At 44.5% G+C, this 72,089-nt stretch overlaps 1 protein-coding gene across 1 annotated transcript; it reads right to left on the bottom strand.

Annotated features, from left to right (window-relative positions):
- Positions 1-15,485: 15,485 nt before the first annotated feature.
- On the bottom strand, positions 15,486-42,468 carry LOC144505468 (uncharacterized). Its single transcript, XM_078231578.1, has 5 exons — positions 42,103-42,468; positions 32,810-33,417; positions 20,162-20,317; positions 17,340-17,493; positions 15,486-15,885 (listed from the first exon to the last, which is right to left on the bottom strand). The coding sequence occupies exons 1-5, from the start codon at positions 42,152-42,154 to the stop codon at positions 15,752-15,754; spliced, it is 1,104 nt and encodes a 367-aa protein (XP_078087704.1). The 5' UTR covers positions 42,155-42,468; the 3' UTR covers positions 15,486-15,751.
- Positions 42,469-72,089: the final 29,621 nt, after the last annotated feature.

Below are 72,089 nucleotides of genomic sequence, written 5' to 3'. Positions count from 1 at the left end.
TGGACAAGATCAGAGGAAAATTGGAGCTGTTATAATAGGGGAGAGGGGAGGGGGGAAGATGGGAGTGGGGGAAGGGGAAGAGAGGGGAGAGGGATGGGCAGAAGGGTGAGAGGAGGGGAGAGGGGGAGCAGCTCTTGCATGTTCTCCTGCGCCCGCCATCCATGTTACATTCTGCAGATTCGATTAATTCAAATAATCTCCATACGGCCTGCATGCTTGCCAGAATTTTAAGGAGCACTATGGCAACAAGTGGATTAAGGAATGCAGCAGCTTTTAAAGAGCTAATGCACTTAAGTGCTAATTTTCTTCCCAGAGCCTGACTATTACGCGTAAAAAAATGCTTGCAGGAATTAGAATTGTGTTGTTTCTTGCAAAAACTTTAAATGTTCTGCTCAAGTAGATGCAATAGAAGGCAGTGAATATTTTTGTTGCTGAGGGTGGTGACATGCCTGTCAGTCAGTCACTGATATATTCACCTTTCTGATTGTGTGCCAGCTTCAGTTCTTTTATCTTAGGGTGAAACTTTCTGGTTTCTCCCACCTGGAATCCAAATATTCCCACTTGAGGTCAACGGGCCTTTTAAAGGTCCATTAAATTGTCTGTCCTGCCCGCTATGGTTCCCGCGGTGGGAAGCACTGGAAAATTTACCCCATGTCTTTCCCTGTAATGCTGCAGGACATCTTCTGACCCAGCGGGATAGAATGTTAATTGCCACATGAGCTTGTCCTGGTTCTCTGAATGGACTTCTCAGTCTGTATTGCAGAGTTATCCAGAAGGCAATCAATCCAGGTATAAAAACAGAAAATGCTGGAAAAACTTAGCAGGCCTGGCAGCACCTGTGAAGAGAGAAACATAGTTAACTTTTTGACTCCATATGATCCTTGAGTCAAACATGAGTTGTCACGTTCTTCCCGTGTCTGTGTGGATTTGCTCTGGATGCTCTGGTTTCCTCCAAAGATGTGCAGGTTAGGTGGATTGGCCACAGTAAATGCGCAGACTTATGGAGATGACTCTGTCAAAGTCGATGCAGACTTGATGGGCCAAATGGTCTTCTTCCACGTTGTAGGGCTTCTTTGGTTCTTCAGACTGGCCAGGTCTACTACATTTGTCCCGCATGCTCTACACTTATTTCACATTATTTAGGAGAGGGGATGACCTAGTGGTATTATTGCTAGACTATTACTTCAGAAACTCAACTAATCTTCTGGGGCCCCAGGTTCAAATCCTGCCACTGCAGACGATGGAATTTGAATTAAATAAAAATATCTGGAATTAAGAATTTAATGTTGACCGTGGAACCATTGTTAATTGTTGGAAAAATCCATCTGTTTCACTAATGCCTTTTAGGGAAGGAAATCTGACATCCTCACCTGGTCTGGCCTACATGTGACTGCAGAGCCATAGCAATGTGGTTAACTCTTAACTGCCCTCTGAAATGGCCTAGCAAGCCATTTAGTTCAAGGGCAATCATGGATGGGCAATACATGCTGACCAGCCAGTGGTGCCCATGTCTCACGAATGAATAAAACAATATTTCAGGCATATCTGCAGTATTTTGCTTTAATTTTAATGAATCCAGGTAATTTTGGTGAGCTTTTCAAGTGCAGAACCCCTGCTATAAAACTAAAGAATAGTTTATTTGAAAATAATGTAAACAAAAGCAAGGATACAGAAATCCTGCACTTCAGATCAGTGATCAACTATTCTGATTCTGATTAAAGGTAATCAACATGAATTGGTTAACTCTGTTTCTCTCCCTCTACACTGCTGAGTACTGACCTACTGAACATTTCCATCTTCTTTTTGTTTTTATTTCAGATTTCCAGCTCCTGTCGTCTTTTGCTTTTGAGGTGGAAACAATCATTTCTACCAATCGATGCCTCGTTCAAAATAATAAATGTTTTCAGACTGTGGCTGGACTTTGCAGTACCTTTTACAACTCAACCCTGATCAAATGCTTTTACAAGAAAGAGAAAGGCAACTCGGTGTCCTTCACTAACCTCTGTTCGCATAGTGGTATGATGGTTAGAAGGAGTGGTATATTGGTAACAACAAAAGTCTGCTTGTATCATACAGGAGTAGCAATCTCAGTACATTCAGAATCATGAGCTTTCAAAAACCCCCAAGCTGTGCTGGATCTCATGTTGCTCATCCATTTTTCAGACAAAACTGCATCTGTTTTTATTTTATTTACTCGTGGGATATGGGTATCGCTGGCTGGCCAGCATTTATTGCCCATCCTTAGTTGCCCTTGAATTGAATGGTATGCAAGGCCATTTTAAAGGACAGTTGAGAGTCAACCACATGCTGTGCCTCTGGAGTCACATGTAGGTCAAACTAGTTAAGGACAGCAGACTCCCTTCCCTAAACAACATGAGTGAACCAGATAGGTTTTTCCGACCACCGACAATGGTTTCATGATCATCAGTAAATTCTTAATTCCAGATATTTTTACTGAATTCAAATTCCACCATCTGCCGTGGTAGGATTTGAACCCAGGTCCCCAGAAGATTAGCCGAGTTTCTGGATTAACAGCCGAGTGATAATGCCATTAGGCCACCGCCTCCCCCTCTGTTGATGTAATGTACGTTTAAAGGCTGAGTACGTTGTCATGTGAACTGAATGGTAAATGTAGAAAGATCAGAGTCCAATTCTCAATACTAATTATCACAATCACTGCGGTGTGACCTTTCCCATATGTTGAGCAAACTGAGCAAAATTCCATTCCCCTTCTAATGCCCAAGTTTAATAATTTTCCTCAAGATTAATTAAATCCATGAGAGAATAAAGGAAAACCAAACACAATTGATATGAATCACCGATACTAGAATTCTTGTTAGAAGGAACTGTGTGCTTCATCTTGAACTGTTGTTTTAAGCAAGCAATAATCAATTTAAGATGGCCACAAGTGTAACCTTCCTCCCTCAAGGAAGAATGCTGGCATTCTTAGGAGGTTAAGGTTAAACATGGAGTGACTGTAATCTGACATACTTGCAGCCTTTCACAGTTATTTCCAAATGTTGCGCATTAGAATGAGGAGAAACTCCGTCAGCTAAAAAGCTGATTTCACAACTTCCTCTGGTTGGATTACTCGCGGGGGGGGGTTGTAAAATTGGAACACCATGCATTGAAAGCAGAAAGTCCATATTTTGTAAAAATGACATTTGGCAGCTTTCCAGGGGCTGTACATCCAGTGAGCTCAAACTTCCTACAGCCACTAGAATCTGCCCCTTCACCCAAATTAATCAATTTCCGTTATTGTTCCCTAATTTCCTGTCATAACTTCAGTGGAAGATGGATGGAGAAATGCTGTAAACAACTAAACAAGTCAACTCATAACATTTCTCCTGTGGTTCCTCCAATGATCTACTGAAGGAGGTTAGAACTCCATTTCTTTATAATTCTCCCTTCGGGTGCTTTAAGTCAGCTCATCTCAGTTCTGAATTCCTTGCTATAAAATGCATAGAATAGATGTCGAGTCTCTTTTACAGAACAACTGGAATCCAAATCTTAAAATGAAGTTACTGCTGCAAGGTTAAATGCATCCTGGATAAGATGCTCTTTCAGAGAGTCTGTGCAGACTCGATGGGCCAAATGGCCACCTTCTGAGGTATAAAGTTGGAGGCCCTGATTTTACCGGCACGCCAGCCCTGATTATCGTTGGCCTCGGGCACGATCTTACAAGCCTCGGGCGGGTGTGCCGGTAAAATTCCGTCAGGGAAGTTTAAATTCAAGGCATTTCTTTATGAAGAGGCCAGTGAGCACATGGGTGACCGATAAGCTTGGTTCGAGTTGGGACACGGGTAGAAGATAGGATCAAGCTTGGTTATAGTTTATTTTGTAAGTTCAGTAGCTTGCAAGCACAGGAAAGTATCAGTGAGCTGATAGAAGCCAGGAACTATACCTCACTCTTCATGAAAGACAGGAGATTAGAATAGTGAGAAAGGAAGGTAAAAATTGAGGAAAATTATGTTATTGTTGCTGCTTAAGCAGACTGCATCTCGTAGCTGTACAGTTCTTAATATTCAAAAGTTAAATGTGACTATAGGGGAACCATTCAGATGTCAAAACCTACAACTGCCTCAAATTTATTCATTTTGTCAAAAATTGTATATAATTATGCTTAACTTTTGTCAAATTGCTGTTCAATGTGTTTCTACTGCCAACCAGTGGTGAGTTTGATAAAATTGATTGAAAGGAACACTTCAACATCGCAGCTGTATATTACATTTAAGCTTTTTCCTCATTCCAGCCTTAGAAAAGCAGGGAAGATGCATTCGACTGCAGTAGGCCGAAGATCCTGTGATTAATTTAAAAAACAATTTTACTTACAAATGTCATTTATAAAATTTTAAACAGTAACATGTATTTATAGAAAGCACCTTTAACGTAGTAAAGCACCTCACAGGAGCATTATAGAAACATAGAAACTAGAAGCAGGAGTAGGCCATTCAGCCCTTCAAGCCTGTTCCGCCATTCATTTTGGCCTTGGCTGGTCATCGAATTCAATATCCTGATCCCTCCTACCCCCCATATCCCTTGATCACTTTAGCCCCAAGTGCTATATCTAATTTCTTCTTGAAATCAGACAATGTTTAACTAAAATTAATATTGAGCCAGATAAGCAGGGATTAGGGCAGAAAATAAAATATGTTCCAGGAGCATCTACAAGGAAGAACTGGAGGCAGGGAGTCAAAGACATCTAGGGAGGAAATTCTAGGGCATTTGATCTTGACAGCTGCAGATATCATTCAAAAGGTCTGAATTGGAGGAGCACAGTCTTGGAAGGAGATTAAAAGAAGATGGGAGCGCGATACCAGGGAGGGACTTGAAAACAAGGATAAAAACTTTGAATTCAAAGCATTTCTTAACCAGGAGACAATGTAGGCCACGTGACCACAGCGGTGACAGGTGAACAGGAGTTGTTGTGAGTAAGGATAAATGCAGCAGGGTATTGGATGACCTCAAGCTTAGGAGGTGTAGAATGGGGGAGGTGGCCTGGAACGTGTCAGAGTAGTCAAGTCTAGAAGTAACAAAGGCATGAATGATAGTTTCAGCACCAGATGAGATGGGGGCAGGGGCGGGGGGGGGGGGGGGGGGGGGTGGGGGGGGGGAGACAGGCAATGCTACAGAATTGGAAATAGTAATGACATGAATATGCGGTTGGAGGCTCAGCTTGGGGTTAAATATGACTCCAAAGCTGCAAATATTCTTGTACAGTCAGGGGGTCAAAATCAATGGCTTTCATCTGTGAAATATTTAATTGGAGGAAATGCTTGCCTATCCAGCACTGAATGTTGGAAAATCTTCCTTTGACTCAGAGGGCAGGATTTTCCAGCCGCGCTCAGCCCAAAGTCAAAAATTCCCATCCGATCGATGGATCTTTGCATGGTCCACCAAATTTTCTCTTCCGCCCGCTACGATTCCCGTGGCAGGTGGGACAGGACGTTTTCACCGAGAGTTTGTGCTATAGGACTGGAGAACTTAAAATGTTCTATCCTTGTTCAAAATGATATAGAAGTAAGTCCAGCAAATATAGATCAGTCAGTTTCACCTCAATGGTGGAGAAGCTTCTACAAACGATAACTGGGGACAAAATTCAGTCACTTGGGCGAATGCAGGTTAATTAAGAAAAGCTATCAGAATTTGTTAAGGCCACTTTAACAAACTTGCTTGAGTTTTTGATGAGGTGACAGAAAGGGTTAACGCTGTTGGCGTGGTGTTCACTCGGAGGACAGAGGAAACTCTACAAGGACACTCTGAAAAGCTCCCTAAAAAATACAACATCCCCATCAACATATGGGAATCGTTTGCCTTGGAATACACAAACTGGAAAGAAGCATCTGGGAAGATGCCAATCACCTCGAGTTTCACCGGGTAGAGCACGCAGAAGTCAAGCGTAAACAGTGGAAAGAGGACACAGAATCCAAGGCGTTCCACCCGCCCACCTCATCAAACACCAACTGCCAAACCTGTGGCGGTGTCTGCGCTCCAGAATTGGCCTACTCAGCCACCACAGAACCCACCTCACCGGAGTGGAAGCAAGTCATCCTTGACCCTGAGGGACTGCCAAAGAAGAAGAAGATGTTCATGAACTTTCAAAAGGCATTTGATGAAGTGCCACACAATAATACTTGTGAGTAAAGTTAGAGCCCATGGAATAAAAGGGACAATAACAACATGGATACAGAACTGGCTGAGTGACAGGAAACAGATGTGCTAAATGAACATAGAAAGGTTGGTGGAATGGGCAGACAAGCAGCAGTGAAATTTAATGCAAAGAAGTGTGAATGCCTATTTTAGCAGGAAAAACAGAGACAGGAAACAAAAAATAAAGGGGATACATATAAACTTATGAGTTAGGATCAGGAGTAGGCTACTCAGCCCATTGAGCCTATTCAATAAGATCACGGCTGGCCTTACTTTAACCTAAACTTCACATTCCTGCCGACCCCAGATAACCTTTCACTGCCTTGCTTATTTTATCGAGTGAAATGATTACAAAGCTTGATGAATCGTGTATCTGTTACAATATTGGCTTTAGCGATTTAGCAGCTCCATTAGTCCCCAGCACAAATCCCGTAACGGCCACTAAATCTCGCGAGCTGCCAGAAACGTGATTTGAGCCGGCGAGATCTAAGTTTGAAATCTTTCCCACCCTCACCAGTGACATGATCATGTTTACATCCGGACAGCGCGTGAACCTGATTTCCATACATCTTAATAAAATAACATATAATTACCGGATCGAAGTCCCAGCATCGCTCACAATGTATCCCCAGCGTGGTAGTGCCAGGGTGGCAGTGCTAAGGTGGCAGTGCCAAGGATGGGCCCTCTAAGGAGCCATATTGGGCTGGTTTCCTCTTATCTGTAGGGGAGAACCCAATGCTTGATGTTGGGAGGGGGGGTATGCATGCATTGGGGTGGGGGGCCCAGGGCTTGTGAAGGGGTTGGACGGTGCCAGTGAGGGGGGGTGGGGGGGCAGTGCTCCAATATCTGCGTGCTTTTCAAAAAGCTTTGGAAAGATACACCCATAATAGATTAATAAGGTCAGAGAATGCAGAGTCAGTGATGAAGTAACTGAATGGGCAGCCAATTTGCTTCATGGCGAACGCAGATAATAGCCATAAATGGTAGTTTCCCGGATAGCAGAGAGTGGGCGGTGGTGTTCCACAAGAATCAGCACTGGAATCACTATTGTTCAAAATTTAGACTGATGACTTAGACAGTTGAATCAAAAACAGAATTTCTAAATTTGGAGATGATAGCAAATTGAGGGAGTTGATCTTACAATGCAGGATGGCATCAAAGTGAAAGAAGATATTAACGAAATGGACATACAATTGGAAAGTGAATTTCTACATAGTGAGGTATTTCATTTTGACAAGAAAAATAAAGCGGTTGCATATTACTTAGAAGATAATAATTTAAATGGGGTAGAGGAGCAAAGGGATTGTAGACTACAAGTTCACAAATCACTAAAACGCAATGACACAGGTTAATAAGACCATTAAAATAGCAAACTAAGCACAAGGATTTAATTCTGGAAGGATGACATTGAGAATTTTGAAGCTGTGCTGAATTCAGACCAGGCTTAGAGTGCCATTTACAAAAATGAGAGTTGTATTATAAAAGAAAAATAGTGAGGCATTGGAGAGGAGACATATAGCAGATTTATGAGGATGATACAGGAATGTGGGTACGCCTATCAGGAGCAGATGAACACTGTAGATGTCCTTCCTCATGGAAAGAGAAGATTGAAGTCTGATCCAATAGAGGTCTTTAAAATTATCGAAGGTCGTAATCGTAGGCACAGAGAGAATGTTTCCACTCCTGGGGAAGAGGAAAACCCAAGGCCGTTAATATACATTAGTGATTAAAAAATCAATTAGGAAATTTGGAAAAAAATCTCTTCACCGGAGGCTAGTGTAGAATTTGCTATCACAGGCAGTGTTTCAAGTGAATAGTATAGATGCATTTAAGGAGAAGATGTTTCTTTTAGGTGCAAGGACGCTACTAAACACTATTTTTTTAAAATTGCAACTTATTTTATTTCATTATAAAACTGTTTATTCTATCTCAATGTAACTGGCAAGTGGTTCCACATGCTTTTTAAAATTTACAATTGGGTTATTCATAATTGGTAGATTAATGCAGTGATTTTAAAAAGAATTTTTGGTGATATATTAATACCCAGCTGTACAAATTGAGCTGCTCCAAGGTATCACCCTTAAATATGTCAAGAAATTTTTTTTAAAGCAAATATTTTTGAAAATTTTAAATTATTGTTCAATAATGCTGACTCATGAAAGACTTTGCATTTGGTGATATGCAAGTTGAAGAAAACACTTCTGAAAATTTTGGGCACAAATTTTCACCGAAAGCAGAAACTCTACCCCAGACTCTGCTGTCACCACCCAGTTCTACCTCTCTTGACTTTAAATCATCAGACTACTTGTCTGACATCCAATCATGGATGAACAGTAATTTCCTCCAACCATATATTGAGAAGACTAAAGCCATTGCCTTCAGTTGCTATCGTGAGCTCCTGACCTCTGTCCCTGCTCACTATCTGAGGCTGAACCACACCATTCACGACCTTGATATCATATTTGCTTCTGAGATGAACTTCCTCATGATACGTTGGAGAAAGCCGTCATTGGAGCTGGTGGCTTCAATGTCGCTTTTCCCGTCTACTGCGACACTCTGCACTAAAATTGGAAAATTCCACCCTCTATCAGCCATTCCATTGCTCTACTTTGAGCTTCACTGTAACGTTGGCTGGAATTCTCTGGCCATTCACACCCTGCTGCTGCTGCAAGCAAGGATGGAGAATTTGGCCCTCAACGGCACCAGATAATCCCATCAGCGTAAACTGCCAGAAAATTCTGGCCATTATTTTCCATGACTTTTATACACTCTGTTACAGATTATGCACAATCATTCAATCTTTCACAAGTGACCATGTCCACATTGTTTCAGTTAATCCTGTACTTTATTTGTCAGTACAATCGTTCAGTACAGTTGGTAAATATTTGATTACTTAACCGCCGTTGATCTTACATGAAACATTACAAAATGAATAAAGCATTGTACAAAAATATATTTTCCACAGTATCTTCCAGTACAAATGTAATATTTCTGAAAAGAAAGACTCATTGTCAAAGCTTTTGTCTCACATTCATCAGAACTACTTTGAACGCCAAATTTCAAATGATCACAACTATTTATGTCACAGGAGAAAAGGGTGCTGATTGGTTGGCAAGTTAACTCTAATTGGCCAAGACATTGTCATGGAGAAAGTAACGGGGAACTGTAGGCTCCCCAAATTCCCTCATAATTCACAAAAGATTTGAACATATTCCTTTTGTTTGCACAGAACAGATTCCTGAATTTGAATATATGCCACTTCAAGCAAGTGTAAATGGGCCAAATTACTAACTTAACTAATTACCTTAAATCAGTTATTATTGTGGTCTCATGCCTTTTTTGAATTACCCTGGAGACTGGAGAACCTATAAGTTCCCCAACTGTATAGTCCCAAAAGATGATACTTTTCACTGTGTACCAATACATGTGACAACAATAAATCAAATCAAACCATAGATTTCTTCATGGCAACATCCCAACTAAGCAGATTTGACTCACCAAGCAATCTTTTCTGCTGTGTTATAAATTGTTGTGATTCTTTGAAATTTGGCATTCTTGCATTTGTCCTGACGGATGCAAGATGAAAAGCTTCGGCCAAACATCTCTCTTTTCCTCAACATTGTTGCTATTGACGTCTCATAGCTTTATTTCTTAACATGAAAAACACATTGAACCAAAACTATTATTGGTGAAATCCACAGTTGAATGCTTGACATGTTAAACACAATTTCTTTGCCCATTATTTTAATGAAGGGACATGTCAATAGCACTAAGAATTCCTCTGCTTTGATAGTCTATGATTCAAATGCGTGATTGCTTTATTAATTCTCATTGAACAAACTCACCGATCAAAAACTTGTAAGAAGGTTGAAGTGGTTCTTATACAGCTTCAAATATTATCAGGGATCTTCCACTGACAAAATGGAATACCTTTTCAAAGCTGGGGAACGGTTGATTCAACGTTCAATTTATGATAATTTTGTTAAAATGCGATATAACTTGTAGTGTTACTAAACTTAGTCAAAGTTTTCTTGCCAATACATTCCAGAAGAAAATAGTCTAAAACAATGCATTTAAACATTGTAGCAGTACACTTCTTAATTCACCCATTCCAGATTAATACCACCACTACAAATTCTCACTCTAAAGCTACACAGCTCAAAATTCTGTCTTCAAACCATAGACAAGGAGAGTCTGAAAGGAGAAAACAATTTTGAAAAGCAATATTTCAACCCATAAACACAGCACAAATAACAGGAAGACTGGCGGAATATGAAATTTAACACTGATAAATGTAAAGAATCGCTGAGGTCAAAAACTGCACAGGGTAACACAACTGTTGGATGTGAATTAGAAGAGACTCTTGTAAAAGGATCTGGGTGTAATAGGATCGATACATGTTATTTTTCATGTCTGAACGGAATGGTGATGCAATTCAAAAACCCACTTGAGTGTTGGGTAATATAGCTTGAACGGGCGGCAGGGTGGCACAGTGGTTAGCACTGCTGCCTCACAGCGCCAGGGACCCAGGTTTGATTCCCGGCTTGGCTCACTGTCTGTGTGGAGTTTGCATATTCTCCCTGTGTCTGCGTGGGTTTCCTCCAGGTACTCCGGTTTCCTCCCACCGTCCAAAGATGTGCGGGTTAGGTGGATTGGCCATACTAAATTGCCCCTCAGTGTCAGGGGGACTTGCTAGGGTAAATGCATGGGGTTATGGGGATAGGGCCTGGGTGGGATTGTGGTTGGTGCAGACTCAATGGGCCGAATGGCCTCCTTCTGCACTGTATGATTCTATGATTCTAATTCTACAGCACAAACTCACCAAGGACCTGCTAGGCCTTTACAAAGCACCAGTTGAACCATGTGTAGTGTTGCATTCAGTCCATTGTCTGTGTGGAGTTTGCACATTCTCCCCGTGTCTGCGTGGGTTTCTTCTGGCTGCTCTGGTTTCCTCCCACAGTCTAAAAGACGTGCTGGTTAGGTGCATTGACCTGAACAGGCGCCAGAGTGGGGAAGTTCACAGTAACTTCATTGCAGTGTTAATGTAAGCTTTACTTGTGACTAATAAATAAATAAACTTTAAGGTAACAGGGTGCAAGAAATAGCCACATATTTTGCTGAGGAGACAGAGGAACAAGACCAATCTAACATGTAACAGGGAACAGTTCAGAGGAATAATTAGCGATGATCAAATGTTACTGTCTAGGAAAAACTAATTAAAATATTAAATTATACAAACCCAGAATATTGTATCAAAGTAAATCAAATACAAATTTAAACAATAGATGTACATATATAAAATTAAAATCATTCACAGACATCAGGAAGAGCTTCTTTAAAGGTGCCAGAGTACCAAAGGCAAAACTGGTGTGATTAAGAATACATTTAAATGCTAAAATGAGTCAGGATGTAAGTAAAAATACTTGCAATGGTCAAATGGCCTTTTCTCATAATGTCAGCTTCCTTTCTCAAAACTGGACACGTCTAATCTTAAATTAATCTTATTTTGTATGAAAAATATGGCCTTTTTAAACATAAACAGAGCTCCATATGTCAATTTTTGGCTGTGATTTCTATTTTGATAATCTCATACCTAACCATTTATTCCTGATAGTTTTGTCAGTAAGAAGTCTCACAACACCAGGTTAAAGTCTAACAGGTTTATTTGGTAGCAAATACCATAAGCTTTCGGAGCACTGCTCCTTTTGTCAGTCACAGGACAGGAGCTTCCTTGAGTCAAAACAAAATCCTGAAGAGTTTCCAATGTCTAGAGGATGGTATTTTTTCCATCTCATCATTGAGCATTGCTACGGAAAGGGCACAAAGAAAATGTGATTCTAACTTTCCAAGCCTTCGTTGAGAAGTCCTGATTCCTTTCCATGGAGAGAGTTCACAATGCTAGCCACTAGAGGGTACTACCGAGCCTTATGGGTGCAATGCCACCATCTTCCAACATGAGTGAATTGCAACAGTTTGAAACATTTCATAGTTTGGAACACAAGCACCATGTACATATCGGCTTTGTGCTTTCTAAATCCAGCTCATTTACCCTGACAGCAGGATCACAGTTCCAAAAAATAAGGATCGACGATTTTGTTTCAAAATAAGACAGGTTCTTTCAGCAATGTAGACAGCTGTTCCTGTGCAATCCAAATTCAAAAGTTCTCATTGTAAAATCATCTAAAATGAAGCAAAATCTGAGGGAGTTTTTTTTGTTCGAATTTTATCAGAATTAGCCGATCTTTGTTTTCACATTTTTGTAAAAATATCGGGGAATTCTCCCCTCCCGCTCGCCATGGGAATTATAGAGGGCGGGGGGGGGGGGGGGGGGGGGGGGCAGACCATGCAAAGGTCCATTGACCCCGGGCAGGATTCTGTGGTTTTGGGGTGAGCGCAGCCGGATATCCTGCCCGTCAGGTGTGGTTCACTCCAGCAGGGCTTACAACAGCTCCCCACTAATGGGGAGCTGGCGGCCCAACCCCGCTGGAGTGAAGGGAGTCCATGCAGTCACCCCCAGGAGGTCGAGGCTAAGTGGGGTGCCTCCTGGGCATTGCCAGCCTGGCCCCCCTGGCACTGCCCAAGAGGCAAAGTGGCGATGCCCTAGGGGCACTTTGGCACTGCCACCAGACACTGGGCAGTGCCAATGAGGCGGGGCCTATTGGGGGGCAGGGCCTATGGTGGGGAGATCGATGGGAGTGGGGATTCCTGCTTCCACTCTGCATAGGGATCAGTGGTTGAGGGAGGGAAGGGGCTGATCGGGACTAGGCCTCGGGGTGTGGGGGGGTTAGGACTGCCAGGTGGGGGACAGGGGGGCTGCCAAGAGGTGTTGGGGCTGTGCGGGGTGGGGGTGGGAGATTGAGACGGTCCGGTGGGGGGGTATGGTGACAGGAGGCCAGCGATCAGTTGGTGGGGTATCGCACAGCTGGTGATGAGGGTGCTGGCCAGCGATCGGGAGGCCGGGATGCGGGGCCATTGCGCATGCACTGACCTCTGCTCTGACAGATCAACACATATGGAGTGACCTACTCAGTGCTATGCTGCCGGCCTCTCCAGCAGGAATAGGCCCTGCCCACAGATTTTCAGCATGAATCTCCCTGAGGCACTCTGCAGTGCGCAGAGTGTGGGAGATTCATTTTGAAAATCCTGCTAAATAGACCAGTGGGAGTTACTGCCGCTTTTACATGAAATTTTTTGGGAGAATCCCAGCTGTCATTAGTTATTGATTTGAGTTTTCCCTTGTGTCTGTCTTATTCCTTTGTCACATATTCAGCAACTACAATCCAAGTGGGCTCAAAAATGGCTTAACCTTTCTGTCACAAATTCAGAATGACAGTGCAAGTGTGGAAATAGGATTACAATTCTATAGTTCTGACGTGAGTTATACCGTATAAATATATCAATGCCACTAATCTGACTTGTAGCGAAAAGTAATTCCTGTTGGTGCAATCCCTCAGATTGTCCACTGGTTCTGCTAAGCATTAACAAAATAACAAAGGGAAAGTTTACAGCTGTGGGAGGCAAAGATGGGCAATATAAATGAGCAGAACTTTACCTTTTGAAGATTGAGATTTGGAGTACAATTTACTGTTACAATATTATTGTACAAACACCTGAAACACTTGAATTAAGCTCCTCTCTGCATTACTTAACTGAGGTAATAAATACTTTATTTAAAGCGTGTTAAATATTTGGGCGATAATAGTATCAATGTTCATTTCCATTGCATGCCTTAAGGGAAGTTTGAAATGAAGCAATGTTGATTGTCGGGTGTACGCTGTGGTTTATTTACAAATGATTTAGCCTTTCCCACAACCCCAGTGGGAGCCAACAGTTTATTCACCAGCTCATGTTGTGTAATGGCAGATGGAGCTTAATCCTGACAGATGCGAGGTGATGCGTTTGGAGGATCAAATTTAGGTGTGAATTGTACTGTAAATGGCAGAACCCGTAGAACATTAACATACAGAGGGATCTGGGCGTGCAGGTCCACAGTTCCCTAAAAGTGGAACACAGGTGGCCAAGGTGATTAAGAAGGCATTTGGCATGCTTGCCTTCATCAGCCGGGGCACTGAGTACAGGAGTTGGGAAATCATGTTACAGTCTTGGTTAGACCGCATTTGGAGGATTGTGCGCAGTTGTGGCCACCACACTACCCGAAGCGCGTGGAAGCTTTGGAGAGATTGAAAAGAAGGTTCACCAGGATGTTGCCTGGTCTCGAGGGTGTTGGCTATGAGGAGAGGTTGAATAAACTAGGATTGTTTTCAGTGGAAATACGGAGGCTGAAGGGAGACCTGATAGAGGTCTATAAAATTATGACAGGATGGATAGTCAGAGGCATTTTCCCGGGGTGGAAGTGTCAATTACAAGGGGGCACAGGTTCAAGGGGGAAAGTTTAAGGGAGATGTGTGGGGGAAGTTTTTCATGCAGAGAGTGGTGGGTGCCTGCAATGCGCTGCCAGAGGAGATGGTGGAAGCAGACACACTAGCACTTAAAAGGTATCTGGATGGGTACATGAATAGGGAGGGAATAGAGAGATATGGACCTAGTAAGGGCAGAATTTTTTTTTAGTTTAATTAGGGCATCATGATTGGCATGGTCTTGGAGAGCTGAAGGGCCTGTTCTTTGTTCTTTGTAAGAACATAGAAAAACTTGCAACTTCTGGGAGAGGGTTGGGTGGGGGGATGGGGGATGGGGACGAGGAGGGAGGGCAGAGCCAGAGGCAGTGGGGGGGGGGGGGGGGGGGGGGGGGTGTAAATCTGATAGTTTCGAACTGGGCTCTCATTGATCCCCAATGTTAGGGTAAGTCAGGCAGGGTGTATAATGGGTAGTCGATCCAGTCCTGCCAGATTATTCCACTACTGAAGTTGAAAGTGCCTCCCATTCTATTGGTACATGAAGAACAATTCCTCACATCCGAATGATAGATTTCAAGGATAGAACACTGAGCTCTCTGAATAACTCAATGGATAAATCATAGAAATCATCATAGAAACCCTACAGTACAGAAAGAGGCCATTCGGCCCATCGAGTCTGCACCGACCACAATCCCACCCAGGCCCTACCCCCATATCCCTACATATTTTACCCACTAATCCCCCTAACGTACGCATCTCAGGACACTAAGGGGCAATTTTAGCATAGCCAATCAACCTAACCCGCACATCTTTGGACTGTGGGAGGAAACCGGAGCACCCGGAGGAAACCCACGCAGACACGAGGAGAATGTGCAAACTCCACACAGACAGTGACCCAAGCCGGGAATCGAACCCAGGTCCCTGGAGCTGTGAAGCAGCAGTGCTAACCACTGTGCTACCGTGCCGCCCCGTACCGTACCATGCGGTGATACTTCACAACATAGACTGCAAGTGTCACATTTGATCACTTATATGTGCTGACATGGTTATCAACGCGGGATAGTGCTAATGATCCCATGGAGATATGATATTCAGTGCTCGTGGGATGGAGGGAGCAGAAACAGTGTTAAAATATTGTTTTAGGCAGACACATTTATGGATATTTGGGAGAAGAATTAGATAAATTCGGAAGAAAAGGTATAACGTCGATTGTGTCTGACACTTCTTCCTGCATAAGGTTTTGTCACTCACACCCTGCTAACACAGAATTGTAGATCGTCCTCTGATCTAAGTGTTTCTGGAGATATGTGAGTAAAAGTAGAAGCAACATCAGTGAATTTGTGTTGTGAAGTGTTGGACTGTTCAAAATCTGGATTGTCTTCTGAAAAATAGAAAAAAGAGAAACAAGCGTTATGGGCGTGTATGCCCACTGGATCAGTGACCAGTTCAATTTCTCCTTGAAAGTTGCAATAGCATTCTTACAGCAACTAAGAAACGCAGAGTGAAATTTTATTCTTATCCCAGAAGGAAGGAAATAAGGCTTATTTGATGTACTTATGTGTGATGTGATTTTTATGGATAGCACGCAAAACAATACTTTTGACTGTATCTCGGTACATGCATCAATAAATCTAAATCAAGGCACAGGTTGGAGACCCTGTCACCTTCCCGACTCCGTGCCTGTTTGAGAGATAGGGTGGTGATCACCTGTGTGAAGGCACCCCACTGGCCATTCTACTGATGACCTCCCCCTCAAACTGGCACCTCCATTTCTGGGGCTTCCATTTCCTCCCCTCTTCCTTCTCTCCTACAACTCCATCGACGACCCCCAGCATACGTCCCATTGTAGAGCCGGCACTTTGCCAATGTTCCCATGGCACTGTCAGTCCTGGAGAACTACCAGCCTCTGATTAGCCAGCAGATCCCGGGAACGGGTTGTCCATCCATGCTAAATGGTTCAGCAATTTAATGTTTCCGGTAAAGCTCGGTACTTGGGCTCTCCATGATTCCCAGTGCCAATTGGGCACTTTATTCTGTCAGAGCTCTGGGAGATAAAAGAACGGGGTTGCCAGCAGTTTTCATGCATTAATGTAATGTTTGTCTATTTATTTGTTTAAAATCCAGGATACGATAAATTAATATGTTTTTATTTCTGTGTATTTATATAGTGATAGCCATTGCTTAGTTGATAGCATTCAGACCACTGGCTCAGAAAGTTGCAGTTTCAAGTCCCATTGCAGAGACTATTGTTCAGGGTAACACTGAGGGAGTGCTGCACTGTCAGTGGTGTTTTTGGATGAGACATTAAACTGAGACCCTGGCCGGAATTTTACTGGCATGCCCATCCCGAGTCCGGGGGCGAGCGAGGCTCGGAGAACGACATTCTCCATTGGCCTCGGGGGTTGGGGGGGGGGGGGGGGGGGGATCGTACAAAACTTGGGCAGACGTGCCGGTAAAATTCCACCCCCTGTCTGCTGTGTCAGGTAAACATAAAACATCCGATGATACTATTTTGAAGGAGAAGTGGGGAGTTCTTCCCAGTGTTTTGTGCAATGTTAATCCCTAAACCAACATCATTACAACAGCTTTGCTGGTCACCATCATATAAGTTTTCCTATATAAATGCAAGTCTTTCCCACTTTCTTTCATAATTTGTAACATTCAGCATTAGAAATGCTGACCAGCGTTCCATCATTTGCCATCCGGGATTTGAACAGAAAAACAGATAACAATTTAATTCAGTCGCAAAGAACAGAGCAAGCAGTCTTGCAGAAGATGCGACACAGCCAGTGAAAGTGCTTTAAAGCTAAACGTAAGAAGAAATTGAGAATTTACCTGAAGATGGTCCAAGGGACCCTCGATTCTTTGTTTCTGTCACTGGGCTTGCCCCTGTCATCATCTGGTTTGAACAAGTGGTTTGTTGTGGAATACTGTGAGAAATATTCACTCCAACACCGGCGCCACAGGTACAGCAACTAAGAAACGTGACCTACAAAAGGCAAGGGAGACATTGTGCAGTGACTTTTGCTGTTTAAAAGCTCTGAGCTAAGGGATGAATAACTTTCTCTTCTCTTTTTATTCAATCAGTGGTGGTGAGCTGCCTTCTTGAACCGCTGGAGTCCATGTGGTCTTGGCATGCCCATGGTGCTGTTAGGGAGGGAATTCCTGGATTTTGACCCAGCAACAGTGAAGGAACGGTGATATATTTCCAAGTCAGGATGGTGAGTGGCTTCCAGGTGGTGGTGTTCCCATGTGTCTGCCTCCTTTGTCCTTTTTGATGGTAGTGGTCGTGGGTTTGGAAGGTGCTGTCTTAGGAGCCCTGGTAAGTTCCTGCAGACCATCGTGTAGATGGTACACACTGCTGCTACTGAGCGTCGGTGGTGGAGCGGGGGATGTTTGTGGATGGGGTGCCAATCAAGCAAGCTGCTTTGTGCTAGATAATGTCGAGATTCTTAAATGTTGTCGGAGCCGCACACATCCAGGCAAGCGGAGAATATTCCATCCTAACTTGTGCCTTGTAGATTGTGGACAGGCTTTGGGAAGCCAGGAGGTGAGTTACTCACCACGTGATTCCTCGCCTCTGATCTCTTGCAGCCACAGTATTTATATGACTGGTCCAGTTCAATTTCTGGGAGGGAGTGGGGGGGAGGGTGGGGGGAGGGGGGGGGGGGTGGCGGGGGGGCAGTGGGGGGGGGGAGACAGTGGATGGGGGGTGGTGGAGTCAGTGATGATAATGTTATTGGATGTCAAGGGGTGATGATTAGATTTGTTCTTGTTGGAGTTGGTTGTTGCTTGTCACTGTGAGATGCAAGCATTACTTTCCACTTGTTAGCCCAAACCTGGATATTGTCCAGGTCTCATTGTATTTGTACATGGACTGTTTTAGTATCTGAGGAGTTGCAAATGGTTCTGAATATTGTGCAGTCACCATAAGCATCACGACCTCTGGCCTTATGATGGAAGGAAGGTCATTTGGTAGAGGGGGGTGCGGGGACAAAGGGCTGCAGACAGATCAGCATCTCTGTCAATCTTGGTCACTGCCAAAACTGCAAAGAATGACTGAGGATTTACAGAACTAGTAAGTCCAGGGTCTTGTCCAATAGGATTAGGAAGACGAGTTAGGTTTGATCTGAGGGTGAGAGGTGGGAGGGGTTGCTCCTAATCCGCAAAGGATGGATGTCAAAAATCAAAGTTTCCCCTTCCCTTCTCCTGCACTTTGAAGAAGCTTGGTAAAATATCAGGCTGCGCATTCCTGCCTGTCTGCCCATTCCAAATCTTTTACGCCGTGTGCAGTGTATTATCTGGATCAATTGGTTCAATAACAAGCCTGATTGACCCTTGTTACCCTATTTGAATATAGCAGGCGAGCTGCCATATTCAGAAACCCAACAGCCCCACCACCACCCCCCTCCACCCCATAATATGGGGCTGAGCTCATGGTTTTGGGGAGATGATGGGATTTCAACTTCCCTATTATGTGTTCCCCCTCACTGAAAACATGCACACCCGGGGCATTTAAAATCCAACTCTTAGCTCAATTCAGGAGAAACTTTTGGGGGTGATTCTCCCATCCCACTGCACTAATTTTTTAGCGCAGTGGGCCGGGAGAATCTTGCGGCGGGCAATGGGGGTTTCCGGATCACAGGAAATGTAATCCAAATCATAAAGGAGGTTAATTCCATGGTGGTCCAGAAACTCCTGATCATTGGCAGAAGTGGGGGTTGGAATATGGTGGGGGATTCCAATGGTGCTCTGGGTGGGGAGCGGGCAGTCAGCAGTAAAGTAGTGGGAATTTACTCGTCAGCTTGTTTTGAAGTAGAGGAGGAACTTCTGCTCTTGTTGTCCCATGGGAAATGCTAGTTAGCACTGACCTCATGGATTCAGCCCTTCTCACCTCCTTCAAGCTGCCAAATTTTCCCAGGGCGCGGAACGCCGACCTGCCTGATCCCACATTGCAACAAAATGCTATTGCGTACAAGGGTTAAAGTGGTCTTGGTGAACAGTACCACCCCTGGTATGACGGAGTTACATGATAGTAGACTGTGGGGTAGAGTGTGGAAGGAGCCAGCACGGAGGCAGCACTCATGCACACCAGTAACTTGGATATGTATATAGTTACAATCAAAATGAATGTTGGAGCAGACTCAAAGGGCGGAAGTGCCTACTCCTCCTTCTATTTTCTATGTTTCAATGTTTCTATGTTGGCAATAAATTGTTTATGTTCGACTATACAAGCTTGTATAGTCGTGAAACACCAAACTTTAAGTAATTAATTGACTGCGAAGCACTTTGGAATGTCCTGAGGTCATTAAAGGTGTTGCATAAATGCAAATCTTTCTTTCATTTAATAATAGAACGACAATTAAAATGAATTGTGGCAACGTTGTTAAATTATTTAAATGACCAACCAGCCCAGTCCCCGTGAGTGGAGTACTTGACTATCTCTCATCCCACCTGTCAAAACTGGAGGTAAGTGGGTTTGAGGGGGGCTTGATTTCGTATCAGGTTTCTTACATCATCAGATAACTAACCAAAGCATGAACTACAAGGTTCCTCTTTTAAAAGCTTTGGCCAGAATTTCAGCTCTCAAACCATGTATTCATTGAGTAAACAGAAAAATTAAATATCATATGGTGAAGGAATTATCTGTAACCTACCTCTGCCTGTCGACTTTGAGATAGCTGGTCCTGAAGTTCATTGTTTTGCCTCAAGAGTTCCAGTCGATCTCTCTCCAATTCAATAATCTTCTCCATCATACTACAGATTCTGTACAATATTCCTATTCCTTTAGTAGTAACTCTAGACTCATTATCCTGCAAATATAAACAGCAAAATCCTGAAATTAAGGGGGGGTTGGTGTTCACTGGTGCATGATTGAATCATGTGATTCAGTTGTGTTAAATGCATTTCTCATTGCAATCAGGCGGAAGTCCAAGAGGAATGTAAAGAGTTCCTTTGTGAGGTTTTATGCAGGATACAGATTTCATAAATACCAATACATACTGAGTGCATTGTACAGGAATGAGATCGAGAATCTGGGTGAACTGGTGCAACGACAATAATCTTTGATTTGTAACATTCTGGTCAATAAGTATCCATTTGTCCATTGCTGCAGAACTGTGACCAGGGCTGGGTCAAATTTGCTTTTTAATGATCATCAGATTTTTCAGTTGATTTAATTTGTTTTGATTTATTATTGTCACATGTATTAACATACAGTGAAAAGTATTGTTTCTTGTGTGCTATGCAGACAAAGCATACCGTTCAAAGAGAAGGAAATGAGAGCAAGTGCAGAATGTAGTGTTACAGTCATAGCTAGGGTGTAGAGAAAGATCAACTTAATGCAAGGTAAGTCCATTCAAAAGTCTGACAGCATCAGGGAAGACACTGTTCTTGGGTCGGTTGGTACGTGACCTCAGGCTTTTGTATCTTTTTCCTGACAGAAGAAGGTGGAAGAGAGAATGTCAGGGGTTCGTGGGGTCCTTAATTATGCTGGCTGCTTTGCCGAGGCAGCGGGAAGTGTAGGCAGAGTCAATGGATGGGAGGCTGGTTTGCATGATGGATTGGGCTACATTTACAACCTTTTGTAGTTCTTTGTGGTCTTGGGCAGAGCAGGGGCCATACCAAGCTGTGATATAACCAGAAAGAATGCTTTCTATGGTGCATCTGTAAAAGTTGGTGAGCGTCGTGGCTGACACGCCAAATCTCCAACCAAAAGAGAAAATGCTGGAAAATCTCATCAGGTCTGGCAGCCTCTGTGAGGAAAGAAAAGAGCTGATGTTTCGAGTCCAGATGACTCTTTGTCAAAATTAAAAGGCAAAGTGGGAGATATTTATACTGCAGGGTGAGGGAATGAAAGATGAGGCATAGCCACAGAAACCAGGGGAAAAGGCTGCTAATGGTGGTCCAAAGAGAGAATAAAGGGTGTGAATGACCAAACCGCAGAGAAGTTGAAATTGGAGGGTAAGCTGTGACAGATGAAGATGTGGTGGGGAGGGGAGGCGGGGGGGGGGGGGGGGGGGGGGGGGGGGTGGGAGAGAGGTAAAATTTAGAAAAAGGGGGAAAGGGGGAGCATAGGGCGAGAAAAGATGAGGAAGCGGGGATAAAGTAGGGGGAAAGACTGGGGGGGGGAAGAAAAATGAAGAAAATAAAGAAATAAAAGTTAGAGAACAGCAAAAAATGTAATAAAGTGAAAACAAAGGGGTCGAGGTGGGGTAGAGCTAATCATCTGAAGTTGTTGAATTTGATGTTGAGACCGGAAGGCTGTAAAGTGCCGAGCCGGAAGATGAGATGCTGTTCCTTCAGTTTGCGTTGAGCTTCACTGGAATATTGCAGCAAGTCAAGAACAGACATGTGGGCATGGGAGCAGGATCACGTGTTAAAATGGCAAGCAACTGGAAGATCAGGGTCCTGATTGCGCACAGACCGAAGGTGCTCAGTCTACGCTTGGTCTCTCCGATATAGAGGAGACCACATTGGGAGCAGCGAATGCAATGGACCAAATTGAAAGAGGAGCAAGTGAAAAACTGCTTAACCTGGAATGAGTGTTTTGGACCTTGGATGGTGAGCATGGAAGAGGTAAAGGGACAGGTGTTACACCTTCTGCGATTGCATGGGAAAGTGCCATGGGTGACGGGAGAGGTGTTGGGTATAGTGGAGGAGTGGACGAGGTTATCCCAGAGGGAATGGTCTCTGCAGAATGCTGACAGAGGAAGTAAAGGGAAGATGTGTTTGGTGGTGGCATCACGCTGGAGTTGGTGAAAATGGTGGAGGATTATGCTTTGCGTGCGGAGGCTGGTGGGGTGAAACGTGAGAACAAGGGGGACTCTATCCTTGTTCTGGGAGGGAGGGGAGGGGCTGAGAGTTGTGGCGCAGGAGATGGACCGCACGCTGCTGAGGGCCCTGTTGACAACTGTAGATGGGAATCCACGGTTGAGGAAAAAGCAGCAGCAATTAGAAGCACCACTTTGGAAGGTGGCATCATTGGAACAAATGCGACGAAGGCGAAGGAGCTGAGAGAAAGGGATGGAGTCCTTACAGGATGTAGGGTGTGAAGGGCTGTAGTCCGGATAGCTATGGGAGTCAGTGGGTTTGTAATGGATATTGGTAGATAGTCTATTGCTGGAAATGGAGACAGAAAGGTCAAGGAAGGAAAGGGAAGTGCCTGAGATGGATCAGGTGAAGGCGATGGAGGGGTGGAAACTGGAAGCGAAGTTGATGAATTTTTCTAGACGAGAGCATGAGGCGGCACCAAAATAGATTTTCCAGCATTTTCTCTTTTGGTTTCAGATTCCAGCATCCGCAGTAATTTGCTTTTGTCTTTGTGGTGAACCATCGTTGGTTACCACTGTGGGGTTATTCTAATGTTGCTGTTGGGCTAGGGTGTTCACACTGTGGGGTTGTTATAATGTTGTTGTTGGGCTAGGGTGTTTACACTGTGGGATTAATATACCTGTGGTGGTTGCTGTTGTGGCACATCCCAGTCGGGCCCCGCCTCCTGGGAGAGGTATAAGACCCTCTGCTCGGGCGGGACCTCGTCAGTCTGGGATGGTGTACTCATGTTTAAATAGTTCCATTGTTAGACAATAAAAGCCTTCAATTACTGAAGCCTTGTGTCTCGTGCTCGATTGTCATGCATCAATTTTATTGTCTAACACGAAACTCTCGACAGAAAGGAGAGTATGGAACAAATGCTAAAGCCAGAGCGTCTGACGCTGGATCCACGTGCGGTCGGCGCCTCTAACACCTTCGACCACTGGCTGAAGTGTTTCGAGGACTACCTGGCAGCCTCTGCAGCAGTCACCACGGATAACGACAGACTCCAGGTCCTCCATGCGAGGGTAAGCGACACTGTCTACCTCGCGATTCGTGCGGCCACCACTTACCCGAGGGCCCTCGAGCTTTTGAAAAAGCGATACACGAGACCTCCCAACGAGATCCACGCTCATTACCTCCTCGCTACACGACGTCGGCAGTCGGGCGAAACCATGGAGGATTACGCCAATGAGCTCTTGCAGCTTGCCAGGGGCTGCGACTGCAAAGCTGTGTCGGCTGAGCAGTACATGTACGACCTCACCCGAGATGCGTTTGTGGCAGGGGTCGGGTCTTCGTACATCCGGCTCAAGCTGTTGGAGAAGGGGAATTTCAACCTGACCCAAGCTATGGAGATGGCTGAAATGCTGGAGGCGGCGTCGAAGAGCTTGGCCCTGTATCCGGAGGACCACGTGGAGACAACGTGGCAGGAGCAGTCACAAATCCCTCCTCGCCCCACGGGCTCGCACTCCCATATCGACCCGACGACGGCGGCAGCCCCAGGCGGCCCGCGGTGCTATTTCTGCGGAGGAGCCAAGCATCCACGGCAACAGTGTCCTGCTAAAGCGGTGGTCTGTAATCAATGCGGTAAAAAGGGGCACTACGCGAAAGTCTGCAGATCGAAGCCCAAGAACGGCAGTGCAGCCTGTGACCCTCCAGAACGGAGATCATCTCCATCGACGTCGCAGTACCCACGAGGTCCGGCCACGTGCGAGCCCAGGACGACGCCATTGTGGTTGGCGGAGTCGGAGGAGGATGACCACCAGGAGTCGCTACGCTTGGCGCCCTCAACCATGTGCGATTCATGGGGGCGGCCATCTTGGTCGACGACGACCAGGAGCGACCAGCAGGCGTCCTCAGCATCAACCTCGGCTGCCTGCAGTGACGTCCAAGGGCCAACGGTGGCGTCGATCACCCTGGACCAGGCTAAGCATCACAGGCTTGACTGTTCAATGATGAACATTAAGGTAAATGGTCGTACTGTTTATTGTCTGTTTGACAGCGGGAGCACTGAGAGCTTTATTCACCCTGACACTGCAAAGAGGTGTGGACTCCGGGTTCTACCTGCCAAACAGACAATTTCTATGGCATCACGGTCCCGATCTGTACCGATCCAAGGACGTTGTGTGGTAACTCTAGAAGTGCAGGGCACAATTTACGAGCGATACAGGCTCCTTGTGTTGCCGCATCTTTGCGCGCCAATTCTCCTCGGACTAAACTTTATGGTCCACATGAAGAGTGTAATCCTACAGTACGGTGGGCCACTCCCTTCGCTGACAGTAGGGGATCAGCCGCAGCCTCCAAATTGTCCAAAGCGCCCCGCATGCAATCTTTCCACACTAAAGATCACCACTCCTTCTTTATTTAAGAATCTGGTACCAGGCTGCAAGCCCATCGCTACTAAAAGTAGGCGTTACAGTGCTGAAGATCGGATCTTCATCAGATCTGAGGTTCAGCGGCTCCTCAAAGAAGGGATCATACAGCCCAGCGTTAGTCCGTGGAGAGCACAGGTCGTGGTGGTTAAGAGCGGGAACAAACCCCGGATGGTCATTGACTACAGTCAGACCATTAATCGATATACGCAGCTGGATGCGTATCCTCTCCCGCGCATATCTGATATGGTCAATCAGATTGCGCAATACCGGGTGTTCTCCACCATAGACCTTAAGTCCGCCTACCACCAACTCCCCATCCGCCCAGAGGACCGACATTACACGGCCTTTGAGGCGGATGGTCGTCTGTATCAGTTTCTTAGGGTTCCATTTGGTGTCACCAATGGGGTCTCGGTCTTCCAGCGTGCTATGGACCGAATGGTGGACCAGAACGGGCTGCGGGCTACCTTCCCGTACCTGGATAATGTCACCATCTGCGGCCATGATCAGCAGGACCATGACACAAATCTCCAGAATTTTTTGCGCACTGCACCTCGCCTGAATCTGACCTACAACAGGGAGAAGTGTGTATTCCGTACGCGCCGGTTAGCCATCCTGGGATACGTAGTGGAAAACGGGGTCATTGGCCCCGATCCCGACCGTATGCGCCCCCTTGCTGAACTTCCTTTGCCCGCTAGCGCAAAAGCACTGAGGAGATGCCTAGGCTTCTTCTCCTATTATGCGCAGTGGGTCCCCAACTACGCGGACAAAGCCCGTCCGCTTATGAAGTCCACGACTTTTCCACTCACGCCAGAGGCCCAATTGACCTTCAAGGCATTGAAAAGCGACATTGCGAAAGCCACGATGCACGCGGTGGATGAATCCATCCCTTTTCAGGTGGAAAGTGATGCATCTGATTTCGCCCTGGCCGCCACACTAAACCAGGCAGGCAGGCCCGTCGCGTTTTTTTCCCGCACCCTTCAAGGTCCCGAAATTCGGCATTCAGCGGTGGAAAAGGCGGCCCAGGCTATTGTGGAGGCCGTCAGACACTGGCGCCATTACCTGGCGGGGAAGCGGTTCACCCTGATCACGGACCAGCGGTCCGTGGCATTTATGTTCAATAATACGCAGAGGGGCAAGATCAAGAATGACAAGATCTTGCGGTGGAGAATTGAGCTCTCCACCTATAATTACGATATTATGTTTCGTCCAGGGAAACTCAATGAGCCCTCGGATGCCCTCTCGCGCGGAACATGCGCTACTATGCAGGAGGACCGCTTGAACGCCCTCCATAATGACCTGTGCCATCCTGGGGTCACTCGGCTCTACCACTTCATCAAAGCCCGCAACCTGCCCTACTCGGTGGAGGATGTCAGGTCAGTAACAAGGAGCTGTCGGATTTGCGCGGAATGCAAACCGCACTTTTACCGACCTGACCAGGCACATTTGGTCAAGGCCACTCGCCCCTTCGAGAGGCTGAGTGTGGATTTTAAGGGCCCCCTTCCCTCAACAGACCGGAACGTGTACTTTCTTAACATCATAGACGAGTACTCCCGGTTCCCGTTTGTTGTCCCCTGTGCGGACACGTCGACTGCCACGGTGATCAAGGCATTCCGTGATCTTTTTACCCTGTTCGGGTACCCCTGCTATATACATAGCGACAGGGGCTCGTCGTTCATGAGTAACGACTTGAGGCAATTCCTGCTCTCATACGGGATTGCCTCTAGTAGAACCATGAGTTACAACCCTAGGGGCAACGGACAGGTGGAGAGAGAGAATGCTACAGTCTGGAAGGCTGTCCTATTGGCGCTGAAGTCCAAAGGCCTTCCAGTCTCCCATTGGCAGGAGGTCCTCCCAAATGCGCTTCACTCCATTCGCTCCCTCCTGTGTACGGCAACCAATGCTACTCCCCACGAGAGGATGTTCTCATTCCCTCGGAAGTCGTCCTCGGGGATATCTTTACCAGCCTGGTTGACGTACCCAGGACCCGTCCTTCTGCGGCGACATGTAAGGGCCCGCAAGTCCGACCCCTTGGTCGAACCGGTCCACCTCCTCCACGCCAACCCTCAGTATGCCTATGTGGCATATCCTGACGGGCGAGAGGACACAGTCTCGATCCGAGACCTGGCGCCCGCAGGGGACGTAGCAACTCCTGTCGCTCCCATACCCCCAGTCACGAATCCCCTATCTCTTATTTCTCCCCCGGACGTGGCGCGGTCAGCACCGGGACCAGTGCATAACAGTTATACTCCACTGTACAGCTTGCCTGAGACTCGGAGATCGGCGCCATCGCAGAAGGTACCGGGATCCCCTGCACTACCGCTTCATCAGGGTCAACTGGCCCGTGAGTCCTCGAGGGGACAGCCGGACGCTGTTTGGGAGAGAACGCCACCGCAAGCACCTGCTCCGGTGTCACAGCCGGTATTGAGGAGGTCACAACGACGGTGCGGTCCTCCAGACCGTCTGGACTTGTAGATTTTTTTTGTATATATGTAGTCTGTTTTCGCACCCCGCCGGCCTTTGTTCTCAAAGGAGGGGTGAATGTGGTGAACTATCGTTGGTTACCACTGTGGGGTTATTCTAATGTTGCTGTTGGGCTAGGGTGTTTACACTGTGGGATTAATATACCTGTGGTGGTTGCTGTTGTGGCACATCCCAGTCGGGCCCCGCCTCCTGGGAGAGGTATAAGACCCTCTGCTCGGGCGGGACCCCTCCAGTCTGGAATGGTGTACGCGTGTTTAAATAGTTCCATTGTTAGACAATAAAAGCCTTCAATTACTGAAGCCTTGTGTCTCGTGCTCGATTGTCGTGCATCAGTCTTTACCACATTATATTAGTTGGACAGCACTTTCCTGTCAGTGGAATAGGTAAAACTTGCCAACTGTTGCATTAAACACATTAGATTGGAGGGTTAGGAGTTTTTTCCTCTACAACTCCATAGATGTGACAGGACAGGATTTCCATCCATCCTGAGCTCATGCTGCGGAAACCAGTGAATGCCCCAGTAAGCCTAATTTAAATGTTTCTGGCTGAATTCAACCATCACTGAAACACCGGCTGGGAGATGTTGAAGATGGGTATGGGGAAGTGCCGGGGTCAAGGCCCAGGGTAGGGCCGCACAAGATGAAAAAGACCATACTTATCTCACGGTTTTCGTTTTATCAGCAGCAAATTAGATGAGAAAACATAGAAACATAGAAGATAGGAGGATGCCATTCGGCCCTTCGAGCCTGCTCCATTTATCATGATCATGGCTGATTGTCCAACTCAATAGCCTAATCCTGCTTTTTCCCCATAACCTTTGATCCCATTCGCCCCAAGTGCTATATCCAGCCGCCTCTTGAATACATTCAATATTTTGGCATCAACTACATCCTGTGGTAATGAATTCCACAGGCTCACCAATCTTGGGTGAAGAAATGTTTCCTCATCTCCATCCTAACTGGTCTACTCCGTATCCACAGACTGTGACCCCTGGTCTGGACACCCCCACCATCGGGAACATCCTTCCTGCATCCTACCCTGTCTAGTCCTGTTAAAATTTTATAAGTCTCAGTGAGAACCCTCCCCCTCATTCATCTGAACTCCAGAGAAAACAATCCTAACCTAGTCTATCTCTCCTCATACATCAATCCTGACATTCCCGGAATCAGCCTGGTAAACCTTCGCTACACTCCCTCAAGAGCAACAATATCCTTCCTCAGAAAAGGAGATCAAAACTGCACACAATATTCTAGGTGTGGCCTCACCAAGGCCCTGTATAATTGTAACAACACATCCCTGTTCCTCAAAATTAGGTTAGCCTTTTAGATATCCGTGTTATTTAACCTTAATTAACTAATCCTTTCCAAGTGTTCCATTTCTTCTTTCCTTCTCCATGCTGGTCAAGTTACCATTACTGAAGTACTGTTTCTCAGACACTTCCCAGCTCACTCCATTATCAACTTAATCAACGATGTCCTCTCAGTTACATTATACTGTTCATAAATGCATAGCACAACAATCCTCATCAGTCAGCAGTGATTGGTACTTCATTGATACTTGATTGAAGTATGTTTAATAAGGTGCAAAGTGCTGGCTGGTGCTATTAATGGAAACACTAACTGGTACAAAATCATCACATGTACAGCTTAGAAACAAGACATTGAGCTCAATATGTTTATGCCAGCATTTATACTCCACACCCTCCTCCCACCCCTTTCTAACTAGCCATGTTTGCATATACTTTATTCCTTTCTTTCCCAAGTGCTTATCTAACTTCCACCAAAATGCATCCCTGTTATTTGCCTCAATTACACCCTGTGGTCGTGTTAAAGTGGTTGCTGGTCACTTTAAGAGTTGATCACATGATTTGACGGTGATGTCATTAAGGTGTTACAGATGCTTCTGTTTTCCTTTCAGTTTGTTCCTTGTACAGGCAAGAGGTCCCAGAATAAATCTGTTGTTAGTTTAAATCTACATGTACGAACCAGTCATTCCTTTTTGTGTAAAACCCACAAACCACATAGTTAGGATATTAAAGGTAGCACGTTCCACATTATCAAGATTTGGACAAATAGTTTTTTTCCTGAATTCAGCATTGGATTTATTGTTGACTATCTTACGTGTACAATCTTTACTGGAAACATTTTCACTATGTCTACCGTATCAAGACCTTCCATTGTCTTAAATACCTCCATTAATTCCCAATTAAGCCTTCTCTTTTCTTGAGAAAAAAATCCCCAGCCTTTTTCCTGATATGTATATCCACTCCATTCTGGTATCATTCACCTTCTCCAAAGCCCCTGTATCCTCTTTATAATATGGGGACCAGAACAGTGCAAGGTACTCCCAAGGGCTGGAAGAGAGAAATGGACCTCAGACCTGGGTAAATCCTGGAATTTTGGATGGGGACAGATTACTCATGTTAGGAAGAGGACCGAAGAGATGGGGAAGTGGGGCATGGGTTTTGGTGGTGAGGCAGGGAGTCACAACCGGGAAAGAGCCCCTGTCCCCAACCTCCCCACCTCGTACCCTTAGATTCCTTAACTCCTCTCCTCCATTATGTAGTCTCCTCATTTTCATAGCAAAACATACCACCTCATATTTATCCATATTCAAATTCATGTGTTAATTATACACTCAACCTACAAATGTGGCAAAGTCTTCCTGTACTTTGTCACATTATTGTTTTGTAATAATTACACCTCTGAATCCACAACATTTGGAAATTGCATGTCCAATTCCTATGTTCAAATCATTATTGTAAATTGTGAGCCAGTGTGATCTCAGCCTCATGCCTATGGAGCACTGCTTCCATCTATTGCTGAGCAACTACGCTTAATACTTATTCTTTGTTTCCTGTTTTGTAGTCAGCTCACTATCCATTCTGCTGTTATCCCCTGACTGAACATACTCTGACCTTGTATCTACTATGTGATACCATCTTGAAAGCCTTTTGAATTGCAAATACCTTACATTTACTGCATAACTAGTGTCAACTCTTCCTATTAGTACACCACCCAATGCTTCTTCTTTCCTTATCCTTTCTAAATAAGTTAAAAGATTTAAAAGAAATAAGAATCTATAACTCTATGACATGCTGGAATTTCTATCTGCCAGTCCTAATTATTTATTGAGCCCTGATTCAGTAATCCCTGTTACATCTACTTCCTTGCTACAATTTGTGGCCTCCAGTTCCCCCACTTTGATTTGGATCCTGCCCACATTGCTGTACTGGCAATTTCATTTGTTTTATTAGTTGTTCCATTCACTATATGTTTAATAATTATTTTAGACTTATGCATGATCACTGTACCCGATCCCTCAATATTAACTGTACCCAATCTTAACCTTTGTCCCATTCCAGTTCAGGTGGAGCCCATCCCAGTGGTTAAAGTTGGAACATAGAATCCCTGCAGTGCAGGAGGAGACCATACGGCCCGTTGAGTCTGCACCTACTCTCTGACAGAGCATCCCACCAAGGCCTAACCTTCACCCTATCCTTGTAACTCCACGCACTTACCCAACTACCTCCCCTAACCTCTTGGAACATCAAGGAACAATTTAGCATGGTAAACCCACCTAACCTGTCTCAGTACGAAACTGAACCTCCCTTTCAGCCATTCACTTTCCTCATCAGCCTATCCCTGTGTCAATTAGCACATGTATTGAGTGGTAACTTTGCGATTATCACCTGCAAAGTCCTATTTTTAAAATTTATTTCCTAACTTCTGATACGTCCTTCACCATTGACTTCCCTGTTTCATTGGTACCAACCGGGACAATGATGAATGGGTCTTCACCTTCCGTTTCCAAGTTCTTCTCCAGTTACCCTGAGATGTCGTTCACGTCGGCACCAGGTAGGGGGCACATTCTTCGGGAAACTCAATCACGAGCGCAGAGGATGACTTCAACTAACTATTGAATTTGCTCTACCTACAACTTTTCGATTTTGCTCCCTTTCTGATAGGCTGTCTCCGGCTTCAGGGCTACCATCCTTAAGGTGTGATATAGTGATCATATCACTGAACTAGTAATGCAGAGGCAAAAACACAGCACCTTGCTCTCATCTCCATATGTTCATCCTTGGCCCGTTGCAATGCTCCAGTGAAGTCCAAGTAAAGCTGGAGTAGCAGCACTTCATCTTCCAGTTAGGCATGCTACAGCCCTCAGGATTCTACATTGAGTTCAACAACTTTAGTCTGTGACTTTTCTCCTCCATTTTAACCCCTTTCTTTTTTATATCCCATACGTTTTTGTCCCAATGCAAAAACCCTTCCCCCCACCTTCCTCCCACACCAGGCCACCTGTCTCTTGTTCTTAGCTTTGTTACATCTTTGTTGCAATCTCCCCCAGCAACAGTATAATATCCAACACACTTTCCCTCTCCTTTAGTTCCGATGAAAAGTCAAATGGATGTGAAATGTTGACTCTATTTTCTCTCCCCACAGGTGCCTCCAGATCTGCTGAGTTTTTCCAGCATTCTCTGTTTTTCCCTCCAACATAGAGGCCCAGGTTACTGTGCTGAGGGTATGGGTTAAAATCCCACCACGGGAGCTGGTGGAATTTAAATTCAATTAATAAAACTGGAATATAAAGCCAATCTCAGTCATGGTGAACATGAAACTGTCATCAATTGTTATTGAAACACTTCTGGTTCACTAATACCCTTTATGGAAGGAGATCTGCCATCCTTACCTGGCCTGACCTACGTGTAACTCCAGACCCACTTTAACATGGTTGATTCTTAACAGCCTTCACTTCTAGAGAAATTAGGGAGGGAAACAAATGCTGGTTTTGCCAATGGTGCCCCCATCCCATGAAAGAATAAAGGAGCCTTCAGTCTAATCCTGATTGTTAGCAGGTATATTGTACCTGTTGGGACAGGGCCAGTATCTGCAGGATCTCCTGCTCTATCTCTGTAGGTTTCCTGCACTTGTTGACTGAAGCTGCATTTTCCCCATTCTACATTTGTGTTTTCCTCTGAGGTGTGACTGGACTCTGGAAAAAAATATCCAGAAATTCTTCTTCCGATTGTGTCAGAGAGTCGCTGTAATGACCTCGATCAGGCCATTGAGGTTAGCCTATTGGAATATGAACTCCATGATTAAGGAGTCAATTGCTGGGCCAATCAGGGTGTCTTTTCCTTGTATTTAACTGGGAGTGTCAGTTCCTCTGGCACTCCCGAAGGTAGACTGCTGACTGATAGCACTCTGTGTACTGCTGTTGGAATTGTAAATAAAGGCATTTTGGTGAAGGGACTTCTACCTCCGAAGATTTATGACAGTCGCTAACTTGCACTCCAGTTCAATGTCTCTGAACTGGGGTCAATCAAGGCAGAGACATTTCCTGCAGATGGGGCAGTCCAGTACTGCCTCATTGTTCAGCAAACTCTCCCATATCATAACGTTGATGAATTGCCTGTGCTGCCACCTTCAACCTTTATGCATTCTTGAGATGGTGTGAAGGGTTGGAGACATGAGGAGGACAGAATGGTTCTTTATTACATTTGGCTGGTGGGAATTCTGGATACTGGCATAACTAGAAATAAATCATTCTATTACCGCTAACCTTTAGCAAAATATCTGGAAAAGAACCTATGTTTAAAAAATAAACAAGCCATTTTAATTTTTAACCAACCTTGCCTTCCAGGCTGCTTCTCTTAACTTGTTCATTGAACCCAAGTATGGCCTGCTGACTTTCCAAAATGTCAAATTCCCCCTGGGTTTTCCATTTTTCATTGCGCCAGTTGTTTGAACTGAATCCATAGTCTTTCTCTTCACCCGTTCCACTCTTTGTAACATCTGTGACTGTAAAATCAAACTTGGCTGGTTCTGTCAACTCTTGAAGATTGCACTGTGCATTCATTATTTGTAAGATGTCTTTCAACCCAAAAATATCGTCATCCTCTTCCGATGAAGATGCTGCAGCTTTAAATTGGTGCTCTCCACCCGAGACAGCAGTAAAACTTTGAGTTCTTGGGAACAGTGCTGACCTACTGTCATAGGATAAGTAGGAGTAGAGGCCGGAGCTGGTTGATGTGCGTCTGCTGTGGTTGGAGGCATTCTCTTGTGTATCGGATTGCATTTGTCTCTGAAAAAGGCAGGAAGGGTTCGATAGGTCCAGGCCTGAATCTTCTGACTGACTCCTCCCAAACAACAATGTTCTTTCCTTCGGTTGACAAAAACCAACATCTACTTCATCTGAAATCACGGGGGCTTTCGCTTTCTCAGTTTTCTCTCTCTTACCTGAAATGAAATTGTTCACATAACGTAGTGGTCAGAAAATATTTTTTAAAAGATAAACAAAGAAGCTGCCTTAATAGTTTGCTGCATAAATATATTACCTGATACAACACTGAGGCAAGAAAGACTCAAGCTGTGCTGAGGTAACTGATCTCAGCAGTGTGGTCTTTAGGATGCCACAGTTGGGCCTCGGGCCTCCTTTTCTAAAGAAGGGTGATAAAACACCCCCTCTGAATTGTTATTTATTAGTGTCACAAGTAGGCTTACATTCACACAGCAATGAAGTTACTGTGAAAATCCCCTGGTCACCACACTCCGGCGCCTGTCCGGGTACACTGAGGGAGAATTTAGCATGGCCAATGCACCTAACCAGCACGTCTTTCGGACTGTACGTTGGTGGGCATCCATGTGCAAGAAGAAAAGATCAGGTTAATTCACTGCCTGAATAGCCATTTGCCTTGGATCAATGAACTGTGCCCATAATTCTTAAATTCACAATTAATTTTCCTTGTTTGATTTGCAGAGAGAATAAATAAGAGAACTGAGAAAGGAGATCTCTACATGGTTTTGAGTCGGGTAAAGAGCATACATAATATGATTCATGAGGCATCACAATTGTATGGAAAAGATTTGATTTGATTTGTTATTGTCACAGGTATTAGTATACAGTGAAAAGTATTGTTTCTTGCGCGCCATACAAAGCATACTGTTCATAGAGAAGGAAACAAGAGAGTGCAGAATGTACTGTTACAGTCATAGCTAGGGTGTAGAGAAAGGTCAACTTTTGCAAGGTAGGTCCATTCAAAAATCTAATGGCTGCAGGGAAGAAGCTGATACAACCAAAAAGGATGCTTTCTATGGTGCATCTGTAAATGTTGGTGAGAGTCGTAGCTAACATGCCAAATTTCCTTAGTCTTCTGAGAAAGTAGAGGCTTTGGTGGGCTTTCTTAACTATAGTGTCGGCATGGGGGGATCAGGACAGGTTGTTGGTAATCTGGACACCTAAAAACTTGAAGCTCTCGACCCTTTCTACTTCATCTCCGTTGATGTGAACAGGGGCGTGTTCTACACTACGCTTCCTGAAGTCGATGACAATCTGTATGGAGCAAAGACTGTCTGAAGCAAAAGGTCTTTTCCTGCCCCTTGTTATTTGTGTGTATTTTGGGATAAATTGATGGATGGGAATTTCAAAGAAAGCCTTCCATTTATACATCACCTTTCGTAATCTCATAATGTCCCAAATGCTTCACAGTCAATGAAGTGCTTTCTGAAGTTTTTTATTCTTCCATTGGATGTGGATATTATTGGCAAGGTCAGTATTTGTTGACCACCCCTCATTCCCCTTGAATTGTGTGGCTAACTAGGCCATTTCAGAGGGTAATTAAGAGTCAACCGCATTAATGTGGATCTGGTGTCAATGTAGTCTCCCGCAGGTAAGGGTGGCAATTCTGTTCCTAAAGCACATTCATGATTCAAACGGGTAATTACAACAATCAAAGATAACATTGCTGATACTAACTTTCAATTCAAAGTTTTATAAATTGATTTTAAAATTCTACCAGCTGTGGGATTTTAACCACTGTCCCCAGGATATTAGCTTGGATTACTAGTGCAATGATATTACCACTACACTGTCATAATAGTGTTACAACCTAGAATCGCAATAGAGTCCTTACCATGCAGAAGTAGAGCATTCAGGCCATCGAGACTCACTGACAGAGCATCTTATGCAGGCCCACCCCACAGGCCACATATTTACCCCACCAATCCCCCTAACCTACACATCTTTGGACACTAAGGGGCAATTTATCAATACCAATCCACCTACCCTGCACATCTTTGCACTGTGGAAGGAAACCGGAGAACCCAGAGGAAACGCACACAGACACGAAGAGAATGTGTAAACTCCATATTGACAATGACCCAAGGCTAGAACTGAACATAGGTTCCTGCCGTGTGAGGCAGCAGTGCTAACCACTGAGTCACCGTGCCACCTTTGGTTACAGAACATCTAAGGAAATCTTTGTAGCTTTCTGTATATGAACAGCCTATCTTTATTAATTACTTGTAACTATATGTAAATATGCAGTAAAGAGTACAGGTATGGAGCAATCTCCATCTCTGGATCTTAAACATCTTTATTCAATGCCATTCTGACCCTAGGTCTGGGTCATGTACCTTCTTAGTTCACTGTGTGGGCAGTGCTGCACTCAGTTCCACATTAACCCTAGAAATACCAGACACTTATACTACACCTCCCCCAATTCTTCATCCCATGGATATATAGTTACACTAGTTTATTTCATGTCTTACATTATTGTTATAAATATGCATTATATAATTGTTACAATTTTAATGCTATTTCAACATTATTGCTGTTACAGTGTTAGCATTATCAACATTCTCACCACCCTGTCTCTCCTTTTCATGTCCTTGAAATAAGATGTTCAGGATGTTTTGGAGGCCTTATAAACCTTCCACTTCTCATTCACTGTTCTGTTGGAAAAGTACCAGGCTCTGTTGAATCAGCTTCTTGTTGTTGGCTTCGAGTTTGGATTGATACTTTGGTATGCTTTCATTCTTTTCTTGTTGCTTTATGTTGACACATGCCTGGTTGGTTTGGCTGTTGTGCTAATCCATGAAAACTGTTAGTTTCAATTGTTTATTGCAGGCTGGGCAAACATGGTATTTGTCCCCCTGGCGCTGCTTTTTCTTCTTTTTCCAAGTGGGCCATCTCTGAATCCTCTGAGGCTGAGAACAAGTGTCCCTGAAAGTTTAGTGTTCCACTCACCATTGTGTTTCGTTATTGATCGTAATAGACTGACACCAGGTTCCAGCATCCCTTGTGGTTGTCTGGCCCTCGAAGTTGCAGTCTGTGCAACAGTGTTTGCTGTGTCGACCATTGTAATAGTTAGAGTTAGAGGCTTCTCAGACTGCTGAACATTCTCTGGCACTGCTTGCATTGGCTTCATGGTAATCTCATAGGCGGTAGTTTGGTCTGATCATTGGAGACTTTCCAAGATCTGGAATGATAATGGACAAAGAGAGAACAGAGATCGCAAGTGAAATCTGTGTCTGAATACTCTATAGTGTTTGAGTATTCAGGAGTCTGTTGTCCTGGCTGACTAATGACAGTGGTAGTCTTGAAATCCTCCACCGTCCTGAGGAGATTCAGGATGACGCAGGCATCCCTGCTAAGGAAAGAGGCTGGTTGCAAATGATGTACATCAGCTCAAAGATCTGCTTGCTGCCATACCTCAGTGGTTCCAGTATTATGCTGATGACCGGAAGTTGGATTCCCCTATTGTTTGAAACCATGTCTAGGAGCCATGGTTCCTTGTCTGACAGGATTGTCACGCCGGCACCTAACTTTAATTTAAAAGTTGCTTGATGAATATTTATCAGGCAAAAGGTAGTGGGCAGGGGACATGGTTTGGCATGAGTCAGTATGGGGTTATAAAGGGCAATAGTGTTTGGGGAGCAAGGGTAGTATGAGGGCCTGGTAGATAGGCATGGATTGGCATAGGGAATATGAGAGGCCATAGGGTGGTTGGGGGATATGATCTCTCTTCTCTCTTTGTCATTCCAAAATGAGGCACCACAATCTTTGACCTCACCCAAGAAACATGCTTGTGTATCTTCTGGGTTTTCAGTCTCGACCTCATGGATTACCTTTGGTTATCTATGTGCGGTGGAGGTTTACACTTGCAGTTTGTCAAAGTAACCTGTTCTGTTGCAATGGAAGCCTGAGGACACTGATCTCTCCTGTGGGGGTGTTTCACACTGCAGTGTAAGGTCACTCTGCTGGACCATTCAGGGACTGTTTTCCCTGACTTGGAATGTTCCTGCAACTGTGGAACCTGACAAACCAGACTGCCTTCTGTTCTGTGTTGTATTCTCTTCCCTTAGAATTATCCTGGACTGCTCAGTCTAACTATCTGAATTGTCTTATATATGGTAAGACCATCTTTAACTTGTAAGTGGCCAGAGAGTGAATCAGTTGCAACATTCATGATTCTGTCTCAGATGAGGTCAGACTCCATATTCCTGCCCCTCTGACATTACATAGAAATCATTTATTGACAGGTTCCTCAGGCAGTTGGACTCTCTTATTGAAGTTAACTCTTTCCAATATTTTATTGGATTTCAAGTTGAAATAAACATCAAAGGATTTTAAATCCTCATCAAATTTAGTGGATTACTCATTAATGTCCTGCCTCGCACTGATGTTGTCTGCAATTGGTCCTACTGAGTAAAGAAGTGTGTTCACTTGTTCCTCTTCTGATTATTTTCTTTGAACCTGATGCAATGCTGTATCTTAAACATATTTTTCTTCAAATACTCCAATGTTATACTAGTCTGGGTCTTGGATGCGTCCGAGTGAAGTTGAAAGTGTGAAATTGTGATTCATGTTGAAGATGTTTTATGTGTGGCGAAAGCTTGAAGGGCTTACAGGCTTGCAAGATGGAGTTGCCATTCACTACTGAACAATGGATTTCCTGCACTTGCCAGCACTGGCAGGCTTTATCAAATGTGTGCTTCTGGAAGCCATTCCCAACAATGGCTGCACTGAGCAATGAAGTGTCGTAAGCAGCGAGATATTTAAATTAACTGCAGGCTTGCTGTTTAAAGATTCAGAGAGTTAATTATTAAGTTTCCTTGTCTTTTCAACTCAAGAGGTCGAGCGTTGAGACTTGGAGGCAGAGATCAGGATTCGTGACGCGTTTCATTCAAATGATGCTTAGAGTAAAAGAGACTGCTCAGGACTAGCTGAAACCTGGAAGTTAAAAGGATCTATCTCACCTTTGCAGGTACAGTTGGCTCTGCACTCTGAAGCTGGACTTCCAAAGCACATTTAATGAAGTCTTTTGCTGCAGTAAAACCCCTGCCTTTAGCTTTCTGGCAGTTCTGTCTGGCAATTTTCTAGCAAATTTCCTCAGCCTTTACTTCAGTTGAGAACATCTTTCAGGTCAGAATCAATAGAAGACTTTGTTTTTCTTAGTTTTACAGAATTCCTGTGAGGTTGGGGGATTTTCATCCTGAGCTGACACCATGTCATATTGGTGTGGATTACAGAACGTATCGATTAAGGATGCTTTTGTAGTCCTCTGTATGTTAACATCAAGCCTTTATTAACTACACACATATAAACAGGTAGAGAGCTATCTCCATCTCCAGATAGAGTCACAGGGCGGAATCTTCCTGTCCCGCCTGCCCGCCACGGGAATCGTAGCGGATGGGACACAGATCATACAAAGATTCATGGACCTCGGGTGGGATTTTCCGACCTTAGGGTGAGCGGAGCCGGACAATCCCGCCCATAGTCATACAGATATACAGCACGGAAACAGGCCCTTCGGCCCAACTCGCCCATGCTGACCAGTCTTCCTACACTGAACTAGTCCCATTTGCCTGCGTTTGGCCCATATCCCTCCAAATCTTTCCCATCCATGTACCTGTCCAAATGCATTTTAAATGTTGTAATTGTACCCGCCTCTACCACCTCCTCTGGCAGCTCATTCCATATACGCACCACGCTCTGCGTGAAAAAGTTACCTCTCAGATCCCTTTTAAATCTTTCCCCTCTCACCTTAAACCTATACCCTCTAGTTTTGGACTCTTAACACATCTCTGTTCAACTCTACACTGACCCTAGGTCTGGCTCACGTGCCTTCTTACATCACTGTGTGGGCAGTATTGTACGTAGTCCCACATTAACCCTATATATACCTGACCCTTCCACTCCATATACCACTGTCTCTGCCTGAGTATACTAACTGTTGTAATATAGAAAAACAGAGCAGTCAGTCATGCACACAGTAAGGTCCGATAAATAGCAATGAGATAAATAACCAATTGAACATTTCTCAAGACGTTTGTTGAGGGGTATATGTTGATCAGAAGGTTGGAAATCCTGCTCAACTTCTAACAGTGCTATGAGTTTTGTTTTACATCTACCTGAGACAGAAGACAGCATTTTGATTTAAAGTCTTATTCAAAAGACGTCACCACCAACAAGAAAGCAACTTTCAGTATTGCACAGAAATCTGAGCACTCAAGCACTTCAGTGGGTCTTGCCCCATGGTCTACTTACTCAGAAATCAACAACTGAAAAATTAGAACCTTTTTCAATTTTCTTTTGGACATTGGTTCAACTGGAAAATGGTGCAGATTACTGTGAAGGATTCTAAATGCAATACGAATTCTAAGGCCCAGGCTTTCGCTCTCAGGTCAGGTTTGCAGACACAGGAGAATTCCCTGCTCTGCGAATCTGACCTTTAAAAATGGCCGCCTGCAGTTGGAATTTTTGTTTCGGGGTCAGGCTGGATTACAAGTAAGGCCTGCCTCCCCTGGAATGAGTGCAGAAGTTGTCAAGTGGGGAAGTAGGTTTGGCAGAATGCTTGCCTCTGTGCTCTGGCATTTCAAGTTAAGTAAAAAAAGATTAAAGCAAGAAGCACACCTCCAGCCCTCATCCCTCACTCCCTCAACCCCACATATTCGCCTGTCCCATCCACGCCAACCTATGCTACATCATGTCTCCCAACCACCCAATGGCCTTTCACATTCCCTATGCCAATCCATGCCTAGTTACCCATCTCTAAAGGCCCTCATTCTATCCTTGCTCCCCACATCACCATTGCCCTTTAAAACCCAATACCAACACATGCCAAACCATGTCCCCTGCCACTACCTTTTGCCTTTATCCCCTCCATCCTAACTTATTTGGTATCCTTTGACAGTTCTTTGACAGTTTTGAAAGATTCTTGGCAGCCCTGAAAACTCCTTGATAGCTTTGACAGTTGCATGACAGTTTTGACAGTTCCTTAGCAGCTGACAATTTCATGGCAACTTTGACGGTTCCATTGAGTTTATGCACTTTTTATGCACAATTATGTTTACCTACAACAATCCCAAATGGTACCTTTCCTGTCCTATAGATATCCCAGGGGCATATTCAAAGAGATGCCTTACCTCTCCAAAGGGGTACCCTGGCTACCCATAAAAAAATCCTCTTACTTGGTCCAATCTGCACACTTTGGGGTTTTACACTCCTGGCCTACCAAATTCCCACTTCAGTGGAGGCAGCTGGTGATTTAAATGGCTAGACGCCTTTGTAAGCCACATGCACACAAAACCCAGTCCAACTCTAGTCCTGTCCTTGCAAAAATAGGGAATGCCATTTTTGGGGAAGCAACTTAGAATTTCTGACCAAATCTGGGATTTTTCATCATGGCTGACAGACACGCACTCCATTGTAGTGAAAATCTGGGCTGATTATCTATAAATTTGGCAGTAAAAGAATTCCAGGACATGTTTATAGGTTTAGTTTAAGAGTTACTTTGCGCCAAGGATAAATCACAGCACATCAGAGCGCTAACAGCAAACAGCAGAGAAAGGGGATGGCAAGTACAATGTTTTGAATGCAGAAGAAAATTGCAAATTCTGACGATATCTTTACATTGCATGTATATTTGTGAGATAACTATGTTCTTAAATAGTCTTCTCTTCCTTGAGTACCTCTGTACAATGCATGATTTTGACATAGGTGGACTTGTAGGTGACCTATTGGGATGCATAAAACAGACTTTTATGTGCAAGAACAGCTTGACATCTAATCTTTCCATCAGCGCAGGAACCCGATTGAAGTCAGGTGCTTGTGTAACTGGAAATTCCACAAAACTGATTCAAACTCCAGTTGTTTTTTTGGCCTGTCAAGTCATTTCTAATAAAGTTTGACCATAAAAAATTAACAACATTTTAAATCCTGGAGTATTGCACTTAATACAATAATCACAGTGTATCCCTTCAGTGGATCACTGTAGTGTTTCAAACTTTTATTCCACAAGCAATTTTTATTTGGTCTATTATAGCTATATTCCAGTCAAAGGAAAAGCTATCGCCAGGGATTAGAATATTCAAGGAGCCATTATTATACTATGTGTGTTTAATTTTGGTTATTTATTAGTGTCACAAGTAGGCTTACATTAACACTGCAATGAAGTTACTGTGAAAATACCCTAGTCGCCACACTCCGGCATCTGTTCAGGTACACTGAGGGAGAATTCAGCACGGCCAATGCACCTAACCAGCATGTCTTTTGGACTGTGGAAGGAAACCGAAGCAACCAAAGGAAACCCACGCAGACATGGGGAGAAGGTGCAGTCTCCACACAGAGAGTGAGCCAAACCCGGAATCGAACCCGGGTCCCTGGTGCTGTGAGGCCATTGTGGCACACCGTGCCGCTCATGGAAGGCCTTGAGTGACCCCATTCTGCAATAAGAATGGGGCTCATATCCCAAAGTCAGGAGACAGTTTTCCATTTAGTGCACCTGCTCTCCAACATTGATAGTTCTTGTGATCTTTAATTGATCGAGGTGACATCGGTTTCTCTACCATTCACAGCACTGACCCAACCTAACATCTCATTTAAAATTCACAGCACCGACCCTGAGTTCCTATCTCCTTTAAAATTTACAGGACTGACTCGAACTTGCAATAACCTTAAATATTCTCAGTGCTCGCTTTCCTCAGAATCACACTACATTGTGTCTGTACTACTCACGTTGCAAAAGTAATCATAAAATTTACAGCCCCCTTCATGAAGGACGGCTCCTTTGAACTTTAAGCACATGAGCTATGAATTGTCAGGTGTACTTCAAAATGTTCCGTTGACAATAATAAAATTACCTTTTCTCCACTTCAGCAAAGAGAGGATTTGTTTTTTTCTCCCGGACGACATTCCAACAGAATGTTCTCTTCAAAAACACAAAGATTGTGGACCACTTTCCTCCGTTCCTTGAAGTTAAGACGACAGTTCGGGGGGAAAATCGGAGAATTCTCGGGACTTTTCCTCTTTAGAATCAGATGCTTGCTCTTCTCCTGAAACACAGATCATCAGTTTAACAGCTCCGCTTTCAACAGCCCAAATTCAACTAAACGAAATGAGCTAAGGAACAGGAACCGGTCAGAAACTGAATATCCAAACTATTTATAGCACAGAAAAGTCGTAAGTCATGAAATGAGCAGCGAGGTTTGTGACTGGGGGCAGAGGAATGTAACAGGTTGTTGTGTGCTCAAAGTGGCCAAGCGACATATTTCTACACAGCACATTAGCCCTGTGCTATGCAAAGTGATGTTTTCCTCTCCTCAGGGGATCATCCTGTTTTGAATACTTCTGATCCGCAGAAATGTGATGCAATTCGCCTTTTCCCAGCACTGGAGCGCTGCTATAGGAGAAACATGATTCTCAACACTACTGAAATGGCCACCCAAAAAGACAGTTTGTAACTTCTGTTATACAGGCATCTATTGTGGTTGAATTACATATTTATCTCTGTGTCTGTGTGCTTGCTCCAGGCATTTGGACTATACACCAGTTATTCATGCATCTGTGATTTTGCTATCAGGAAGGATAAGGGACATAGTTTTATTTTTTTTTAAATAGGGAGACAACTCACAACCAGGAATCGAGGCATCTTACACTGCAGCAGATAGAGATTGCAGTTTGAATTTCCAATAGTTTTCCCTTTACTTCCTCTGTTGAAATGCTATACCCAAAGGCAAGGTATCATTTAGACTTAGACTTAGAACAGTACAGCACAGAACAGGCCCTTCGGCCCACGATGTTGTGCCGAGCTTTATCTGAAACCAAGATCAAGCTATCCCACTCCCTATCATCCTGGTGTGCTCCATGTGCCTATCCAATAACTGCTTAAATGTTCCTAAAGTGTCTGACTCCACTATCACTGCAGGCAGTCCATTCCACATTCCAACCACTCTCTGAGTAAAGAACCTACCTCGGACATCCTTCCTATATCTCCCACCATGAACCCTATAGTTATGCCCCCTTGTAATAGCTCCATCCACCCGAGGAAATAGTCTTTGAACGTTCACTCTATCTATCCCCTTCATCATTTTATAAACCTCTATTAAGTCTCCCCTCAACCTCCTCCACTCCAGAGAGAACAGCCCTAGCTCCCTCATAAGACCTACCCTCCAAACCAGGCAGCATCCTGGTAAATCTCCTTCGCACTCTTTCCAGCGCTTCCACATCCTTCTTATAGTGAGGTGACCAGAACTGCACACAATATTCCAAATGTGGTCTCATCAAGGTCCTGTACAGTTGCAGCATAACCCCACGGTTCTTAAACTCTAACCCCCAGTTAATAAAAGCTAACACACTATAGGCCTTCTTCACAGCTCTATCCACTTGAGTGGCAACCTTCAGAGATCTGTGGATATGGACCCCAAGATCTCTCTGTTCCTCCACAGTCTTCTGAACCCTACCTTTGACCCTGTAATCCACATTTAAATTTGTCCTACCAAAATGAATCACCTCACATTTATCAGGGTTAAACTCCATCTGCCATTTTTCAGCCCAGCTCTGCATCCTATCGATGTCTCTTTGCAGTCAACAACAGCCCTCCACCTCATCCACTACTCCACCAATCTTGGTGTCATCAGCAAATTTACTGATTCACCCTTCAGCCCCCTCCTCTAAGTCATTAATAAAAATCACAAAGAGCAGAGGACCAAGCACTGATCCCTGTGGCACTCCGCTAGCAACCTGCCTCCAGTCCGAGAATTTTCCATCCACCACCACCCTGTGTCTTCGATCAGATAGAGAATTACCTATCCAATGGGCCAACTTTCCCTCTATCCCACACCTCCTTACTTTCATCATAAGCCGACCATGGGGGACCTTATCAAACGCCTTACTAAAATCCATGTATATGACATCAACTGCCCTACCTTCATCAACACACTTAGTTACCGCCTCAAAAAATTCAATCAAATTTGTGAGGCACGACTTGCCCTTTACGAATCCGTGCTGACTATCCCGGATTAATCCGGGATTTGCAACTTCAACTCTGCTAACAAGCACAACTTCATGTGCGTGTCTAGAAGGTGAGTGTTTATAGCCTGTACAGCTTCAAAGGACGACGGATATTGCCCTCACCTGATGGGTATTGGTGCAATCCTGATTTTTCAGTCAGGTAAGGCATCTAGCAGATATAATAGCACTTTTCTTGACATCAGTACTCTATAGTCTACCATGTAGAATATAAGCGTATGCACCCATGAATATACAGAAGACAGGATCCTATGATGTTATTAAGACTATAGAATAATTAGTTTGAATTTATTTCTCAGCCAGGGTCCAAGCCTTTCTTAAAAGGATTTCCAACTCTACTGTTCCAACAGGGTGTTCCCCTGGCTGGTGAATGTCTGCAATTGAGACAATTGAGAGTTAGTAACTGGCAATGTTTGAGCCAGTGAGGCCCTGCTACATACAGACTCCTGCTTTATGACTGCTGCTCGGGCACCCTGGGCCAGTTGGCCTCCTGACTTAGTGGCATGTATCGAGAGGTGCCAAAGGAATGGATATGTGACGACCTGAGAGAGGGCAGCACATACTCTTTCCATTGTGCCATTGCCACTCTTGTAGGGCTGGACATTGTCACTTTCATTAATCTCCAGGGGAGCAGGTTGCAGAAGATGAGCAACTCCCTGAAAACCCTCTCTTCACTCCACCAATCTGTCAAAGGTGAACTCCTGTCTGGAAAAGCCCAGAGCCTGTATGGCTGACATTTGAGCTTTCATCAAAGCTATCAAGGCTGGTGACATTTACTCCTTTTGTTAGACCAGTTGTAGCCTTCTTAAACATGGTCCACCCTCTCCAAGGTAGAGGAATGCTGATGCCATGAAAGATGACACTACATAGACGGGAATTGGACTACTTTATACTCTCAGTTATTGTGTTGAAATCCTTTGGCAGGCCTTCCAATACCTTGTGTAACTGCTTGTATGAGACAAGCAGTTTTAGTTACATAGCTGAGTCCCTGAAGTTCAGCTGAGCTGGGACGGGAAATCACCTTCTGAAGAGCTGGCTCCTTGATAGACCTTGCCACCAGTACTTACTACTGCTCCCTCATGCAGATTTCGCTAACTCATTTCCAAACCCATGTGGAATCCTAGTGTCCGTGCTGGAGAGGCGGAGAGCTTGACAATGCATCCTCAGGGGGTTAGCCTTCAATCTAGGTGCATTCGGCTGTGGGATCCAAGACTGATAGGAACAGTTACGAACAAGGGACAAATGGTGGAATGGTTTCCCCCTTTTTCCGCACCTTAATGGACTGCCTCGATTCTCAAGATGTGGAGATGCTGGCGTTGGACTGGGGTAAGCACAGTAAGATTCTCAAGAATAGAGAGAGGGCAGATTCCTTTCCATTTGAAAAAAGAGCATTTATTTCTTAATACCTGAATGTAATCACAACAGCTCTCACTAACACCCACATGCACGCACATACATGTGTGCGCTCACACACAAAAAAAATTGATTGCAAAAGAGATGGCGTACACTGAGGTTTTTAGAAACGTCTAAAAAGTGACTATTGCTTTTAAATCTTTGCTGGAAATGTTGCAACAATTCCTTTTGGCTCACTGAGTTAAAGGAGGTTACAAGTTTCTGGTGATGAATTCAAAGTGGCTTTCTGCTCACGACAGTAGGTTTCTGTCTTTGCTCAAATTGGGATGTAGATGTAGCAAAGATCTGTCTTGGTTCTGCGGATCTATAGATAACGTACTTGTTAGCCTCACTTCTCTGTACATTAGTGAACTCTAAGCAGGATTCTTCCTTTGCTGGGTGGAATCTATTCCCTCTTTACTCTCCTTGTCTGCTAACTGACTCACATGAGGCTGCTCTCAACAGGAGTGTTAATGGATGTTTCTTATCACAAGTGGGCATCTATCAGGTGACTATAGTATTGGTGTTCCCATTGTCCACACAAATGGCCCCTGATGATGTTATTATTGATACACAATGAGATTTGAATCACAGCCGTTTGGCTCTCCTTCCCATTCTGTGGAATTTCATTGTGGAGCCACTAAATCTGGATGGTAATTTTGCATCAGTTTCTCTCGGCATTTGGACAATAGTAGCTGTTAATTCCAGAGAAGAGATCTGTTGCTTTTTTATTTACTTCTAAAATGAATGTCCCACAAGGTTATTTACATTTTAATGTCCTGGCCAGACAAGCATGCTAACTTTCAGCCTTTCGATGACAAGTTTTGTTTAGTTTAGTTTATTTATTATTGTCACAAGTAGGCTTACATTAACATTGCAATGAAGTTACTGTGAAAATCCCCTAGTTGCCACCCTCCGGCGCCAGTTCGGGTACACATGGCAAGAAGTCCACCTTGTTAGGACGTAGATTGTCCATTCTCCACGTTACTTTAAAAGAAAATAAAGTGTTCATTTTTCATACATTGACAGGTAAAACTGTAGGGTGTGACAGGAGCTAATGGAAAATGAAGAGCTACAAGGGTTATGATCACACAGTCAGCTGGACATTGGAACTTGGCAGTTTTGAGATAAGCTGGTTAAATATTTGCTTTGGTTGTGAGAATATGCAGACAACCTGCTCAGATAAGTTGCTAGCCTCGCCTTTCCTGCACTCAGTATTTTATCTGGGCCATGGATCTTCAGGGCTTCATACTCCATTTGGGTGAGGGTGTTAGGTACTCCTCGCCTGGTTTAAGACCTCTCCCTGACATAGTATTTTGCCCTCCAAAAAGACAGCATGTGAGTTAGAGAACGGCTCTTAAATGGCTCAGCTCCCACTGAGAGCTTGAGACGCAGCTTAGTGCTGCCAGAATGGGGAGGGCATGAAAGAACAAATTAAATACTGAATATGTGGAATGTGTAGTGAGGAATCCTGGGAGGGGTTGGTGGTTATGTAAATGATTGGCTGTGGGAAGAGAACTATATTTTTGTGTGATGTGCAGAACACATAAGGAGAGGTTTGCATGTTTGCATCGTGACCTTGTGATTGCATGTTAAAAGATGGGATAGATCCTAGAATGGGTGATGGGAGAGAATTATTAAGATAAAAGCAATATACTGCGGATGCTGGAATCTGAAACAAAACCAGAAAATGCTGGAAAATCTCAGCCGGCCTGACAGCATCTGTGGAGAGAGAATAGAGCCAACGTTTTGAGTCTGGATGACCCTTTGAAGAATTATTAAGAGTTGAGGGGAGAAGTGAAAGAGACGTTGTGATCTGTTGTTGATAGAGATGAATGGTTGTACTCCTCTTGTTCTTGTAAGGACGTTGGCTTTCTTTATACATTGAACTCACCTCCTGGGGGTCACCTCTATCCGGACCTGCTGTATAGTGGACTTGAGGATCCTCCTGTGGGTTTAGGGGCCTCTACCAGGACCTCCAAGGAGGCATCTGAAAAATGGGGGAGTGCTTCAGGCTCACCTTGGAGACTCCTCCCTTTGCAGTGTAGAACATTTGAAAGCAAGAAATTCAACTTTGTTTGAAGAGGTGCTTTTAGATTACCCAAAATTGTACAGAGAAAATGGGAAAATAGCTTGTTTCCCATCAATGTTATTTACCCAAGACTTGAGAGCTAAAATCATGTGGCCATGTTAGAACAATATGTCATTTGTCCTCCGTCCACTTCCCACTCTGAATTACAATTGGGGCTTTTGTCCGTCTTTTCCCCTCTCAAGTTCTGAGGTGCCCAGTTTTAGATTCTGTATTGCAAGTCTGTATTGGTGCTTGTTGGTTGAAAACATCGAGTATAGACATTACTGCATGTCACAAGACTTTCCAATGTGATCCAATCAGTTAAATCAGCACAAGATACTGATCTGGCACCTTCTAGTCTGTACAGTTTTGCAACAACTGACATTGATCCATTGGGGGAGAAAGAATCCACTTCAGCACACTTGCAGCAAAAATTACAAGGTGGCTTTCAATGTCATCCATCAGAAAGTTTCTATCATTCTTATTTAAAGAATAACTTATCGCATTAAAGTCAGCTCACCACACATTGGATCAGAATTAAAAGTATTGCGAAACATTCACTAATGTCCATGTTCAGGGCTTTCAGTGATTCCTAGATTGGCAGGCATCACTGTAAAGGGTTACCTTCAGGAGAATTTTAACTAAAATGTATCCACTTCCAATCATGATTTTCTGATTAGATTTAGATTTATAACTAGCAACTATAGAGCCATTGCCATCTGATGCGCTTCTCAAACATGAGGCCAGATGCTCGGGAAATAAAAGGCTTTTATTTACTGTAATGAAGCAGCCAATAATTATATACACTATCCCAGACTGAAGGGGTCCCGGCCAGAGCAGGGACTTTTATACCTCTCCCAGGAGGCGGAGCCCGACTGGGATGTACCACAACACTACAGTACAAAGGTGTAACAACCCCACCCTAACCCCAACAACAACAAGTAGCACAACCCAACAGTAACATATGTACATCCTTGTAGTACTGGCCAGACCCTGGCTCAGTACTATCCAGTGGGAACCAATGATGGTTCACCACACCATCCAAGTAAAGTTATTCAGAAATGCTGAATCTGAACCTGTGGCAATCTTCCCTGAAACAAGGATAAAGACCTTTTATGCGGAAATTGTGGGTTCTGAATTCTTTTCATTCAACCAGACATTGGGATGTCTTTTTCCTTGTACTAATCAGTTCATCATTTCAATACAAAATAGATGCAAATCTCATGGGTTCTTCGGAGACGAAACCTCCGCCCAAAATGTGTCCGGGTTTTTGGAAATTTAATAATTTGCTCTCTGAACAATTCACTGAGCAATGTTTGCAGTGGTTTAATGATTATTTTAAAACATGTAGCTTGCTATCATAGCTCAGAAGTAAATGTTGTATTGCGACATACAGAGTAAAAGAGTCACAACTTTAATCCCTGGCCTGTGTTTAGTTAATTGATTTTTAAAATTCATTTGTGGGACAAGGGCGTCGCTGGTTGGCCAGCATTTGTTGCCCATCCCTAGTTACCCGAGGACAGTTGAGAGTCAATCACATTGCTGTGGCTCTGGAGTCACATATAGACCAGACCAGGTAAGGACGGCAGATTTCCTACCCTAAAGGACATTAGTAAACCAGATGGGTTTTTCCGACAATTGTCAATGGTTTCATGGTCATCAGTAGATCCTTAATTCCAGATATTTTTTATTGAATTCAAATTCCACAATCTGCCATGGTGGGATTTGAACTTGGGCCCCTAGAACATTAGCTGAGTTTCTGGATTAAGACCATAAGACCATAAGACCATAAGACATAGGAGCGGAAGTAAGGCCATTCGGCCCATCGAGTCCACTCCACCATTCAATCATGGTTGATTTCAACTCCATTTACCCGCTCTCTCCCCATAGCCCTTAATTCCTCGAGAAATCAAGAATTTATCAATTTCTGTCTTGAAGACGCTCAACGTCTCGGCCTCCACAGCCCTCTGTGGCAATGAATTCCACAGACCCACCACTCTCTGGCTGAAGAAATTTCTCCTCATCTCTGTTCTAAAGTGACTCCCTTTTATTCTAAGGCTGTGCCCCCGCGTCCTAGTCTCCCCTGTTAATGGAAACAACTTCCCTACGTCCATCCTATCTACGCCGTTCATTATCTTGTAAGTTTCTATCAGATCTCCCCTCAACCTCCTAAACTCCAATGAATATAATCCCACGATCCTCAGACGTTCATCGTATGTCAGGCCTACCATTCCTGGGATCATCCGTGTGAATCTCCGCTGGACCCGCTCCAGTGCCAGTATGTCCTTCCTGAGGTGTGGGGCCCAAAATTGCTCACAGTACTCCAAATGGGGCCTAACCAGTGCTTTATAAAGCCTCAGAAGTACATCCCTGCTTTTGTATTCCAAGCCTCTTGAGATAAATGACAACATTACATTTGCTTTCTTAATTACGGACTCAACCTGCAAGTTTACCTTTAGAGAATCCTGGACTAGGACTCCCAAGTCCCTTTGCACTTTAGCATTATGAATTTTGTCACCGTTTAGAAAATAGTCCATGCCTCTATTCTTTTTTCCAAAGTGTACGACCTCGCACTTGCCCACGTTGAATTTCATCAGCCACTTCTTGGACCACTCTCCTAAACTGTCTAAATCTTTCTGCAGCCTCCCCACCTCCTCAATACTACCTGCCCCTCCACCTATCTTTGTATCATCGGCAAACTTGGCCAGAATGCTCCCAGTCCCGTCATCTAGATCGTTAATATATAAAGAGAACAGCTGTGGCCCCAACACTGAACCCTGCGGGACACCACTTGTCACCGGTTGCCATTCTGAGAAAGAACCTTTTATCCCAACTCTCTGCCTTCTGTCTGACAGCCAATCGTCAATCCATGTTAGTACCTTGCCTCGAATACCATGGGCCCTTATTTTACTCAGCAGTCTCCGGTGAGGCACCTTGTCAAAGGCCTTTGATTAATAGTCTCGCAATATTACCACTAGGCCATCGCCTCACCTATAGTTGAATTGAGCTGGACCTGCATATGGCATCATCATAAACTCAAATGCTACAGGCTATGCACCTATTCTTCATCACAACTAAATTACTTCATAGTGACATAATATTGGGGTTGGTTGTGAATGACTTATTGGGCGGGATTTTCCGGCTGCGCTCGCCCCAAGACTGGAAAGTCCCGCCCGAGGTCAATGGACCTTTGCATGGGAAAATTCCGACATTAACTCTATCAAGGTTTACATATTATGTAATTTGATAATGGAATTCAAAATCATGAGATGTTTTGACAGTGTAGATAGGGAGGAATTGCTTCTCTTCATGAAAGGATTGCAAATGAGAGGGCACAGACTTAAAGTAATTTGCAAAAGAAGCAAAAGCGATATAAAAAAGTTTCTTCACATAGTGAGTGCTTAGCATTGGGAATGCACTACCTGACTGTGGTCGAGGCATATTCAATCAAAGCATTCAAAAGGTAATCTGAAAAGGAAAAATGAGCTACAAGGAGAAGGTGGGAGAATGGCACTAATGAGTTGCTCACTCGGAGAGCCAGTGCAGACATGATGGGTCAAACAGCCTCCTTCTGCGATGTACAATTCTGGGATCCTATGACTCTGTAAGTAAATTCAGTCTGTCAGGAAAACGGAAGTAGTTTTAAGGGATTTGTATTTGTATGGTTGAATAGCAGAAATAAGGTATAATTTTAATTGGGCTTAATTTAATGGTTTTGTGTAAGGAAGGGTAAACCTATTAGATTCATGTTAGACAAAAATGTTTGTATGTTTATTCAGTTCAAACTGTGCTTCTGTTGTCCTTAGAGAGGGTTATAGTGTGAAAAGTAAACAAGCTGGCAGAAGGATAAAGTCATTGGTTAGCAATCAGGGGCACTTTTAGGGTAAGAAGTCTTTTTGAGTTTAGTTTTAGCTGGATATATAGCAGCTGGAGAATAATAGAGAGAGGTAAGACAGATCTCACAGCTCCGCTAGAAGCAAGTGGTTTTATAAGGCTAAAGAGGGAAAATTTCTCCCAGCTTTGCTAGAAGAAAAGCCATACCATGGAGTAATGGTTAAAAAAGCAAGTGCAAGAAGCATAAAGCACAGCAACTTATGAAAACCGGAGAAATTAAGAGAAGTTTCTAAGTATTCTGAAGTTAAAGGATCAAAGAGGAACTGCCTTACTGAGAGCAAGATACTGCTGTTGACAGTTAAAGTCAGATTTGGGAAGTGAAGCCATATATCTGAAGCAATTGTAAGGTTTGGCATCCTTATTTCCAGTGTTTGAAGCAATAATGCTTTGTTGGGAACTGAGTACCCAAATTTGGGTAAAAACATTTAAGACAAAGGAAACCTGAAAGGCTATGTCGAAAACCTGGAATGGATACCTTATTAAAAGTGGAGCAGAAACTTTGTTTGAAAGGATAGTTTGGAGAACCTGGCATGGGTTCTTAATGCAAACAGCTGATGGAAAGCATTGTTTGAAAGAAGATTTGAAAGCGTGATTTTTTTGGGAGCACAAACACTTGTGACAGTCACCTGGGAAATCTACAGAAGATCGGTTGAGTGGCATTGACCATTTGGTTTTGGAGTTTTGCGTTACCTTTGAAAACTGCATACATTTGTAAAGCCAAAGGAGGAGAAAAGGAGTATTGTATTTTAATCAAACTTTTAATTTTAATTATTTTGTTGCTCGTTAAAACTAATTTGTGGTCCTGTGACTCTATACTTCCATGTTTTCTCACCAAAAAGTAAGAGTTATGGGCCAGAATTTTATTGCCCCACCCACCACAGGAATCAGAGTGGATGAGAGGCGGACAGTGGGAAGATCCATTGACCTCGGTTTTGGAACGAGCAAGGCCGTAAAATCCCATCCATGATCTTTCAAGCCAGGGTCCCATTCTGGAATCTTCCCGCCCAGTAGTAACACCAACTTGGGTCATAATCAGTCCTTCAATGAATACCAGAGGACTGTAACCAATATAGGTGGTGACGGGGGGAGGACGGTGATGTAGTGGAATGTCACTGGATCAGTGATCCCGAAGCTCTGGTGACGTGGGTTCAAATTTCACCGCAGCAGCCGATTGAATTTAAATTTAATTAATAAAATCTGAAATTGAAAGATGCTTTCATCACCATTTGTCAGAAAAGCTCACCTGTTTCACTAATGCCCTGTAAACAAGGAAGCTGTCAACATTACTCAGTCTGGCCTACATGGAACGCCAGACGCACAGCAATGTGGTTGACTCTTAACTGCCCACTGAAATGGCTGAGCAGGTCACTCAGCTCAAGGGTAATCGGGGATACGCAACAAATGCAGGCCCAGCAACAGCCACATTTTAAAAAACTATGGAATTATGGGTCAGCCCTGAGGTCTTATGGCACACTGGATAGTGTACCTGTTCTCCTTCCTTGAACTCCAAAATAGCAGATTAACTTGTCTTCGTGGTTGCGTATAGCATATTTTTGCTACAGTGTAGCTGTTGTATTTAAGTTGATTTATTTATTAGTGTCACAAGTGGGCTTACATTAACATTTCAATGAAGTTACTGTGAACATCCCCTAGTCGCCACACTCCGGCACTTGTTCGGTACACTGAAAGAGAATTTAGCATGGCCAATGCACCTAAGCAGCACATCTTTCAGACTGTGGGAGGAAACTGGGGCACCAGGAGAAACCCACGCAGAGAACATGCAGACTCTGCACAGATAGTGACCCAAGCAGGGAATCGAACCTGGGTCCTTGGTGCTATGAGGCAGCAGTGCCGCACTGTGCCGCCCCAGAAGTAATTCATGATTAATCTCAATATCCTTAGGTCCAAACAAAGAAATTAGAAACTTAACCAGATGTACCTGCCCTGACCACTCGAATGCGTATATTTATGTGTGACTTGGAGGTTCCAGATGACAACAGGGTAACATTCAGCCATGGTGTCCCCCAAGGCATCAATCCCTACAACTGCAAGTGGGTGGATAGATGCCAACAAATTCAATTTTGCACAGATGGTCAGCATTTTCATCCCTGCTTTTCACAGTTGAATTCTCCTTCTCCAATTTCCTGAACTGTGGGGAATCATTCCTGCTGGGCAACAAGTCACCTTCTGGCACGTGATGTAACCGGCCATATGTCCTGTCAGAACCTAAACAATTCATCAACAGGTTATTCGTCCAGGAGACAGTGTCTGCCTAAACAAGGCGTCCTCATGGTCGTTCTGACAGGGATCCATAAATAACAATCAGGAAACTTGGTTACATTTTCTTCTCACTGTTTTGTGGGGTACTGAAGCTAATTACAACAACCCTAGCTATCCCTCTTGCTGAAGTACATTAAATTAGCAAAGATTACGGATTGAACGTGTGATGCTCTGCTGAGTTCATGTCTGGATCATGGGAGAGGGACCACGGCAAATTGTTTACAGCCTCCATATAGCCTGGCTCCAAATATTAAAATCAATGTGAGTGCCTGAGGCTGACACTGTCAGTTTTTCAGTACTGCGTCTGCATAAATCGGAATGTTTGGAATGCAGACTCCTGCTCACGTGCCACCTAGTGGTGTGAAGATGCTCCTGCTTTGTTTGATAATACACAAGGTGAACTGGTTCAACTCATTACTAAACTCATCGAATCAAACAGTGCAGAAGAGGCCCTTCGGCCCATCGAGCCCACACCGACATGCGAGAAACACCTGAACTCCCACTTAATCCCATTTACCAGCACTTGACCCATAGCCTTGAATGTTATGATGTGCCAAGTGCTCATCCAGATACTTTTTAAAGGATGTGAGGCAACCTGCCTCCACTACCCTCCCAGGCAGTGCATTCCAGACTGTCACCACCCTCTGAGTAAAAAGGTTTTTCCTCACATCCCCCCTAAACCTTCTGCCCCTCACCTTGAACCTCTAACTCCTCGTGACTGACCCTTCAACTAAGGGGAACAGCTGCTCCTTATCCATTCTGTCTATGTCCCTCATAAACTCACTGAGAGAAGCTGGAATGTCATTGTCAAATTGAGAGGGGCACAGAAACAAAACAGGCCTGTGTGGTGGCATAGGGTAAAAGCATCTCAGCTCTGTCTCACCCTGACTCACCCTGACTAATAGAGTTTGCAATGAAAGTTTTGTCGTTTTGCATACAATCCACAATATGTGGGCAAATTCTTCGAAAGTAACATTCGCTGACATGGTGCTGACTACAACTATGAAACAACAAGTTTCACAATTGCCCCTTATTTACTAGTCACAATTAATCAAGTCGAAGAAAGCTACCTCCCTCATCCAGCTGTAAAACCACCCGCCATGCCCACAAAATGATTGTTGATATGAAGTCACTCACCAGCAAAGCAGCAACAATATGTAACATAGGAGAAGCGGAAAGAAGGAGGCAACAAAAGCTATCTTTCTATTAACAGGGAAGGTGATGGCCTAACAGTATTATCGCTAGACTATTAATCCAGAAACTCAGCTTACTTTTACAGATGCACCATAGAAAGCATTCTTTCTGATTGTATCACAGCTTGGTATGGCTACTGCTCTGCCCAAGACTGCAAGAAATTACAAAAGGTCATGAATGTAGCCAATCCATCACGCAAACCAGCCTCCCATCCATTGATTCTGTCTACACTTCCCGCTGCTTCAGCTAAGCAGCCAGCATAATTAAGGACCCCATGTGCCCCAGACATTCTCTCTTCCACCATCTTCCGTCAGGAAAAAGAGACAAAAGTCTGAGGTCACGTACTAACCGACTCAAGGATAGCTTCTTCCCTGCTGCCATCAGACTTTTGAATGGACCTACCTTGCATTGAGTTGATCTTTCTCTACACCCTAGCTATGAATATAACACTACATTCTGCACTCTCTCGTTTCCTTCTCTATGAACGATATGCTTGTCTGTACAGCACGCAAGAAACAATACTTTTCACTGTATGCTAATACATGTGACAATAATAAATCAAATCAAATTCTGGGGACATAGGTTCAAAACCCACCATGACAGGTGGTGGAATTTGAATTCAATAAAAAATATTTGGAATTAAGAATCTACTGCTGACCATGAAAGCATTGTTGGTTGGTGTAAAAACCCATCTGGTTCACTAATGTCCTTACCTGGTCTGGCCTACATGAGACTACAGCAATGTGGTTGACTCTCAACTGCCCTTGGGCAACAAGGGATGGGCAATAAATGCTGGCCAGCCAACAACGCTCATGTCCCAAGAATGAATTTTTAAAAATTGGATGCTTACAACACCTTGCGGCTCTCCCTCAGCCGGAGGCAAACCCGCTGCAAATTTGCTGGTTTCATTAAATCTACTTGCCTGGAATACTGGTTTTAAAAAAGTGAACCTCCCTTGTAGCTTGATTTAGTGGATCTTGTCAGAATTATGTTTAAGTTGTTATTGGTTGAATGAGATTCATTATTCAGCAACAGTAAACCCACTGACACCAGTTTCTTGGCAGCATCACGTCAATGGAGTCAACGAAGTTCAATATTTATTACTGACTGAGACTCCTGGCAGTGCATTGCCATCCGATTTCTGAGATAATTCCAGTTTTTTACAAGTTGCTGGAATTACCTCAAAATCCCTGCACACATCTACCCAGCAGCCAGCCATCAGAAATCCCGTAAGTTTATTAGGAAGAAGTAAGTAGGCCAATTTTCCTACTTCTGCCCATTAGTAAGATTCGCTGAAAGGTGCCATGTGTAAATATCAGGTGAAGAATTAGGTTCGCACATCAAAAGGCAAGTATTTTTTTGGGACCACGCGTCGGGATTATTTATGTCTGAAGAAGAATAACCGGCCAAAAAAATTGGTGCTAGAATTGGAATTTCACAATAGCTGATAACAATCATTCTATGATGATCAACGGCTATTCTTTTAAAGCAAAAATATTGTTTCCATGGTGCAACTATAAGGATAAGAATGACATTTCAGCTGGAAACCAGATACAGGAGGCAGGGTGTATGTGTGAAATTAAAATAAAAGTAAGAACATACCCCTTAACTAAATGATAATTAAGTCGGATTTTTTATTTTTATGATTAAAAAAAAGCCTTCTCCAAATTTCTTTCCAGCTTCTTCCGTTTAACCCTGTTGCTCAAATGTACTGACTTGTGCTGTGGAATGATAAGACACCATTCAGGGCCCTCGGGTAGATTACAGGACAGCACTAATCAATTAACCAACCTGTCAGTGACTATTTTGACTGATTCATCCAGTTTATGTTCAAAATATTGCTTCTGTTTAACACAAGAATGAGGAAATTTAAAAGTTTGCAAGACATTCCACAAGAGGAATACTTCATAAGAAACCCTCACAAGTTCTCTAATTTGCACGTTTTGAAGGTCACTACAGTTTCTGCTCTAAAATAAAATGCGAAACATTAACCTATTTTTCTTTTTTAGACGCTGACATTCCTGTTACACATTTCCAACATTTTCTGTTGTGTTTTTCCTTGGCAATGTTTTCATCAGCCTCGCTCCACTCCCCTCGCTTTCTCCACTCCCCTCCCTTTCTGCCTGTCATGTCCTTATGCCTGAAGAGCTATTATTCATGTGTGACCCTCAGAGTGAGCCCTGGCATGCTATAAGGCCTTGTCCTGTTTTTTTTTCACACAAGCACTTCTAACCAGGGTCCCCAGATAGCAATCAGAAGCAAGAACTTGAGTCAGCGTTTCCCATATAGAAAAGTGCTAAGGGTAAGCGTAGCGCCCCTTCTGCTATTTCGCTAAAACCAATTAACTCACCACAGACCAAGGTTTAGCCCTGATATCATATTACCTGTACAACTCATCAATTCACCAACAAAGCGGCTTCAGATGTTTTCTATTTTTATTTCGAGCTGGATTTTCATAAAGAGGTTTGATGCGCGTTATCACACACGAGGCTTGATGCTCAGGAAATAAAGGCTTTTATTTGCTGTAACAAGGCAGCTACTAATTATATACACGATCCCAGACTGAGGGGTCCCAGACAGAGCAGAGACCTTTATACCTCTCCCAGGAGGCGGAGCCCGACTGGGATGTAGCACAATAACTATAATACAAGGTGTACCAGCCCAACCCTAACCCCAACAGCAACAAGTAGAACAACCCATCCCTGTGTGGAGTTTGCACATTCTCCTCGTGTCTGCGTGGGTTTCCTCCGGGTGCTCCGGTTTCCTCCCACAGTCCAAAGATGTGCGGGTTAGGTTGATTGGCCATGCTAAAAATTGCCCCTGAGTGTCCTGAGATGTGTAGATTAGAGGGATTAGTGGGTAAATATGTAGGGATATGGGGGTAGGGTCTGGGTGGGATTGTGGTCGGTGCAGACTCGATGGGCCGAATGGCCTCTTTCTGTACTGTAGGGTTTCTATGATTCTATGATTCTATGATTCTAACCCCAACAGCAACATATATACATACTTGTAGTACTGGCCAGACCCTGGCTCAGTACTATCTAGTGGGAACCAACGATGGTTCACCACATTCACCCCTCCTTTGAAGACAAAGGCCGGCGGGGTACAAAAAAAACAGAATAATTTGTCATCAGTCTATAAGTTCAGACGGTCAGGGGGACCGCACCGTCGTTGTGACCTCCTCAATACCGGCGATGACACCGGAGTAGGCACTTGCAGTGGCGTTCTCCCCAAGGCGACGTCCAACTGTTCCTCCACAGACTCACGGGCCGGTTGACCCTGAGGTGATGGTAATCCATGAAGTTCCGACACGCCCTGAAGTGGCGACCATCCTCTGGACTCAGGCAAGCTGTACACGGGAGTAAAAGGGTTAAGTAATGGTCCCGATGCTGCCCGCGCCGTGTCCGGAGGGGAAACAAGAGTTATGGGGTTTGTAACAGGGGGTATGGGAGCGACAGGGTTTTCCACGTCCCCTGCTGGCGCCAGGTCTCGGATTGAGACCGTGTCCTCTCGCCCGTCAGGGTATGCCACATAGGCATACTAAGGGTTGGCGTGGAGGAGATGGACCTGTTCGACCAACGGGTCGGACTTGCGGGCCCTTACATGTCGCCGCAGGAGGACAGGTCCTGAGTACGTCAACCAAGATGGTAATGAGGTCCCAGAAGAAGACTTCCGAGGGAATGAAAACATCCTCTCATGGGGAGTAGCGTTGGTTGCCGTACACAGGAGTGAGCGTATGGAATGGAGCGCATCAGGGAGCACCTCTTGCCAACGAGAGACTGGAAGGCTTTTTGACTTCAACGCCTGTAAGACAGCCTTCCAGACTGTAGCATTCTCACGTTCCACCTGTCCGTTACCCCTAGGGTTGTAGCTCGTGGTTCTACTAGAGGCAATCCCGTATGAGAGCAGGTATTGCCTCAAGTCATCGCTCATGAACGACGAGCCCCTGTCGTTGTGAATGTAGCTGGGGTACCCGAACAGGGTGAAAAGATCACGGAATGCCTTGATAACCGTGGCAGCGGATGTATCAGAGCAGGGAATAACAAAAGGGAATCTAGAGTACTCGTCAATGATGTTGAGGAAGTACACATTCCGATCTGTTGAGGGAAGGGGGCCCTTAAAATCGACACTCAGTCTCTCGAAGGGACGAGTGGCCTTGACTAATTGTGCCCGGTCAGGTTGGTAAAAGTGCGGTTTGCATTCCGCGCATACCCGACAGCTTCTTGTTATGGACCTGACGTCCTCCACCGAGTAGGGCAGATTGCGGGCTTTTATAAAGTGGTAGAGCCGAGTGACCCCAGGATGGCATAGGTCATTATGGAGAGCCTGCAAACGGTCCTCCTGTATACTGGCGCATGTTCCACGCGAGAGGGCATCCGAGGGCTCATTGAGTTTCCCTGGACGATACATGATGTCATAGTTATAGGTGGAGAGTTCAATTCTCCACCGCATGATCACGCTGGAAGACCGAGACCCCATTGGTGACACCAAAGGGAACCCTGGGAAAGCGACCATCCGCCTCAAAAGCCGTGTATTGTCGGTCCTCTGGGCGAATGGGGAGTTGGTGGTAGGCAGACTTGAGGTCTATGGTGGAGAACACCCGGTACTGCGCAATCTGATTGACCATGTCAGATATGCGCGGGAGAGGATACGCATCCAGCTGCGTGTATCTATTAATGGTCTGACTATAGTCAATGACCATCCGGGGTTTGTTCCCACTCTTGACCACCACGACCTGCGCTCTCCACGGACTAGCGCTAGGTTGTATGATCCTTTCCTTGAGGAGCCGCTGAACTTCAGATCGAATGAAGATCCGATCCTCAGCGCTGTAACGCCTACTCTTAGTCGCAATGGGCTTGCAGCCTAGCACAAGATTCTGGAACAGGGAGGGTGTGGTGATCTTCAGCATCGAAAGGCTACAGGCGGGGCGCGTTGGGCAATTTGGAGGCTGCTGTTCTCCCACTGAAAGCGAAGGGAGTGGCCCACCATACTGTAGGCTTACACTCCTCAGGTGGACCATGACGTTTAGTCCGAGAAGTATTGGCGCGCAAAGGTGCGGCAACACCAGGAGCTTGAAACGCTCGTAAACTGTGCCTTGCACTGTTAAAGTTACCACGCAACTCCCTAGCACGGTGACAGACCGGGACCTTGATGCCATAGAAATTGTCTGTTTGACAGGTTGAATCCGGAGTCCACACCGCTTCACAGCGTCTGGGTAGATAAAACTCTCAGTGCTCCCGCTGTCAAACAGACAATAAATCAAGTGGTCGTTTACCTGAATGTCCATCATAGACTTGTCAAGTCTATGAGGCTTGGCCTGGTCCAGGATGATCGACGCCACCGTTGGTTCATGAGCACCTCTGCAGGCAGCTGAAATCGACGAGGATGACCCCTGCTGGTCATTCGCGGTCGGTGCCGACCAACATGGCCGCTCCCATAGGTCGCACGTGGGTGATGGCGCCAAACTCAGCGACTCCTGGTGGTCACACATCTCCGACTCCGTCGACCATAATGGCGTCGTCCTGGCCTCGCAAATGGACGAAACCCTCGACGATGTCGACGACGAAGAACCGGGCTCTGAGGAATCGCAGGCCGCACTGCTGTTCCGAGAAGCAGATTTAGATCGGCACACTTTCGAATAGTGCCCCTTCTTACTGCAGGCGGAGCACAACACAGCTTTAGCGGGACACCGTTGCCGGGTATGCTTCGCTCCCCCACAGAAGTAACACCGCAGACCGCCCGGAGCTGCTGCCGTTGTCTGGCCCGAGTGTGAGCACGCCATTACGCAGCTTTTCGAACCCGAGGGACGAGGAGGGATTGGCGACTGCTCCTGCCACGTTGTCTCCACGTGGTCTTCAGGATACAATACTAGGCTTTTGGAGGCCGTCTCCAGCATCTCCGCTAGTTCTATTGCCTGGGTGAGGTCAAGAATACCTTTCTCCAGTAGTTTGAGTCGGATGTACGATGATCCGACTCCCGCCACAAACGCATCTCGAGCGAGGTCGTTCATATTCTGCTCTGCCGACACTGCTTTGCAGTTACTGCCCCTGGCTAGCTGTAGGAGCTCGTTCGCATATTCCTCCATCGTTTCGCCGGACTGCCGTCGTCGAGTGGCTAAGAGGTAACGAGCGTGTATTTCGTTGGGCGGTTTAATATAACGCTTCTTAAGAAGCTCGAGGGCCTTTGTGTAGTCGGTGGCCGCACGGATGCGAGGTAGACGGTGTCGCTTACCCTCGCATGGAGGACCCGGAGTCTGTCATCATCTGTGGTGACCGCTGCGGAGGCTGCCAGGTAGTCCTCAAAACATTTCAACCAGTGGTCGAAGGTGTTAGAGGCGCCCACCGCACATGGATCTAGTGTAAGGCATTCAGGCTTCAGTATCTGCTCCATACTCTCTTTTTTATTTCTTCGACGAGAGTTTATTTACAGCAAATAAAATTGATGCGTGTTATCACACACGAGGCTTGATGCTCAGGAAATAAAGGCTTTTATTTGCTGTAACAAGGCAGCTACTAATTATATACACGATCCCAGACTGAGGGGTCCCAGACAGAGCAGAGACCTTTATACCTCTCCCAGGAGGCAGAGCCCGACTGGGATGTACCACAATAACTATAATACAAGGTGTACCAGCCCAACCCTAACCCCAACAGCAACAAGTAGAACAATCCATCCCTAACCCCAACAGCAACATATATACATACTTGTAGTACTGGCCAGACCCTGGCTCAGTACTATCTAGTGGGAACCAACGATGGTTCACCACAAGGTTGTAGTCAATATATTAACAATTCTATTGCAAGGAAAGGTTTCAGCCACTATAAGCTTCAAAAATGACTTCCCTGTCAATAAGGATAAAATGGCACAGTGCTCTTGAAATGTAACTTGAATATGACCTTAACAGATTTGGTCAATAAACATCACAGCCTCAAGAACTGTTCAGAGTCCACGCAATTCTCATTGAGGAGGTGGCTATTGTTCCTTTAAGGGCAACACAGCTGGAAAGGGACAATCACCACATAAGCGTTGATTTCTTTGACCTTAACCGTATTCACAGCTATGCATTTCAATTTTCATTTCCAGTACTCATGGCAAGCCCATGAATGTTTTGCTTCATGTCGTACTTGGCCGGCATGAATTTGGTTTCTTTAACAACTCTGAAAGAAGTGCAGAAGAACATTCAATTTGTACAAATTCCTGACTTCCAGGCTGTTTTCCTGAACATCTTTACACTTGCTGGCTCTCACATACATTAGTTTTGTTAACTTTTCCTCTTGCCCTGTAACCTTGGGACTTTTTTTTAAGGCTTCATCTAAGAATGTGTAATCCATCTATCTCCTTTGCTGGACAGGTTCCATTGTTCTCTCAACTTCCCCAAGGAGAAGGCAAGGCTAATTGTTGATGGGTGTCTCTTACACAGGTAATGGCATCATTAGTTGGAAGGGCTAATGTTCCACAATGAAGTATTTAAGTGAGCAAGTGCAAACTGCAACAAAAATACATGTCATTGAGAAAAGACAGCTTTACCATTTAGGCATCTGCACTCAATAATCTGCCCGCTCTCTTTACAGAAACTGGGAGGTTTGCTGAGTGTTTCAGCTTTTTCTTCTTTCACACTTTCTTGTATTTACAGCATTTATCCTTTTCAGGTGCTCCAGCAACAGCCCATTAACATACCTCCATAACAATGCATTTACAACTGCCATGTTTCTCAAACAGTTCTTCAATAACGTGAACAGTAAAATAAACTCCCAGCTGGATGCTGACCTCAGAAGAATTGAATCTGCCACACCTTCTTTCTAAAGCCCAGGTAAGGTATGAAGGGGTTGAATTGTGACGGTGAGCATTTGACATTGGAGTTGATGGAGAACTTTATTTTTAGAATCAAGAACAAATGAATGCCTACTAGGACAGAAGTAATAGACTGTAGAGTTTTGGATGAACTGCATTTCCATACAATGGAAATGTCGGCAATCTAGGAGAGTCTTGGAATAGATGAGTTGGATAGTAATGAATACGTGGATGTGAGTTTCAACAGCAGGTAAAATGAAGCAGGGGCAGAGCTGGTTGGGGTCACAGAGAATTTTGAGGTTACGGAGATGTTTGAGGTTACGGAGGTGTTTGAGGTTATGGAGGTGTTTGGGATTACGGAGATGATTGAGGTTATGGAGGTGGCTGAGGTTACAGAGGTGTTTGTGGTTACAGAGGTAGTTGAGGTTACGGAGGTGGTTGAGGTTACGGAGGTGTTGAGGTTACGGAGGTGTTTGAGGTTACAGAGGTGTTTGAGGTTACGGAGGTGTTTGAGGTTATGGAGGTATTTGAGGTTACGGAGGTGCTTGAGGTTACAGAGGTGTTTGAGGTTACGGAGGTTTTTGAGGTTACAGAAGTGTTTGAGGTTATGGAGGTGGTTGAGGTTACGGAGGTGGTTGAATTTACGGCGGTGTTTGAGGTTATGGAGGTGTTTGAGGTTACGAAGGTGTTTGAGGTCACAGAGGTGTTTGAGGTCACAGAGGTGTTTGAGGTCACAGAGGTGTTTGAGGTCACAGAGGTGTTTGAGGTCACAGAGGTGTTTGTGGTCACGGAGATGTTTGAAGTTATGGACGTGTTTGAGGTTACGGCGGTGTTTGAGGTCATAGAGGTGTTTGAGGTTATGGAGGTAATTGAGGCCATGGAGGTGTTTGAGGTTACAGAGGTGTTTGAGGTTACAGAAGTGTTTGAGGTTATGGAGGTGTTTGAGGTTATGGAGGTGTTTGAGGTTATGGAGGTGTTTGAGGTTACGGAGGTGATTGAGGTCATGGAGGTGTTTGAGGTTACGGAGGTGTTTGAGGTTATGGAGGTGTTTGAGGTTACAGAGGTGTTTGAGGTTATAGAGGTGTTTGAGGTTATGGAGGTATTTGAGGTTACGGAGGTGTTTGAGGTTACAGAGGTCTTTGAGGTTATGGAGGTGGTTGAGGTTACAGAGGTGGTTGAATTTACGGCGGTGTTTGAGGTTATGGAGGTGTTTGAGGTTACGAAGGTGTTTGAGGTCACGGAGGTGTTTGAGGTCACGGAGGTGTTTGAGGTCACAGAGGTGTTTGAGGTCACAGAGGTGTTTGAGGTCACAGAGGTGTTTGAGGTCACAGAGGTGTTTGAGGTCACAGAGGTGTTTGTGGTCACGGAGGTGTTTGAAGTTATGGACGTGTTTGAGGTTACGGCGGTGTTTGAGGTTACGGAGGTGTTTGGGGTTACGGAGGTGATTGAGGTTATGGAGGGGTTTGAGGTTATGGAGGTGATTGAGGTTATGGAGGTGATTGAGGTTATGGAGGTGATTGAGGCCATGGAGGTGTTTGAGGTTACAGAGGTGTTTGAGGTTACAGAAGTGTTTGAGGTTATGGAGGTGTTTGAGGTTATGGAGGTGTTTGAGGTTACGGAGGTGTTTGCGGTTATGGAGGTGATTGAGGCCATGGAGGTGTTTGAGGTTATGGAGGTGTTTGAGGTCACAGAGGTGTTTGAGGTCACAGAGGTGTTTGAGGTCACAGAGGTGTTTGAGGTCACAGAGGTGTTTGTGGTCATGGAGGTGTTTGAAGTTATGGACGTGTTTGAGGTTACGGCGGTGTTTGAGGTTACGGAGGTGTTTGGGGTTACGGAGGTGATTGAGGTTATGGAGGGGTTTGAGGTTATGGAGGTGATTGAGGTTATGGAGGTGATTGAGGTTATGGAGGTGATTGAGGCCATGGAGGTGTTTGAGGTTACAGAGGTGTTTGAGGTTACAGAAGTGTTTGAGGTTATGGAGGTGTTTGAGGTTATGGAGGTGTTTGAGGTTACGGAGGTGTTTGCGGTTATGGAGGTGATTGAGGCCATGGAGGTGTTTGAGGTTATGGAGGTGTTTGAGGTCACAGAGGTGTTTGAGGTCACAGAGGTGTTTGAGGTCACAGAGGTGTTTGAGGTCACAGAGTTGTTTGAGGTCACAGAGGTGTTTGAGGTCACAGAGGTGTTTGTGGTCACGGAGGTGTTTGAATTTATGGACGTGTTTGAGGTTACGGAGGTGTTTGAGGTTATGGAGGGGTTTGAGGTTATGGAGGTGATTGAGGTTATGGAGGTGATTGAGGCCATGGAGGTGTTTGAGGTTACAGAGGTGTTTGAGGTTACAGAAGTGTTTGAGGTTACGGAGGTGTTTGAGGTTATGGAGGTGATTGAGGCCATGGAGGTGTTTGAGGTTACGGAGGTGTTTGAGGTTACGGAGGTGATTGAGGTCATGGAGGTGTTTGAGGTTACGGAGGTGTTTGAGGTTACGGAAATGATTGAGGTTATGGAGGTGTTTGAAGTTACGGAGGTGGTTAAGGTTATGGAGGTGTTTAAGGTTATGGAGGTGATTGAGATTACGGAGGTGTTGAAATTATGGAGGTGATTGAGATTACGGAGGTGTTGAGGTTATGGAGGTGTTTGAGGTTATGGAGGCGGTTGAGGTGACGGAGATGATTGAGGTTACGGAGGTGGTTGAGGTCACGAGGTGTTTGAGGTTATGGAGGTGTTTGAGGTTATGGAGTTGTTTGAGGTTATGGAGGTGGTTGAGGTCACGAGGTGTTTGAGGTTATGGAGGTGGTTGAGATCATGGAGGTGGTTGAGATTATGGAGGTGATTGAGTTTATGGAGGTGTTTGAGATTATGGAGGTGATTGAGGTTACGGAGGTGTTTGAGGTTATGGAGGTGTTTGAGGTTACGGAGGTGGTTGAGGTTATGGAGGTGTTTGAGGTTATGGAGGTGTTTGAGGTTATGGAGGTGGTTGAGGTTATAGAGGTGCAAGTAGGTACTTTTGATGGAGAAGACAATGGTAGAACCATAGAATCCCTACAGCGCAGAAAGAGGCAATGCAGCCCATTGAGTCTGCACTGACTCTCCGAAAGAGCATTCCACCCAAGCCTTCCCCTCTGCCTATCCCACGCATTTACCATGGCTAATCCACCTAACCTGCACATCTTTGATAAAAACAAATTGCTGCGGATGCTGGAATCTGAAGCCAACACAACAGGACATGCTGGAAAATCCCAGCAGTTCTGACAGCATCAGTGGAAAGTGAACAGAGCTAACGTTTCGAGTCTGGATGACTCTATATCAGTTCCGACAAAGAGTAATCTAGACTCGAAACGCATGACAAAATCCCGAGGAATATACCCAGCCGGCAGCCACAACGGACAACTACAAATTCAAAATGATGGGTGAAAAATCAACAAATGAACAGTGTGGCCAACTAATAGCAAAGAAAAAGCAACATAAAGAGCCAAAAACATTCTTAAAATATATCATTACTCACTGAAATTCGAGAATGTGTGACTTGAAATGTGTCTGTTTTTAATGTGATTGGAATGGTGATATCAGTTCTCTGGGGTAAACTGTGAAAACTGTGGGATGGAGAAGCTCCAGTTTAATTTACTTATTTTCCAAACTTGGAATGAGCTTGCATAGCCACGCCGTGAGAAATACCAAATGCCAGCAGTTCATCTTTTTTAAAATTCATTTGTGGGACATGGGCATCGCTGGCTGGCCAGCATTTATTATGTGGAGATGCCGGCGTTGGGCTGGGGTAAACACAGTAAGAGTTTTAACAACACCAGGTTAAAGTCCAACAGGTTTATTTGGTAGCAAATGCATTTGCTACCAAATAAACCTGTTGGACTTTAACCTGGCGTTGTTAAAACTCTTACAGCATTTATTACCCATCCCTAGTTGCCTGAGGGCAGTTGAGAGTCAATCACATTGCTGTGGCTCTGGAGTCACATGTAGGCCAGGCCAGGTAAGGATGGTAGATTTCCTTCCCTAAAGGACATTAGTGAACCAGGTGGGTTTTTCCAACAATTGACAATGGTTTCATGGTCATCAGTAGATTCTTAATTCCCGATATTTTTCATTGAATTCAAATTCCACCATCTGCTGTGTTGGGATTCGAACCCGGGTCCCCTGAGCATTAGCTGAGTTTCATGATTGATAGTCTAGTAATAATGCCACTAAGCTATCACCTCCCCTACACAATTCTTCACATAAAGCTAACTTGTGCAGTGCCAGTGCTGAGTCGAAACAGCCCCCACTCCTGGGATTGTGCTTCCCCTTGTGCTGGTTACACAAATATGAAATTGGTGTTAAACAATGCAAAATATTCCCTTTCGGGGAAATATTGCCATAACAATGATACTGCCACGTTTGCTATTTGGGGAGGGCAAAAAAAGCAAGGGAACACTCAATGTACGGGAAAATAGACTCACCCCTGACCACAAGTCCACTGGGCTGGGGGTCCACAAAATTCCAGTTAGTTCTGCTCCCACTAATGGGGTGTCACTTAGAAGACTTATTTATACAACACCTTTAACATTTTAATACATCCCGAGGGACTCTTGCACCATTATAAAGCAAAATTTGACATGGGCTACGTATCAGGAAGTATTAGGTCAGGTGACCAAAAGCTTGGCCAACGTGATAGTATTTAGGGAGTTTCTTAAAGGAGGAAAGTGAGGTCGAGAGGCTGAGAGGTGAAGGGAAGGTATTCCTGAGCTTAAAACCTAGACATCTGAAGGCATGACCACCAATGGCAGAATGATTAAAATTGTAGATGCTCAAGATGCCAGAATTAGATGTTTGGAGATATTTTGGGAGGGTTGGGGAGCTGAAGAGATTATAGAGATAGGAAGAGTGCATCAGTGAGAGGGCATGGAGGGATTGAAAATAGGATGAGAATTTTAAAATAAAAGCATTGCGGAACTTGGAACTAATCTAGTTCAACAGGCATAAGGGTAATAGCAGGTAGACTAAAGTGAGTCTTCTAAGTGATACATCATTGGTGGGAGCGGAACTGACAGGAATTTTGTGGACCCTCAGCCCAGTGGATTTGCAGTCGGGGAGTGTCTATCTTACCATTCATTGAGTATTTCCTTGATGTGTTTGCCTTCCCCAAATGCATTACCTCACACTTTTCCAGACTGGATTGCCACTTCTGTGCCCACTCAATCAAACACATTGATATCATTCTAAAGTCAACAGCAATCCTTTTACTATGAAGTGGATGGTCAATTTTTGAGTCATCTGCAAATTTCCCAATCATGGCACCCACATTTAAATAACATCAATAATAAATACAACAAACAGCAAGGGCCCCAAAACTGAGCCGCAGGAAACTGTTTTCCATTCAACCAAACTACCATCGACCATGACCATTTGTTTCCTGTCGCTGAGCCAATTTTGGATCCCACCTGTCACCTTCCCCTGTATCTCATGAGATCTCACTTTTCTGACCAGTCTGCCGTGTGGGACCTTGTCAAATGCTTTACTAAAATCCATGTGGACAATATCGACTGCGCTATCCTCATCAATCCCCCTTGGTACTTCATCAAAAAATTCTATTAAGTTAGCAAGACACGATCTTCTCACACAACCATGCTAGCAATCCCCGACCAATCTGTGCCTAAGTGACAATTTATCCTGTCTCTCAGAATTGTTTCCAACAATTTGCCCACCACTAAAGTCAGACTGTCCGGCCTGTAGTTTTCTGGCCTATCCCTCACAGTCTTTTCAAATAATGATGCAACGTTCACAGACATCACATCCTCTAGTATCTCACCTGTATCTAGAGGGTTAGAAAATGATCCTTAGAACATCCATTATTTCCTCCTTGGTGATTTATCCACCTTCAGAGATGCCAGTCCCTCCAGTACTTCATCTCTCACTATGGTTATTGTATCTAATATTTCACACTCCCCCTCTTTAACTAGAATGTCTGAACCATCCCTCTCGTTAATGAAGACAGAGACAAAGTATTAATTGAGAATCCTGCCCACTTGTTCTGAATCAACCTACAAGTTATGATGTATATCTCTGATAAGCCCTACCTTGTCCTTTGTTTTTCTGTTGATCTTAATGTATTGGTAAAACATCTCGGGATTTTCTTTGATTTTTACCTGTCAATATTTTTATATCTGTTCTTTGTTTCCTAATTTTCATTTTTGCTTCACCACTGTACTTTCTATACTCTTCTCGGTTTTCAAAAGTATTTAGTCTTTTGTCATAGAATCACTACAGTGCAGAAGGAGGCCATTTGGCCCATCGAATCTGCACTGACCACAATCCCACCCAGGCCCTATACCTGTAATCCCACATATTTACCCTGCTAGTCTCCCTTGACACTAAGGGACAATTTAGCATGGCCAATCAACCTAACCTGCACATCTTTGGACTGAGGGAGGAAACTGGAGCATCTGGAGAAAAGCCACGCAGACACAGGGAAAATGTGCAAACTCCACACAGATAGTGACCTGAGGCTGGATTTGAACCCAGGTCCCTGGCGCTGTGAAGCAGCAGTGCTAACCACTGTGCCACCCCACTCCTTGTGACTGTCATAAGCTTTTTTTTTCTGCTCTATCTTGGCTTGTATGTACTTGGATAACTAGGGGGCTATAGGTTTGGCAGTAGCACCCTTTTTCCTTGGAGGGAATTTCTTCACTGTGCCTGTAAACTTTTGCCTTTGAATGCCTCCCACTTGTTTTGACACAGTTTTTCCTTCTAATAGCTGTATCCAGTCCACTCTTACCAGCTCATCTCTCAGCTTTGTAAAAATTATGTGTCTTCCCCAATTTAGAACTTTTACCCCTGTTCTTTCTTTGTCGTTTTCCATATAAATGGTAAATCTATCTATGTTATGGGATCACTTAACTCTGTCTATTATTGCTGCTGGTTGGGAGTCAGTTAGCTCAGTTGGTTGGACGACTGGTTCATAATGCAGAGTAAAGCCAACAGCATGGGTTCAATTCTGGTACTGGCTGAGGTTATTCATGAAGAATTGCCTTCTCAACCTTGTTCCTCACCTTTGGTGTTCTGATCCTCAGGTTAAAATCACCATCAGTCTGCTCTCCCTTCCCCCCAAAGGGGAGAGCAGCCTTTGGTCATCTGGGACTCTGTCGACTTTATTGCTGTTTAGCATGCAAGTAGCTATGTTGAAACTTCACCAGGTTGACACCTTGTTTTTAGGTACACCTTCCTGCATTCTTCATTGAACCAGGGTTGACCCAGCTTGGTAGTACTGGTGGAGTGGGGATTATGCCAGGCTATTAGATAACAAATTGTTGTTGAGTACAATTCTGCTGCTGATGATGAACAATAGCGCCTCATGGACGCTGAGTCTTGAGTTGCTAGATCTGTTCAAAATCTATCCCATTTCACCTGATGGTACTGCCACACAACACAACGGAGGGTGTCCGCAATGTAAAGACGGGACTTTGTCTCCACAAGGTCTGTGCGGTGATTACTTGTACCGATGCTGTAATGGACTGATGTACCTGCGGCAGGCAGGTTGGTGAGGGTGAGGTCAAGTATGTTTTTCCCTTCTCTTGCTTCCCTCACCACCTGCTGCAGATTGAATCTAGCAACTCAACTAGCCCAGGCAGTAGTGGTGCTACCTAAAGCCACTCTTGGTGATGGACATTGAAGCCCATCACCCAGAATACATTCTGCACTCACGCCACATTCAGTGCTTCCTGTAAGCGGTGTTCAACAATGAATTATAGAATCATAGAATCTGTACAGTGCAGAAAGAGGCCATTTGGCCTATAGAGCCTGGATCTGGGTTCAATTCTGGCCTCAGATGACTGTGTGGAGTTTTCACGTTCTCCCTGTGTCTGCCTGGGTTTCCTCCAGGTGCTCCGATTTCCTCCCACAGCCTGAAAGATGTGCTCGTTAGGTACATTAAACCCGAATGGGTGCCAGAGTGTGGCAACTTAGGGAATTTCACAGTAACTTCATTACAGTGTTAATGCAAGCCTTACTTGTGACTAATAAATAAATAAACTAAATAAACTAAACAATCCCACCTAGACCCTATCCCCGTAACCCCACATATTTAGCCTGCTAATCCTCCTGACACTCAGGGGCAATTTAGCATAGCCAATCAATTTAACCCACACATCTTTGGACTGTGGGAGGAAAGCAGAGCACATGAAGGAAACTTAGTCAGGGGGAGAATGTGCAAACTCCACACAGTCACCTGAGGCCAGAATTGAACCCAGGTCCCTGGTGCTGTGAGGCAGCAGTGCTAACATGGAGGACTACTGATTCATCAGCTATGGGGGGAGCGGTATGTGGCAATCAGCAGGAGATTTCCTTGCCCACATTTGACCTGATGCCGTATGAGTGAGACTTCATTGGGTTTGGACTCTTATTAGGTTGCATGTAGAACAAGTTTTCCCAAATTCACCTGGTGACTGTATTGGGTGGCCCAGGGAAACCTGCAGGGGGCCTACCTCAAGCAGACATTAAAGGCACTTACATATATGAAGGACCTAACATCCATATCAGACATGAATATAAGACACCTAATTTTTTTGCCTTTAACAAAATGGCGGATGGCGAAATTGTAGTTCTTAACGAGCATGTTTCCTGCTGCCGTCTTGGGGCTTCCTTAGCAAAGGATAAGCAGTTGCCCTTGGTATTTTTAGTTGCTGTACTGTAGCAAAGTAAAAACATATATTTACACCACAGGAACTCTGCTGTTTCTAGTTCGTAAACCTGCAATTAGAAGTCTATCATTGTGTCAGTTTGTGAAGAACGCAACAGGTTTTGAACCTGTTTTGAAATGGTAAGAGTTGCACAAAAGGAAGTCAATCAGTTCATCGAGTCTGTCACTCCTCTTTTGGAGGGCAATCCATTTAGTCCCACGTCCTGACTCTTTCCCCTTTTCCATGCACTTGGTGCAGGATATTCGATTTCAATAAACTATACCACAGCGTTGTCTTGATACTGATTTTACTATGGGTATTATTTCACTAATAACTACCTTAGTAACTTCTGACAGATGTTTCCACCTTTAACTTTTCATTACTGAAGGCTACACGTCGTCAGTTCAGGTGTTGTATGCACTAAGAATTTACTGAGTGCAGTCATACCACATACTGATGAGGTGAGCGAGAAATCAGTAGATTTGACACAGATGAAATCACAAGCTTACCTTCAACTTTTCAGAGTTCTATGCTTTAG

Source organism: Mustelus asterias, chromosome 16 (assembly GCF_964213995.1).
Source record: "Mustelus asterias chromosome 16, sMusAst1.hap1.1, whole genome shotgun sequence".
Classification (NCBI taxonomy): domain Eukaryota; kingdom Metazoa; phylum Chordata; class Chondrichthyes; order Carcharhiniformes; family Triakidae; genus Mustelus; species Mustelus asterias.
This window is presented reverse-complemented; position numbering and strand designations above follow the sequence as displayed.

Coding starts and splice junctions, on each gene's coding strand:
- LOC144505468 (XM_078231578.1), bottom strand. CDS start 42,154: ATGTCGTCCGGGAGAAAAAAACAAATCCTCTCTTTGCTGAAGTGGAGA. Junction 33,418..42,102: donor TTTGCTGAAGTGGAGAAAAG/GTAATTTTATTA, acceptor ATTTCATTTCAG/GTAAGAGAGAGAAAACTGAG. Junction 15,886..17,339: donor GTCCCTTGGACCATCTTCAG/GTAAATTCTCAA, acceptor TCTATTTTTCAG/AAGACAATCCAGATTTTGAA.